This window comes from Cherax quadricarinatus, chromosome 30 (genome assembly GCF_038502225.1).
Source record: "Cherax quadricarinatus isolate ZL_2023a chromosome 30, ASM3850222v1, whole genome shotgun sequence".
NCBI classification, from domain to species: domain Eukaryota; kingdom Metazoa; phylum Arthropoda; class Malacostraca; order Decapoda; family Parastacidae; genus Cherax; species Cherax quadricarinatus.
In genome coordinates, this window is record NC_091321.1 from 6400685 (window position 1) to 6472773 (window position 72089).

Below are 72089 nucleotides of genomic sequence, written 5' to 3' on the forward strand. Positions count from 1 at the left end.
GTAGAAGTTTGTAACATCTGATTGCCAATTTACATGATCAAGAGAAAGAAAGACCAGCAAACTCATCAACAATGCTGAACATTTAATGTACTGTCAGAATGGTAGCACCTACAAGCATGACTGATGCCTACCAGCTTCCTATTTTTAATGTGTGTCATGCTTTTGAAGCTGAACTTGCCCACATGGCTCATTTGGCAATGATCATTTTGCCAAACCAAGTGTGTATTAATTTTTGCTTTAATTATTATTATTATAATAATCAAAAAGAAGCGCTAAGCCACAAGGGCTATACAGCAATTTTTTGCTTTAAATCATTAGTCACGAGTCTGAATAATCACAAAATTAATATTCCATTGAAGTTAAATCAGCCCTATCTCATTGGGAAATGGTAAGCATGTTAGTGTGTGTTAAATCAATTATGCAAATTCTTATGATTAAGCTAGAGGTCCTCTTCATAAGAATATTTTAACCGTAGGAAAACCCTTCTCGTTGGTATTCTGCCTTCTGTCTGCTTTTTCAGCTGCATGGCTTTGCTTTTGATAGGCTTAAATTCCAGAAACCACTTATTCAAAAATTCCTGTTGTTTCCTTGTTTCATATTATCATGATGCTTTTTCTGTCACTGTCCCTCTGATATGGCTGCAAAGTAGCTTTGATCGCATCTTTGCCTTTGTTGCTATGGCAATTTGAAATGGGCTTTCCACTTGCCTCCTCACCCAAGGGTACTTATTTCTAGCTCATTTCTTGGCTTTCCTGTACTCTGACACTGGGTTAATAATTTTTTTTTCAGCACAGTACCTGAATTTTGATTCCTAACAATGATTGAATTACATGCTTATAAAATGCCTCATTCCTAGTCACTTTTCTTGTACACATTATCCCAATCATCAGGTTCCCTCTTTTCTTCAATTTTGCTTCCACCATGATTACATGTATTAGTTTATGATACATTCACATAAATGCTCGAAACCTGTAAGGGTTATGTAGGGCTTCAAGCCTGAGTTGTGCTGACATCAAGGAAAAGAACTGTGAAAAGGGAAGTGCTGAAGAGGATAAAAGCAACAGTCAAAATTCTGACTGTTTACAAATAGCCGTTTTTTTCAAGCTTTTAAGCAGATTCCTCAATGTACGTTATGATCAGGTAAGGATTAGTTAGATTACAGTGTTGTCTAAACAATCAAAATTAACTAATTACAACATACCTACAAAGGCAAAAATGAAATCACAATGCAAGCGAGAGGGATATAAGGAGAGAGGGATATAATTGAAACAGTGAAGAGAAAGGGAAAACAGACCAAGGTATGCAACATCTGAAGGAGTTAATTCAGTAGTTTTGCAGGTAAACTTCCAGGTAAACTCCAGGATCGTGAAGCTCCTCAAGGTGAACAAGGCTCCCCGGCACAAACAATTCCTGAAGATGAATGACAAGTCCAGAAAGAGAAGCTGCTGAAGCTGAATATACTTGATCACCATAACTGCATTTAGATACAACCAAGGCATTTATAATGCTTATCAAGGAATGAAGGATCTATGGTCCATTTGAAGTGATGCCATCATGCTACCCTACCCTTCCTTGGAACAAACCTGATTATTTCCCACACACCACTGTATGACTTCCCTAGAGGTTCAGGACTTTTTTAAGATGATGCTTTAGCAGGGTCTATGGTGGAATGACCCCTGCTATATCCAAACTGGTGGGGACTAAGTGTTTCCAAGTACATAGCTCGGTATCTTCCTTTTAATCATACATTCCAGTAATTTGCAAATGGAACTACATATATGAGAAGGGCCATGTCCCAGTGCACTGTAAAAAACAAAAAGAGATATAGATATATATATATAGAGAGAGAGATATAGAGAATGTAGAATTGCGGACGAGCAAGGAGGCTTCAGAGTGGGTAGGGGATGTGTAGATCAAGTGTTTACATTGAAGCATATATGTGAACAGTATTTAGATAAAGGTAGGGAAGTTTTTATTGCATTTATGGATTTAGAAAAGGCATATGATAGAGTGGATAGAGGAGCAATGTGGCAGATGTTGCAAGTATATGGAATAGGTGGTAAGTTATTAAATGCTGTAAAGAGTTTGTATGAGGATAGTGAGGCTCAGGTTAGGGTGTGTAGAAGAGAGGGAGACTACTTCCCGGTAAAAGTAGGTCTTAGACAGGGATGTGTAATGTCACCATGGTTGTTTAATATATTTATAGATGGGGTTGTAAAGGAAGTAAATGCTAGGGTGTTTTTCTTGTTAAACTGTGCAAACATACTTGCATGAACAAAGTATGTATGTCAGACATTTTATTAATTATGAACGACTTCAGCTTGTAAAATCCAGAACTTATGTTCTGACTATTAAATTGCTTTTAAGAAACTAATTTGAACATAAAAATTTAGTTTAAACCAACCAATAATATGATTAAAATATCTTACATGAATAAACAGAGAAGTCAAAACTTGATCATGCCTGAATCTATATTTATGGTGTTTTAAGTGTGAATTCATGCTTCTTGTCAATCCTATGTAAGCCCTAAGTGATGACCTTTTGATCCAAGGAATTTGCCTACCCCCTCCTTCCTTGGATCAGATATTTCCCCCTCATTCACCCAGGTACTGTATGACCCCCCATGAATTTAGTGCTTCTTCCATGAATGGAATTTTGTTTTATTAACACACTGGCCGTTTTCCACCAAGGTAGGGTGGCCTGAAAAACAAAAACTTTTGCCATCATTCACTCCATCACTGTCTTGCCAGAGGTGCACTTACACTACAATTATAAAACTGCAACATTGACATCCCTCCTTCAGAGTGCAGGCACTGTACTTCCCATCTCCAGGACTCAAGTCCGGCCTGCCGGTTTCCCTGAATCCCTTCATAAATAGTATTACCCTGCTCACACTCAATCAGCATATCAAGCCCTAAAAACCATTTGTCTCCATTCGTTCCTATCTAATACGCACACGCATGCTTACTGGATGTCCAAGCTCCTCGCACACAAAACCTCCCTTAACCCCTCCCTCTAACCTTTCCTAGGCCGACATCTACCCTGCCTTCCCTCCACTACAGATTTATACACTCTTGAAGACATTCTATTTCGTTCCATCCTCTCTACATGTCCAAACTACCTCAACAATCCCTCCTCAGCCCTCTGGATATCATCCTAAATAAAACTCGTGTCAAGAGATCTTAAAAACACAGACATGAAGTTTCTCTAGGTAATTCTTATTAGTTAAAAATTTTGAGTAGAAGCAGGAAAACCAGAGGAAAACATACACTTCCGTATTTCCCTTTTTGGTTAGTAATTACTGGGAATGGAGTAACCATTCCCTTGCTTTTGGCATTTTAGTTGCCTTGTATGGTGTGCATGCATTGGGATAAAATGATTCTAACCTCACTGTGTGCATTCACAAGGTGCTGATGTATTGTAGACATATTTAGAGAATTAAGCACATTTGAAAAATTAAGTGAAAGTAAATATGAACACAGTGGAAATATTGGGTGAAGGAACACAAGAGACAGGTTTCTCAACACACACATTACCAAATTTTAGTACAAACAGGATTTTGCTGTGGGGTACTTTTCTCTAAGATAAGTTGTATAAGAATACAGGATACTACCTAATAATAAGTCAGCTGACCGTAAGATGATATATTTGATATTAGCAGCCATGATGAGAAACACTTCCAAACACAATTACTTTTATTATAAATTAATAAATGTTTTTGATAGCACCCACTTGTAATAATGATCCACATCACCTTACGGTATTACTCTAGATTACACATTAAATACACTTCCTAACACATGCCTTAATTTTAAAAAGCTAATAGCTATATACAGTACATCAAACATCTGAATGGCATCTTCTACACTCGCACCAAATAGAAGATGAAAGCATTAAGAAGTAATCTGATACTGGATAAATATGCATATATGATTCTTAATCTTGTAATTGTTCATGTCGAAGGTTTCAGTGTGACAGAGCTGCACTCATTAACGATGTCGTCTTGGAACACGGGCCCTCGGTCTCCTCGGAGCAACAGAACTTGCAGTGTTGCCTGTAAATAATTTATCAATAAGTATATCACCTAATATAGACAAAAATACTTAAGATGGCCAAGAATATGCCTGCCACAACTTTCAAGCTAAGCTATTGCAAAAAAAAAAAAAAAATTAATATATGTATACTGTGCACAAAGAATGTATAAAAAAAGCATTTGTATGGTTTAACTTAAATGCCATGAATTACAAAAGGGTTATAACCATACAAGTGCAATTTACTCCATACACACCCCTTCCAGGAAGGTTCATTAACAAAGATTAATGGTTCTTGAATTAAGAAATTGCACCTGACCTCCCCTTCCTTAGATTGAGCACTATTGTTTCTCATTCCCCAGGTACTATATGACCCCTACAAGTATAGAACTCCTTCATGAATGAAATAATAATATTCCATGCAAAAATACCTTGAAACAGCATTTCAGAAAAACTAAATAGTCAAGCATTACAGAGAACAAAATACGTACGTAATAAAAGAAGCCAATTTTCTGTAACATAATGTATTTACTTATTTGAATCAGGGGAAAGTGCCAAACCCACAGTGGTCATATATCACCTGGGGAATGGGAGGCATTCAGATTCAATTTAATTAAGGGGAGGATGGGAAGATAAGTCTAATTCCTTGGATCAAGAGCCCCTCCCTTGAGGGGAATACACATGACAATGGTATTAAACATGTCATCCAAAAATGAAAAACTGTAGAAACCAATACAGATTAACAAGTGCTTTTTAACCCGTAAATGGTCCAAACATATACAGTGGACCCCCGGTTAACGATTTTAATCCGTGCAAGAGGGCTCATCGTTATGCGAAATAATCGTTATGCGAATGAATTTTCCCCATAAGAAATAATGGAAATAAAATTAATCCGTGCAAGACGGCCAAAAGTATGAAAAAAAAATTTTTTTACCACATGAAATGTTAATTTTAATACACACAAACTGAAAAAGGCATGCACAATTAAATGACACTTACTTTTATTGAAGATCTGGTGATGATTGATGGGATGGGAGGAGGGGAGAGCATTATCTTCTTACTGTTTAGAAGGGGAATCCCCTTCCATTACGACTTGAGGTAGCAAGTCCTTTTCCGGGGTTACTTCCCTTCTTCTTTTAATGCCACTAGGACCAGCTTGAGAGTCACTGGACCTCTGTCGCACAACAAATCTGTCCATAGAGCTCTGTACCTCCCGTTCCTTTACGATTTGTCTAAAATGGGCCATAACATTGTCATTGAAATAGTCACCAGCACGGCTTGCAACAGCTGTGTCAGGGTGATTTTCATCTATAAAGGTTTGCAGTTCAACCCACTGTGCACACATTTCCTTAATCTCTGAAGTAGGCACAGTGGATTCCACAACTGGCATAGGCTTCTCAGGGTTAGCCCCAAACCCTTCAAAATCTTTCTTAATTTCCATACTAATTCTCACCCTTTTTACCACAGGGTTGGCACTAGAAGCTTTCTTGGGGCCCATGGTCACTTATTTTCCAGAAACAGCACCGAAAATACTGTAATAATACGAAATATTCCGAGTGTATGCTTGGATGTTACCGCGGAGGCTGGCTGGTAAACAATGGGACGGAGCGGCACATGTGAGGCTGGCTGAGGGCACATTGGACGCGTCTCGGACGAAAATCGGTATGCGGGTTTTTAATCGGTATGAGCGGCAAAAATTTTGCGATAAAAGTAATCGTTATGCGGAAAAATCGCTATGCGATGCCATCGTTATGCGGGGGTCCACTGTATATATGTTTTTACCACTAGTGCCCCAAACGTATATATACGTTTTATTTTTCCTGCCTTCAAATTTGGCACGACTGGCTTGAGATGCCTTGTCAGCATAGAATGGGTTCTAACACTCAGTGTGCACAGTATTAAAAAAATCTTAGTACCTTGTGGGAGCACCAGTTCAAATGAGCGCCAGCTAGAGCAAACAGTGTAGCAAACACCTGGGATTCACTGATGTCATGTAGTATTAACACCCCTATTTAACCCTTAAACGGTCCAAACAAATCGACATTCAAATTCAGATGTTGAAAAAACGTATATATACGTTTGGACCATTTAAGGGTTAAAGAGGAAAGTGATTTTGACCCTGAGTTTAGTGGCTCTGAGGTGGATGTGGCCACAAGTGGTCGAAGAAAGATCAAAAAACATTGATAATAACCCATGTGCAATATTTGTGCAACACCCTTTCAGAATGTCTTGTAACCTATGCCCTAAGTAAAGAGAAACAATTCTAGCTGGCTGGCTGGCTGCCTGACTGGGTGATTGGCTGGCTAGCTGGCTGGCCAGCTGCATAGTAGCCAGCTGTGTGGCTGGCCAGCTGCTGGTGGCCTGGCTCTATCTCCATTTGTCTGTCTGTATCTATGTTTATCTCTGTCTGTCTCTCTGTCTCTATCCCTGTCTGTCTCTGTCTTTGTGTCCGTCTGTCTCTATCAAACCATACCCCCGGCCGGGATTGAACCCGCGGTCATAGAGTCTCAAAACTCCAGCCCGTCGCGTTAGCCACTAGACCAGCTAGCCACAATAAGATTCATCCAACTAGGTATATTTCTACACCATAGGAAGGTTAGCACAGGCACCTCTGTGACCACAAATGCAAGTTTTTACAGACGAATCTCCAGCTAGCGTGGCCGTGACGAACTCTAGCTCAAGTCCCTTCACTGCCGTCAACATGACTCAAGAAATCGTAATGACACGATTGCAAACAAACCATACCCCCGGCCGGGATTGAACCCGCGGTCATAGAGTCTCAAAACTCCAGCCCGTCGCGTTAGCCACTAGACCAGCTAGCCACAATAAGATTCATCCAACTAGGTATGGTGTAGAAATATACCTAGTTGGATGAATCTTATTGTGGCTAGCTGGTCTAGTGGCTAATGCGACGGGCTGGAGTTTTGAGACTATGACCGCGGGTTCAATCCCGGCCGGGGGTATGGTTTGTTTGCAATCGTGTCATTACGATTTCTTGAGTCATGTCTGTCTCTATCTCTGTCTCACAGGTACGTATAAATACAAGTATACATAGTGTAAATTACCTAGGATAACCCAAAAAATCCAGACAAAGTGCTATACTCTGCTTGAAGATGTGACTAAATATGATGACGATGCAGTCTTGTGGCTCTCTCTGAGACAGAGAGCTAGATGGATAGACAGACAGACAGGGAGCTTGACAGACAGACATGTTTGTGTACCAGCGAAAACAAAGCAGGCCCTAATCTTCTCTTATCAAGTCTTATCACTGCACCCTTGCAAATGCTCATCAAACCTCATCAAACGTCATCTCTTATCAAATGTTATCTCTTCTTATCACATCACTGTCAGGGGTGGACACTGTTTTTCATGCTTCAAGGGGACTTATTATTTTATTATTACTTATTCTTCTTCTCCTCCTCCTCCTCATTATTATTATATACTTCCACATATCCAAAACATCATTGGGACCTATAAATACTTTGTATATATTCAAAGACAATAGTAAATGATCAAGGCAGGTGTAAATGTCCACCTGTCAATGTGTTTGTGACAATGTGAGTACAATTTCAGTACCTAATACTGTCGCACCCTTCTGGCAAGACAGTGATGGAGTAAATGATGGTGAAAGTTTTTCTTTTTCAGGCCACCCTGCCTTGGTGGGAATAGGCCAGTGTGATAATAGAAAAAAAATACTAGTGTCAGAACAAAGATTAGTTATGAAATGACAAGAACTACTATAAATTGTAATTATCCAGAACATAAAAATTATATAAAATAATATGAAAAATGGAAAAAAAGATATATCGGCAACACTTCTGCAAGCGGCAGCGCTCCACGTTGCCGCCAGGTGATCTCTAAGTGCCAACTTTGCGGCCTCATATCTCGGTAAGTACTGACCCTAAAAAATTTTTTTTTTTATCCTATAACACTTAGAAAAATGTGCTTTTTTAAAAAAAAAAAAACTTATTTTTCAAAATATTCAGGGCACTGGGGTAGTGAACGTATACATACTTTTGGACCGTTTACGGGTTAAACAACAAAAAGTAAAGGAAATACTGGAAGCAGTACAAAATGTGCCCCAACCCATAATAGCACAAGAGATTCAACCCTTCGGGTTTCTTGATGCTGGCGAGCTCAATCTAGAGAACTGAACCAGTGTTCCAATTGGTTGACTCAAGCATGAAGGCTTTCCATTCCCAACAGGTGCTGTAGGAACTCTACAGGTCTAACACTCCCCCATGAATGTAGTAACAGATTCAAACACACTGGAATTAAATATATGTACTGTACACGGTCACCAATTATCAGTACAGCCTCTCCTCACCTAAACGATGGAGTTCAGTTCCTGAGACCACGTCTTTAAATGAATTTGTCGCTAAGTGAGGAGCATACTATAATGATATTAAGTTTGCATCAACCAGCTTTGATATTGTTTCAGTGTCATCTTTGCACCATTTATAACATTTCTGGCATATTTTTTAATGTTTATACAGTAGTGTACTGTATAGTGAAATAAACAGAATAGAGGAAATCAGCTCTAATATACATTATTTAGGTATGAATACTGGTCAGAGAGCCCGTTGTAAGTGAGGTGTCGGTAAACAAGTACGTCGCTAAATGAGGAGAGGCTGTATACAAGAATAGAATAGACAGACTGCAGTATTTCCCTGGATTTTTTAAAAAGCTTTTGAGAATTCCTTTTGAAACATAAATCTAGAAATTACAAAATACTGTCTAGGAGTAAACCAAAAACCATTACAACGCACAAGATTCTGCTTTATATAAAAGTACAAAATAGCAACAACAGAAATCTCACCCCATTATAAATGTCCAATACTAACATTTTTCATTACACTTATTTCCAGACTGCAGTAAAACCTCCCATTAACATATCTTGCCAATTTCAAATAAATGTTGGAAGTATCGGAAGTAAGTAATTCCAGATTTTGTCCATAGCAACACAGTAGTCTGGTTGTCTCCTGAAGTACTGGACCAAATATAATGACTCTGACATCCGTCTGGTATGGGCCACAGTGGCCATGTTCAGGACCTGTCTGTTTTCAATGCCTCCTGACCCATAGGCTGCTCATGCCAGTTTATTGTTTGTGCTCACTCACTCATACACTCGCCATTCAGTCTCCAATTTTTCCTGGATTTAATGTGTTTTCTGCAACTTTATTTACACATTAAGTAAAATGAAATTAACAATGGCTTCTAAAGCAAGTGACAGTGCCAAGAAGAAATGTATAGCTTTCAGTGTTAAGCAAAAACTTATAATAATAATAATAATAATATCTTTATTTACTACAAGTACATGTACAAGGTATACAGTCCTAGCTGACAACAATGACATACTACTATATAGAAACTCCCTTGTTATGCTCTGCATTTCGGGCAAATTAGGTCAGTGTCCCGGGATGCGACCCACACCAGTCGACTAACACCCAGGTACCCATTTTACTGATGGGGAACATAGACAACAGGTGGAAAGAAACACGTCCAATGTTTCTACTCTGGCTGGGAATCGAACCCAGGCCCTCGCCGTGTGAAGCGAGAGCGTTAGCCACCAGAGCCCCAACTTGAACTAATAAAGGTTGAGACTGGAGTTTTAGTGGAACATCTTCTTAATCAACTACATTGTTTTCACCAGCTTTACTGATGACTCAGAATAAAAGTTATCAAGTCACCACTATCATGGCAGTTAACACATTTCTCTACCACAAAAAGCTAAGTAAAATTACTGTAAACTATGTACAGCACTATGAAATTACTATGCAGCAGAGTACCAAACTGCAGTGCTAGGGGTTACAATACCTATATTCTTAGTGCCACGTTGTCTTCTGACGTAACTAGCGGACCAAGTCCGCTAAATTATTTCTACATAAACAGAAGCAGAGAGATTGTAATGGACTGCAAGACAATTAAAGATGAGGCAACATGAACAAAGCACTACACTTTTACCTGCAAGCAAGCAACTATAGAACTGTAGGTGAAGATACAGGCAGCAAATAACACACACACCAGAAGCAGTCACTAACCTGCATTAAATGATGGAGGATTGGAGGAACCAAACTGGAATACAGGCCCTCCAGATGTACCAGTAGCAGAAGGTCCAGCAACAAATGATGTAGGACTGGTAACCCCTGCAAATGTTGGAGGACTGGTAGCTCCTGCAAATGTTGAGGGATTTGCACCTCCTCCAAATGTTGAAGGACTTGCAGGAAATGATGGGGTACCATTAGCCCCTTGACCAAACTGGAATGCTGAGCTTTTATCAGTCACATTTTTATCGCTGTTAAAGGTTGCCCCTCCAAATGTGGAAGCTTGTGGGGTACTAAATCTACCAGCTGCTCCTGCATTGCCAAAGCTTGGAGATGGGGCTGGATTATTAGAGCTTACAAAAGATGGTGATGCTCCCTGCGCTCCAAAAAGATTAGCACCACTACCCGTTTTGTTATTAGGTGTTGGTGCAAAGGTGGGAGGGTTAAAGGATGAGCTTGGGGATGTTGCTGCAAAAGCATTAGTTGATCCAAATGGAGATGTTGGGTTGACTGCTGTAGTTCCAAAACTGGGTGTCGATGTTCCAAAAGTTGGTGCACCTGTTGTTGGAGCACCAAAGTTTTGACTTTGGTTAGTTCCAAATGATGGGGCAGCAGTAGCACTTCCTCCAAAGCTAAAGGGAGATGCTGTACTAGCACCAAAATTCGAAGTCTTTGCGGCACTACTGCCAAAAGTGAATGGTGAACTAGATTTTATATTAGCTGAGGGAGTTACAAGTGATGAACCAAACTGAAATCCAGTAGCTGGAGATGAAGCTGGAGAGACAAATGTGAAACCTGTTGTTGGTGCAGAAGTTGTAGTTGCAGTTGGCACTGAAGAAAAGCTGAATCCAGATGGTGCTGCAGGTTTGGCAGACGTATTTGTAGTGGAACCAAATGCCGGAGCTGTGGTGTTTGTTTTAGGTGGACCAAAAGTATATGGAGATGTAACTGATGGTGCAGCTGTAGTTAAAGTGTTTGTTCCACCTGCATCAAAGGCGAACAAGGAAGAAGTAGCAGTATTGCTCTGAGTGCTTGCTACAGCAGGGGTAAATGATTGAAGTGTAACTGTAGCTGCTGGTGCTGCTGCTTTGCCAAATTGAAAGACACCAGAGGATGATCCTGAGGCTACTTGTGTAGATGTAGAGCCAAATGCAAAGGGCAAGGAAGATGCAGTTGTAGTTGAAGGGGATACCATTGTCTGTCCGAAGGTAAAATGCGAGGCCTGATTTGATGCTGAAGTTGATGGTGTCACTGAGGTTGAACTAAATGTAGGAAGAGCAGTACTAACTGCTGCTGTTGCACAAAAAGGTGGTGGACCTGTAACAGATGCTGTAGATAAACCAAAAGCAGGTGGTACTGTAGTAGGAGCTGTTGACCCTGTCTGACTGCTAAATGTTAAGCCACTTCCAAATCCTGATGATGTTGATGAAGGGGTTGCCTGAGTGGTTCCAGTGGATCCAAATGGCAAAACAGGGGAGGCAGAAGTCTGGGATGTACCAAATGAAAACCCAGTGGTATTAACTGTACTCAAAGTAGTTGAGTCAGTTGAAGATGGCAACTTCTTAGGATCCAAAAATGGAAAAGGAGACTGTTGAGTAGTGGAAGCAATATTCCTACTACCAAAATTGAACAATCCACCTGAAGAATTGGATGAGGATTCAGCTACAGTGGAAGTAATTGCTGAAGCATCAAATCCTACTTGAGTTGTGGTTGGAGTTTCAGTTGTAATGGGGGTGTTGCTAAAGAAGCCACTAGACATTACGCTTCCAGTTGAAGTGATGCTATTGCAACTCGATGTAACTTCAAAACTAGACTGCTGAAAGTCAACAGGCTTGTTTGTATTACCAGATCCAAATGTCAAAGTGACTGACTTTGAAGACGATGGTGCATCTTCAACTGTCCTTGATGGACTGTTAGCAAAATTAGTTGTAGATGGTGCAGTGAAACTAAATGTATTTGCAACAGAACTTACAGCATGAGGAAAATTAAGAGATAACACTGATGGAGTAGAAGTAAGCTTATTCATAGATGGGACAGAAGTTTGGCCAAAAGTAAACACCCCTGTACTTCCTTGGCTAACTGCTGTACTGGAGGGAAGGGTTAATGGTAAAATTACAGATGTCTGGTTTGACTCAGAAACAGATGTTGGTTGTGTAGAAGTTTTGTTTTCTATAGTAGTATTTCCACACAAAGGTAAGGCAGGTGCTGTCCCATTCTTTGCTGATGAGGTGGCTTTTAAGAAGTCTACAAGTGATGGTGATGAAATAGGTGCATCTGGGGATTCAGTTGTGGAGGGAGCCAAGAAATCAGCCTCATTTTCTGCATTATCCTTAGTACTATCACTCTTGGTAGTTGCAGGAAGCTTGAACATAGCAGTAACTGACACATTGTTGCTTCCCTCTCCCTCTTCTGTTGTTAAATCATCTTTGTTACCAGAGTCAATGTCCTTGCTGGTAGCTGCTGAGATACTAGGTGGTTTGAGAGAGAGAGTGAAAGAAGCAGACACTTCACTTTTAGTTCCTTCTGAAGATGTTGTTTGAATAATACTGATACACGATGGAGAAGGATTCTCTTCAGTTGTGTTCTTTGTTAATGAATTAGATGGTGCTTCAAACTCTCCAGTTTCTGTGGTAGGGATGGAAGGAGCTGCAGTTTCTAAGGTTCCAGAGGACGTTGTTGGGTTTGAATTCAATGCAACTGGTGGAGTTGAACTTGAAGCTACTGTAGGTGTGACCTCAATAAGAGAAGAACCTGAGGCAGTTGGCGTTGACTCCCCAGATTTTGACGGCTGAGACTCTTCACCCTCTGTATGTAAAATGAAATATATTAACTGCATGCAACTAGGCCTATTTTACTAAATATAACTAGTGTTTTCTTTTTGGGGATTTTCTTTCTTTTTTGGGTCACCCTGCCTCGGTGGGAGACGGCCGACTTGTTGTAAAAAAAAAAAAAAAAAAAAAAAAAACTAGTGTGGCAAGAGCATACATAATTCCTTTATATAAAGGGAAGGGGGACAAAAGAGATTGTAAAATTATAGGGGACTAAGTTTACTGAGTTAGGTAGTAGGTTGGTAGACAGCAACCGCCCAGGGAGGTACTACCGTCCTGCCAAGTGAGTGTAAAACGGAAACCTGTAATTGTTTTACATGATGGTAGGATTGCTGGTGTCATTTTTCTGTCTCATAAACATGCAAGATTTCAGGTACGTCTTGCTATTTCTACTTGTATTTAGGTCACACTACACATACATGTTTTTTTTTTTTTTCAACAAGTCGGCCGTCTCCCACCGAGGCAGGGTGACCCAAAAAAAAGAAAGAAAATCCCCAAAAAGAAAATACTTTCATCATCATTCAACACTTTCACCACACTCGCACATTATCACTGTTTTTGCAGAGGTGCTCAGAATACAACAGTCTAGAAGCATACACACATAAAGATACACAACATATCCCTCATATCACACATACATGTACAAGCATATATATACACACCCCTTTGGGTTTTCTTCTATTTTCTTTCTAGTTCTTGTTCTTGTTTATTTCCTCTTGTCTCCATAGGGGAAGTGGAACAGAATTCTTCCTCCGTAAGCCATGCGTGTTGTAAGAGGCGACTAAAATGCCGGGAGCAAGGGGCTAGTAACCCCTTCTCCTGTATAAATTACTAAATTTAAAAAGAGAAACTTTCGTTTTTCTTTTTGGGCCACCCTGCCTCGGTGGGATATGGCTGGTTTGTTGAAAAAAAAAAAAAAGTTTACTGAATATACCAGGAAAGGTGTACGGTAGGGTTATTACTGAAAGAATTAGAAGCAAGAGAGTAGGATTGCAGATAAGCAAGGAGGTTTTAGAGTGGGTAGAGGATGTGTAGATCAAGTGTTTACATTGAAGCATATATGTGAACAGTATTTAGATACAGGTAGGGAAGTTTTCATTGCATTTATGGATTTTGAAAAGGGATATGATAGAGTGGATAGGGAAGCAATGTGGCAGATGTTGCAAGTACATGTATATAGAATAGGCAGTAAGTTACTATATGCTGTAAAGTTTTTATGAAGATAGTGAGGCTCAGGTTAAGGTGTGTAGGAGAGAGGGAGATTACTTCCTTGTAAAAGTAGGTCTTAGACAGGGATGTGTAATGTCACCATGGTTGTTTAACCCTTTCAGGGTCCAGAGGCCAAATTTCAAAGTGTGCACAAGGGTCCAAGAATTAAAATTTTTTTTTATTTTTGTTATTTTTTCTTATGAAATGGTAGAGAATCTTTTTCTGAAAGGTAATAAAACAAAAAGTACGAAATCTGATGGGAAACTGACGAAATTATGCTCTTGCAAATTTTGATGTGTCAACAACATTTACGCATCGGCGATTTTGCCGATTTTGACTCCCATTTTAGGCCAATTACATTACTTTAGTTGACCAAATTCTTAGTTATTTCACTAGCATTACTTCTATTCTATCGATTGAGCACACATCGCCACATGAACTGTTTCAACTACAAAATAAAGGGATCGGAAAATGGTAATTTGGCCAATTTAATGCAAAGTTCAAAATATTCCAATTTCAAAATAGGGTCCAGAATAAACAATGCAGGCATTCCTGGCACTAAACTAACATTTCCTCTGTTCATTAGTTATGTTTTGAGGCTTTACAAATGCATTCCATTTTGATTTTTTATTCACATAAGGAATTTTTATTCAAACCAAAAAAAAGATTTACTGTTATGCAATATTGTAATAATTGTATAAATAATATCACCACATTAGTGAACGTATATTAGACCCACCAGCTGGTGTGTATTAGACGTGTGAGGTCATTTGTTTACCCTTGAACATTGGCAAAAATTTAACATTTCCTCTAATTTGAGCTCAGTTTCAAGCCATTTCCAGTACTATAACCAATCAAAATCATCTCTATTTCTGTAGTATATCTTTCATTCTATCAAATGAGACCAAGAAATTGCAAATACAACAATAAAAAACACATGAAAAAACACTGCAAAGTTGCTGTTTTAATGGAAAATTACGGACTCAGTTTTTTTTCTCATTATGCACTGTGTGCTGCAGGATTTGTTATATGTGGTGCACACATACCACATATCTATGTGGTATGTGTGCACCACATATAACAAATTTGGGCCTAGATATATGTGTTCACCACATATAACAAACTTGGGCCTAGATATGAGAGAATGCAGATGCATTCTCTCATATCTAGGCCCAAATTTACCCCTCACAGCTTATCAGAGTGAGCTCAGCTCACTCTGATAAGCTGTGAGGGGTAAATTTGGGCACAAACCCTGAAAGGAATAATATATTTATAGAAAAGGTTGTAAAAGAAGTAAATGCTAGGGTGTTGGGGAGAGGGGTGGGATTAAATTATGGGAAATCAAATACAAAATTGGGAGTTGACACAGCTACTTTTTGCTAATGATATTGTGCTTATGGGAAATTCTAAAGAAAAGTTACAAAGGTTAGTGGATGAATTTGGGAGGGTATGTAAAGGTAGAAAGTTGAGAGTGAACATAGATAAGAGTAAGGTGATGGGGGTATCTAATGATTTAGATAAAGAAGAATTGGATATCACATTGGAGAGAGGGAGTATGGAAGAACTGAACGTTTTCAGATATTTGGGAGTTGACTTGTCAGTGGATGGGTTTATGAAGGATGAGGTTAACCATAGAATTGATGAAGGAAAAAAGGTGAGTGGTGTGTTGAGGTATCTGTGGAGACAAAAAACGTTATCTATGGAGGCAAAGAAGGGAATGTACGAAAGTATAGTGGTGCCGGCATTCTTATATGGGTGTGAAGCTTGGGTTGCAAATGCTTCCGCAAGGAGGTGGCTGGAGGCAGTGGAGATGTCCTGTCTAAGGGCAATGTGTGGTGTAAATATTATGCAGAGAATTTGGAGTGTGGAAATTAGGAGGAGGTGTGGAGTTACTAAAAGTATTAGTCAAAGGGCTGAAGTGGGGTTGTTGAGGTGGTTTGGTCATTTAGAGAGAATGGATCAAAGTAGAATGACTTGGAGAGTGTATAAATCTGTAGAGGAAGGAAGGTGGGGTAGGGGTCATCCTCAAAAAGGTTAGAGGGAGGGGGTAAAGGAGGTTTTGTGGGCGAGGGGCTTTGTCTTCCAGCAAGCATATGTGAGCGTGTTAGATAGGAGTGAATGGAGACGAATGGTTTTTGGGACCTGACAAGCTGTTGGAGTCTGAAGGAATTCAGGGAAACCAGCTATTTTTATATAACCAGACTTGAGTACTGGAAATGGGAAGTACAATGCCTACACTTTAAAGGAGAGGTTTGGGATATTGGCAGTTTGCAGGGGTATATTATATATCTTTATATATGCCTCTAAACTGTTGTATCTGGGCACCTCTGCAAAGACAGTGATTGTGTGTGAGTGACTTGAAAGTGTTGAATGATGAAGAAAGTTTTTTTTTTTTTTGTGTGGGGGGGGGGGGGGATTTTCCTTTCTTTTTGGGTTACCCTGTCTCGGTGGGAGACGGTCGACTTGTTGGAAAGAAAAAAAAACTAGTGTGTTTTAAAAATTTAAGACAATATAATTCAAAACCCACAAGGGGACAGAAATGAAACAGATAAGGAGAGCTGTATATTTTGTCCATTTACTAATGAAGAGACCTCAGAATGGCCAAAACTGTACAGCCCTTGTAACCCATTGTTTCATTTCTGTATGCAACCTGACTTCAGGAATGGTAACTGTGTAATCATCTTCAGGTGAGAGTTTTGGATCCCAATATAACTTTTCTATGGAGGCTAAATATTTTCGATAATTTGTGACCAAATTCAAGGTTCATTTGAACATTATTACATCATGAGACCCATCACATGTGAGTAGCTGGCCAGAGGCCCCTCCCTCAGTTCCACACTAGGCATAGACTCGACGAGGCAGGGCATGGGTTCTCCTCAAGACTCTCTTAATTATATGCTTCCAAGACATCCAACATGTGTATTTCTGTCTACAATATCTCCTGAGGAACCCCCAAGACACTTTCTTGGAAACTTTTGACCCGATTTTAATATTTTTTTTTTGTTCTGTTTTAAAACATGAAAGACCAAGGTCAAATAAAAAAAAAAGGGGTTCTCCAAAAATGTTTTGACACTACAATACAATTTCATTTACCCCCCCCCCCCTGGGCAGTTTAAGAATTAAACTTCAGCACTGGGGAAGGAAACTTCACTAATATAATTATTCAATAATATCTAAGCAATAACAACCATTATACTGGAAGTGAAGAACACCAAAAATATAAACAAAGCCTAAATTTTATTGAAGCTAATTTTCAGATAAATAAACCCACTTTTACTTTTTTTATATAATTTTTTTTAGAGCTTTGAGCCTCGACCAGACACAACACAAAGGAAGTGAACAAGACTTCAAGAAACTGGGAAGTCTAATGGCACTACAAACTCACCTTTAACATGGAAGAGCATCCCCAACATCTTCTTGAGTCTCTGCTGGCTCTTCGCCTTTTCTGCTTTATATGCCTCCAATGATATAACATGCGTGGGCCTGGGTGGGGTCGGGTTCCTTGGTGTTGAGGTGCGAGAGGTGTTGGCAGTGCCTCCATTTCCTACAGCACCACTACTATTAGAGCCCTCCCCACGAGTACTCTGAGGTGTGTGAGACCCTGAACGGTCAGAAGGGTCACGTTCAGAAGGTCCTGGACTGATAATGCATGAATCTCCTCCTGTAGCTTCACTTGTCTGCATAGTAAAAGCAAGAATTAGCTTAAAATCTATTATTTTTTCTATTATAATTTTTTTTTTAACATACTGGCCATCTCCCACCTAGGCAGTGTGACCCAGAAAAGAAGAAACACTTTCACTGCATCATTATCTTGCCAGAGGCACACCAATACTACAGTTCAGATGCCCCTCCAAACTGCCACACCAACAGCATTAAATGAAACTAAACTAGAATTTGTACACTACTCAGCCAATCTTTGATAAGGAGTACTGTTGTCCCGAATCACTAACTGCCTCCTCTTTTAGTTTATAAACCTTCACCTCTCTCTTCCCTGATGCTTCTATTCTCCTTGTATCCCATCTACCTTTTACTCTCAGTGTAGCTACAATTAAAAAGTGATCTGATATATCTGTGGCCCCTCTATAAACATGTACATCCTGAAGTCTACTCAACAGTCTTTTATCTACCAATACATAATCCAACAAACTACTGTCATTTCGCCCTACATCATAGCTTGTATACTTATTTATCCTCTTTTTCTTAAAATATGTATTACCTATAACTAAACCCCTTTCTATACAAAGTTCAATCAAAGGGCTCCCATTATCATTTACACCTGGCACCCCAAACTTACATACCACACCCTCTCTAAAAGTTTCTCCTACTTTAGCATTCAGGTCCCTTACCACAATTACTCACTCACTTGGTTCAAAGGTTCCTATACATTCACTTAACATCTCTCAAAATCTCTCTCTCTCCTCTACATTCCTCTCTTCTCCAGGTGCATATACGCTTATTATGACCCACTTTTCGCATCCAACCTTTACTTTAATCCACATAATCCTTGAATTCACACATTCATATTCTCTTTTCTCCTTCCATAAATGATCCTTCAACATTACTGCTACCCCTTCCTTAGCTCTAACTCTCTCAGATACTCCAGATTTAATCCCATTTATTTCCCCCCACTGAAACTCCCCTACCCCCTTCAGCTTTGTTTCGCTTAGGGCCAGGACATCCAACTTCTTTTCACTCATAACATCAGCAATCATCTATTTCTTGTCATCCGCACTACATCCACGCACATTCAAGCATCCCAGTTTTATGAAGTTTTTCTTCTCTTTTTTAGTAAATGTCTACAGGAGAAGGGGTTACTAGCCCATTGCTCCCGGCATTTTAGTCGCCTCATACGACACGCATGGCTTACGGAGGAAAGATTCTTTTCCACTTCCCCATGGACAATAGAAGAAATAAAGAAGAACAAGAGCTATGTAGAAAAAGGAGAAAAACCTAGATGTATGTATATATATATGCATGTGCATGTCTGTGAAGTGTGACCAAAGTGTAAGTTGGAGTAGCAAGATATCCCTGTTATCTAGCGTGTTTATGAGACAGAAAAAGACACCAGCAATCCTATCATCATGCAAAACAGTTACAGGTTTCTGTTTCACAGTCATCTGGCAGGACGGTAGTACTTCCCTGGGTGGTTGCTGTCTACCAACCTGAAGAAGACATGCACAGTTAGTAGTACTCTACTAACAATTTAATACATGACACTTACCTTTAATGAAGATCTGGTGATGATTAATGGGATGGGAGGAGGGGAGAGTGTTGAAGTTGTTAATGTTTAGAAGGGGAATCCCCTTCCATTAGGACTTGAGGTAGCAAGTCCTTTTCCGGGGTTATTTCCCTTCTTCTTTTAATGCCACTAGGACCAGCTTGAAAGTCACTGGACCTCTGTCGCACAACAAATCTGTCCATAGAGCTCTGTATCTCCCATTCCTTTACGATTTGTCTAAAATGGGCCACAACATTGTCATTGTAATAGTCACCAGCACGGCTTGCAATAGCTGTGTTAGGGTGATTTTCATCCATAAAGGTTTGCAGTTCAACCCACTTTGCACACATTTCCTTAATTTTTGAAGTAGGCACAATGGATTCCACAACTGACAAAGGCTTTTTTGGGTTAGCCCCAAACCCTTCAAAGTCTTTCTTAATTTCTATACTAATTCTCACCCTTTTTACCACAGGGTTGGCACTAGAAGCTTTCTTGGGGCCCCATGGTGACTTACTTTGCAGAAACAAGCACCAAATACACTGTGATAATATGGAATGTACCGAATGTATGCTTAGATGCGAGCACACTGGCTGGCTTGTAAACACTGGCACTCACGTGGACGCGTCCCGGACGAATCGTGTGTGGTGGGTTTTTTAACGAGTGGCGAGGCAAAATTTTTGCGTTAAAATGTATTGAATACCGGATTTAACGTATACCGATGCCATCGAATGCCGGGGGTCCATTGTAATTGTTTTACATGATGGTAGGATTCCTGGTGTCTTTTTTCTGTCTCAAACATGCAAGATTGCGGGTATGTCTTGCTACTTCTACTTACACTTAGGTCACACTACACATACATGTACAAGCATTTATATACACACCCCTCTGGGTTTTCTTCTATTTTCCTTCTAGTTCTTGTTCTTGTTTATTTCCTCTTATCTCCATGGAGAAGTGGAACAGAATTCTTCCTCCGTAAGCCATGCGTGTTGTAAGAGGCAAATAAAATGCCGGGAGCAAGGGGCTAGTAACCCCTTCTCCTGTATACTATATTACTAAATTTAAAAGGCGAAACTTTCGTTTTTCCTTTTGGGCCACCCCACTTCAGTGGAATATGGCTGGTACATTGAAAGAAAGAATGATAATAATAATAACATAACACGTATAATAATAATACATGTACGATGATAATGTACTACATAATAATAATTACAATAATAGACGATTTCAAAAGGCCATCACTAGATGGCAGTGTTTACCACAACAAAGAGGGAGCGGTTGTGGCCGCTTCCACCTGTTACATAATGACATATTTTATGCATTCTGGAGTATTTATCAGGTTTCTATGTTATTTATATTGTTTATTATTTCATATTAGATGAACTGTGATAGATAAATAAGCCGTAGAGTTGATGATAGCGAAATATTCAAGGAGTATTTTGTCCTGTCTCAAGATGAACTCTTGTCGGCTGCCACCGCTGCCACATATATAATGACATTTTATTCATTCTAGAGTATATATCAGGTTTCTATGTTATTTATATTGTTTGTTATGTCATATTAGATGAACTGTGATAGAAAAATAACCCATAGAGTTGATGTTAGCAAAATTATTGAAGTACAGAATTTCACTGGAACGGATTAATTGCATTTCAATTAACCCTTTCAGGGTTTCGGACGTACTAGTATGGTTTACGCACCAGGGTTTTTGACGTAATAGTACACCTAAATTCTAGCGCCCTCAAATCTAGTGAGAGAAAGCTGGTAGGCCTACATATGAAAGAATGGGTCTATGTGGTCAGTGTGCGCAGTATAAAAAAAATCTTGCAGCACACAGTGCGTAATGAGAAAAAAAAAACTGACCATGTTTTTGGATTAAAACAGCGACTTTGCACTGTATTTTCGTATGGTATTTATTGTTGTATTCTAGTTTTCCTGGTCTCATTTTATAGAATGGAAGACATATTACAGAAATTTAGATGATTTTGACTGGTTTTTACAATGAAAAGTACCTTGAAATTGAGCTCAAAGTAGCAGAAATGTTCGATTTTTGCCAAAGTTCAAAAGTAAACAAATCATGCTAAGCATCCAATACACATCAACTAGCGAGTCTAATATTCTTTCACAAGTGCGCCGATATTATTTATACTATTTCTACACCAATGCAGTAGTCTGCATAACAGTAAATCTTCTATTTTTTTGTGAGAATAAAAATTCAAAGTGGAAAGCAAAAGAATGTAAGAGGGGTATGGGGACGTGACTAATGAACAGATGAAATGTTATTTTAGTGCCAGGAATGTCTTTCTTGTTTATTCTGGACCCTATTTGGAAATTGGCATCTTTTGAAATTTGTGTGAAATTTGTAAAATTGCTAAATTCTGACCGCCGTATTGGATAGCTGAAATCGGTAAATGAGTGGTTTCTTGTACTCATTCGATAGAAAAAAATGGAGTTCTAGCGAAACAGTTATGAATTTTGTCGACTAGTACACTGGAATTGGCCGAAAATAGGGCTCAAAGTGGGCAAAATCGCCGATGTGTAAACATCATCGAGACCGCTAACTTCGCGAGAGCATAATTCCGTATGTTTTCCATCAAATTTCATACTTTTGGTGTCATTATGATCGGGAAAAGATTCTCTATCTTTTCATAAGAAAAAATAAAAAATTTTTTTTTTTTTGAAATTTGGGTGACCCTGAGAACAAGTCTGGGACCCTGAAAGAGTTAATTTAAAAGAGGAAAATTGACTCTGCAAGTAAGCAAATCCAGTTGCAAGCAAGGCCATGGAACGGATTAAACTCGCAAGTAGAGGTTCCACTGTACTGTATGGAGAATTCGCAGTGTAGAAATTAGGACGAGGTGTGGAGTTACTGAAAGTATTATTCAGAGGGCTGAAGAGGGGTTGTTGAGGTGGTTTGGTCATTTAGAGAGCATGGAGCATAATAGGATGACTTGGAGGGTGTATATATCTGTATTGGAGGGGAGGAGGGATAGGGGTAGTCCTAGGAAAGGATGGTGGGTAAAAGACCTTCTGTGTGCAAGGGGCCTGGACATACAGCAGGCATGTATGAGTGTTAGAAAGGAGTGAATGGAAATGAATGGTTTTGGGGACCTGACAAGATGTTGGAGTGTGAGCACGGTAATATTTTGTGAAGGGATTCAAGGAAACCAGTTAGCCAGACTCGAGTCCTGGAGGTGGGAATTACAATACCTACACTTTAAAGGAGGAGTTTGGGATATTGCCTGTTTGGAGTGCCATCTAAACTGTTGTATCTGAGTGCTTCTGCAAAGACATTGTGTGTGAATGAGGGTGAAAGTCCTAGGTAGTAGGTTGGTAGACAGCAACCGCCCAGGGAGGTACTGCAGTCCTGCTAAGCGAGTGTAAAATGGAAGCATGTACTTGTTTTACACGATGGTAGGATTGCTGGTGTCTTTTCTCTGTCTCATAAACATGCAAGATTTCAGGTATGTCTTGCTACTTCTACTTACACTTAGGTCACACTACACATATGCTTGTACATGTATGTGTAGTGTACATGTATGTACTAGCTCTTGTTCTTGTTTATTTCCTCTTATCTCCATGGGGAAGTGGAACAGAATTCTTCCTCCGTAAGCAGCAACTACAATGCCAGGAGCAAGGGGCTTGTAACCCTTTCTCCTGTATAAATTACAAAATTTAGAAAGAGAAACTTTCGTTTTTCTTTTTGGGCCAACCTGCCTCTGTGGGATGCGGAAGGTTTGTTGAAAGAAAGAAAAGAGGGTGAAAGTGCTGAATGATGGTGAGTGTTTCTTTTTTTTTTTTGGGGGGGGGTCACCCTGCCTTGGTGAGAGATGGCTGAAGTGTTGAAAAAAAAAAAAAACTTTTTCTTTCACTTACCTGACGGTGTAACGATTGCTCTGAGTTTTTGGAGTGTGCAGACCCAACACTTGGATTGCTGTCAGAATCTGTGTCTCGTCGAGAGTCATACATGGAGAAGGGCGTGTCTCGTCCATTTGCCTGGGAATTAATTTATATAGTTCATCAAAAAATTTAGTAAATATTAAAGACGTACTAGAGAATTTGCCATTGCTGATATAGAGTTAGTATTTCCAGCTCTCCGCTTTCTTTTGTAACCTGCTACCAGACCATTTAGTCATGAACAAAACACAAAAAACAAGTATCTGATTTAGAACGTAATCTCATGCATTACTTTTCAACACTATGATACACAAGGGTTCTTATAAGCTGAATATCAAAGGTTAACCATTTTTGTTTAAGGGAAGATTTTAAAAATAATTAAAAATAAAAGAGAAATAACTGTTCTTGTCCTATCATAAAGGTAATGTTATGAGGATCCTGACAGTCTCTTGTTATTGCATAAATTCCATTACATTTAATATATCATAGTAATTTATGTTTACCACAAGACTAAACAGGATTTAACCACATTAGGGTAATCAAGCGTATTGTTCCTATTCTCCTATCCCTGGTGTGAAGGATGAAGTGTGGCTTAATGGCGAAAGGTCTGCTTATTCCATGTCACTACCAAACATTTGGACCAATTTCAAAATATACAGTTTAAAATATTTTATTTTAAATATAATATTGCACACATTAACAAGACTAACAACATAATTCTGATTAAAAAAAAAAAGTAACAAAATTGCCATTTTTATTACTTGTACTTACTTTTTAGCCTTATTATCTTCAATGCAAAAACCTCTCAAAAAAATTGTGTAAGACGAAGAGGATACCATAAAACAGTGATAGTGCAGAATTTTTTGACTAAAAAAAAAATAAATGCTTACTTGAAGCATTCCAAGTTCCATAATATGTTTAGACGATGAGAACGATGCTGTCATTGGGTCTAGGACACATCGCTTCTTGTTCTCGGGACTCAGTTGCCGAGGGCTTCCCTGAGAAGTAGGACTAAGGTCTAGCGCACGCTTCTCCCCACCCCCACTCGTGGTGCCATTACTACTGCAGTTCTGACCATCTTCCATGTAATCCCTGTAAGAGTTACATCCAATATTAAAAGTAAGCTGGAATACAACTGTGGAGCGGATGATGCATTTGTTCAATATATGTATGCAAAAGGGGGAGGGGGGGGGAAGATACCTAGTTCCATTTTATATGGAAAAAGGGGATAAGAGAGAGTAAGAATTATAGGGAAATAAGCTTTTTGAGTAGACAGCAGCTACAGTTTTGCCAAATGGAAGGATATGTAAAAGAAGGAAATTAAAAGTGAACATAGGAAATGGCAAAGTGATGGGTGTAACAAAAAATTTAGGTAATGAAAGACTGGATATTAGATTGGAGGGAGTATAGAGGAAGTGAATGTGTTCAGATATTTGGGAGTGGACTTGTCAGCAGATGGTTCGATGAAAGACAAGGTGAACTATAGAACTGACAAGGGGAAAAAAGATGAGTGGTGCACTGAGGTGTCTGTGGAGACAAAGAATACACATAGAATGTTATCCATGAAGGCAAAATGGGAAATGTATGAGAATATTGTGGTGCCAATGCTCTTACATAGGTGTGAAGCATGGGCTATGAATGTTCCAGCAAGGAGGCTGGAGACAGTGGCAATGTCATGTCTGAGGGCAATGTGTGGTGTGAATATTATGCAGAGAACACGTAGCTAGGAGATTAAGAGGTGCAGGATTACTAAAAGTATTATCCAGAGGACTGAGGTGGTATGGACATTCAGAGAGGATGGAACAAAATAGGATGACTTGGAGGGCGTATAAAACTGGAGTAGAGGGAAGGTTGGGTTGGGGTCGTCCTAAAAATGGTTGGAGGTAGGGGATAAAAGAGGTTGTGTGCAAGGGGCTTAGACATCCAGCAAGCATGTGCAAGTGTGTTAGTTAGAAGCAAGTGGAGGCAAGTATTTTTTATGATATGACATGCTGTTGGAATGTTAGCATGCAACATTTATGAAGGGATTCATGGAAACTGGTTAGATGGAGATGGGAAGTACAGTGCCTGCACTCTGAAGGAGGGGTGGGGATATCTGCACTTTTGAATTGTAGTATTGGCGCACCTCTGGCAAGACAGTAGAGTGAGTGGGAGTGAAAGTGTTTATTCTTTTTGGGCCACCCTACCTTGGTGGGAAATGGCTGCTATGTTAAAAAAAATATAAAACTGAATAACTTATGATTTTTATCTGGGAAGGGAATGAAAGAAATTTTAGAGGGAGGTTAAGCCCCCATCCTTGACACTACCATTGGAAATGTCAGTAAAAGAATTAAGCTAAACCAGTTAATCATACCAGAGCTCTTTAGGTAGGAAGTACAATGCCCACACTCAAAATGATAAATGGGACTGTTTGGTGGGTCATTTCATTTGTGATGTGCCTCTAGAAAGATTGGGGAATGAGTTAAATATGTTTCCCTCAATAAGTCACCCTAACTTGGAGGAAAATGGTTGAAGTGTTAACCCTTAAACTGTCTAAACATAGATCTACGTTTGCGCACGCGTAGCGCTCTGACCTCGATTTTCTCCATAAGAAACAATGTAAAAAAAAAAAAAGTAGATCTACGTTTAGGGTGCTACGCGAGCAAATGTAGATCTACGTTTGGACAGTTTAAGGGTTAAAAATAACTTACCTAGAATAGTTGATGGGCATGGAAGACGACACAATGGTGCCTGTGGTGGTACACTTTTGTCTCTTGCTCAAGTCTTCTGGTTCCTGCAAATAAAGAATGAAATTTTTTTATAGTTATTATAACTTTTGAACACAATCTTTGAAAACACTAATTCAATATAGCTAAACCTGGCAATTCATACTCAGTTGGCAATATCAGAACTGTATGCATGTTTATATTAGTTTATTTTTTTTTTATTAACACACTGGCCGATTCCCACCAAGGCAGGGTGGCCCGAAAAAGAAAAACTTTCACCATCATTCACTCCATCACTGTCTTGCCAGAAGGGTGCTTTACACTAGTTTTTAAACTGCAGCATTAACATCCCTCCTTTATATTAGTTATTCTGAAAAATTCCTAAGGTCAAATTTCGTATCACAAATTTTATGCTAGTTACTGGAAAAACATGGTTACAATTAAAATACCTAACAAAAATCAACACAAGTAGAGAAGACAACAAACCACTAGTTAACCTTATTTAAAACGAATATCCCCATATGGAGGCAAAGAAGGGAATGTATGAAAGTATAGTGGTACCAACACTCTTATATGGGTGTGAAGCTTGGGTTCTAAATGCTGCAGCGAGGAGGCGGTTGGAGGCAGTGGAGATGTCCTGCCTAAGGGCAATGTGTGGTGTAAATATTATGCAGAAAATTCGGTGTGGAAATTAGGAGGTGTGGAGTTCATAAAAGTATTAGTCAGAGGGCTGAAGAGGGGTTACAGAGGTGGTTTGGTCATTTAGGGAGAATGGATCAAAGTAGAATGACATGGAGAGCGTATAAATCTGTATGGGAAGGAAGGCGGGGTAGGGGTTGTCCTCGAAAGGGTTAGAGGGAGGGGGTAAAGGAGGTTTTGTGGGCGAGGGGCTTGGACTTCCAGCAAGCGTGAGCGTGTTAGGTAGGAGTGAATGGAGACGAATGGTATTTGGGACCTGACGAGCTGTTGGAGTGTGAGCAGGGTAATATTTAGTGAAACCGGTTATTTTATATAGCCGGACTCGAGTCCTGGAAATGGGAAGTACAATGCCTGCACTTTAAAGGAGGGGTTTGGGATATTGGCAGTTTGGAGGGATATGTTGTGTATCTTTATACGTATATACTTCTAAACTGTTGTATTCTGAGCACCTCTGCAAAAACAGTGATTATGTGTGAGTGAGGTGAAAGTGTTGAATGATGATGAAAGTATTTTCTTTTTGGGTCACCCTGCCTCGGTGGGAGATGGCAGACTTGTTAAAAAAAAAAAAAATCATCATCACTACAGAAAAAAATCACGGTTTCAAATGTAATTGTTTATTAAAACAGTATATGTAATATTTATTCTCTTTTTCGGGTCACCCTGCCTCGGTGGGAGACAGCCAGCATAAAAAAATATACAATTATCAGGTTGACTAGGCTCCTAACCTCTAACACTTACGACAATGCTTAGGAAGATTTCCCACAAATGCACTTTATTCTTAACGACAAACTAGGGACACTTCACTAGATTTGGAATTCAGCTTGAAGCATGTTTGTCCCTCAAATGCATTAGGATGAATGCTCATGGAATATACACATATTCATCTCTAAATATACTACTTGAGAGGCTATAAATTGCATGAGTATAAATACTCATGCAATTTCTACTTAATACCAGCTTTCTTTTCCTGATTTTTAACAAGGTAGAGTGTAAAATCCGTATGAGGCCATACAAAAGACAAGATCCATCTTTCTTCTTTCTTTCAACACACCAGCTGTGCCCCACCAAGGTGGGGTGGCCCAAAAGAAAAAAACGAAAGTTTCTCCTTTGAACCCTTTCAGGGTCGCCAGGCCCTAACATAAGAACATAAGAAAGGAGGAACACTGCAGCAGGCCTGTTGGCCCATACTAGGCAGGTCCTTTACAATCCATCCCACTAACAAAACATTTGCCAACCAATTTTCAATGCCACCCAAGAAATAAGCTGTTAACCCTATCCACTCATATACAAATCCCACTCAAATCCAACCCCTCTCACTCATGCATTTATCCAACCTAAATTTGAAACTACCTAAGGTTTTAGCCTCAATAACCCAACTAGGTAGACTGTTCCACTCATCAACTACCCTATTTCCAAACCAATACATACTCTCCTATATCCTTTCTAAATCTAAACTTGTCTAATTTGAATTCATTACTGCGGGTTCTCTCTTGGAGAGATATCCTCAAGACCTTATCTATATCACCTTTATTAATACCCATCTTCCACTTATACACTTCGATCATGTCTCCCCTCATTCTTCGTCTAACAAGTGAATGTAATTTAAGGGTCTTCAATCTTTCTTCATAAGGAAGATTTCTAATGCTATGTATTAATTTAGTCATTCTACGCTGAATGTTTTCTAACGAATTTGTCTATTCTGTAATACGGAGACCAGAACTGGGCTGCATAATCTAGGTGAGGCCTTACTAATGATGTATAAAGCTGTAATATAACCGCTGAACTTCTGTTGCTTACACTTCTTGATATACATAAATCCCAGTAATCTGTTTGCCTTATTACGTACGCTTAGGCATTGCTATCTTGGTTTAAGGTTACTGCTTACCATAACCCCCAAGTCCTTTTCACAATCTGTATGGCTAAGTTCTACATTATTTAACTTATAAGTGCTAGGATTATGGACACTCCCGAGCTTCAGAACCTTGCATTTATCTACACTGAACTGCATCTGCCACTTTGCTGACCAGGTATTGAGTTTGTCTAAATCCTCCTGAAGTTTCCTAATATCTACGTTTGAATCAATCATCCAACATATCTTTGTGTCATCAGCGAATTTACTCATTTCACTAGTAATTCCCTCATCAAGATCATTGATATATATTATAAACAACGGGCCCTAGACTGATCCCTGTGGAACTCCACTTGTTACAGATTCCCACTCGGATTTAACCCCATTTATGGACACACACTGCTTCCTGTCTGTGAGCCATAACTCGATCCATGAGAGCACTTCCGAGACTTGTTCTCAGGGTCACCAAATTAAAAAAAAATTTTTTTTTTTCTTTTGAAAAGATAGAGAATCTTTTCCCAATCATAATGACACCAAAAGTATAAAATTTTATGGAAAACTTATGGAATTATGCTCTCGCGAACTTAGCGGTCTCGACGATGTTTGCGCATTGGCGATTTTGCCCACTTTGAGCCCTATTTTCTGCCAATTCCAGTGTACTAGTCGACAAAAATCAAAACTATTTCGCTAGAACTCCATTTTTTCTATCGAATGAGTACAAGAAACTACCCATTTACCGATTTCAACTATCCAATAAAGTGGTCAGAATTTAGCAATTTTGCAATTTCACACAAATTTCAAAAGATGCCAATTTCCGAATAGGGTCCAGAATAAACAAGAAAGACATTCCTGGCACTAAAGTAAGTTCTCTGTTCGTTAGTCACATCCCCAGGCCCCTCTTATATTTCTTTGGCTTTCCACTTTGAATTTTTATTCTTACAAAAAATAGATTTACTGTTATGTAGACTACTGCATTAGTGTAGAAATGGTATAAATAATATCAGCACACTTGTGAAAGAATATTAGACTCACCAGTTGACATGTATTGGACACTTGGCATGATTTGTTTTCTTTTGAACTTTGGTAAAAACTGAACATTTCTGCTAATTTGAGCTCAATTTCAAGGTACTTTTTGTTGTAAAACCAGTCAAAATCATCTCAATTTCTGTAATGTGTCTTCCATTTTATAAAATGAGACCAGGAAAACTAGAATACAACAATAAATACCATATGAAAATACAGTGCAAATTTGCTATTTTAATCCAAAAACATTGTCAAAGTTTTTTTTTCTCATTACGCACTGTGTGCAGCAGGATTTTTTTTTATACTGCGCACACTGACCACATAGACCCATTCTTTCATATGTAAGCATACCAACTTTCTCTCACTAGACTTGAGGGCGCTAAAATTTAGGCGTACTAGTACGTCAAAAACCTTGGTGCGTAAACCGTACTAGTGCGTCTGAAACCCTGAAAGGGTTAAATTTAGTAATATATACAGGAGAAGGGGTTACTAGCCCCTTGTTCCCAGCACTTTAGTCACCTCTTACGACACACACGGCTTATGGAGGAAGAATTCTGTTTCACTTCCATATGCATATGAAGTATAGTAGACCATTATTTAGAATGCAATTACACTGCACAAGACTGATATAGCATAACTGAGAACCTACTGTAGAAATTATACAGTATGGATAAAAGGAGATAGGTATTGAATGGCCTGTAAAGCAGAAAAAGATCAATATAATGTGCAGTAGTGGAAATGCCCCCACGTGGATTCTCCCCCCTCCCTTCCACAATGGTCCTATGAGTAAACATAGTTATTTTCTTTCGAGAGAAGCCATCCCATCTCCATTTGCACTGCCACTCAAGTCACCAGTTGCTTCTGAAAGTATCCCAAATAGAAGTGACTGTGTTCTTCAATTGATTTTGGAATTTTTTTTTTTTACCGTGCCTTATGTCCAGATATTAACCCGTAAACGGTCCAAACGTATATATACGTTTTTTCAACATTTGAAAGTATGTAAAAAAAGTAGATCTTTTTTGTTTTTTTTACATTTGAAAATGTGTAAAAAAAACGTAGATCTACTTTTGTAGCACTACACATGTGAACGTAGATCTGCTTGGACCGTTTACGGGTTAACTAAGGCACCAAAGAGGAATACTGGGTATGCAGGTGGTGCCAAGAAGTGTGAATATTTGACATAATTGAAGAAAGTGTTAATTCTAGATAAGCGTGGAGGTGGTGCAGTGTGATGTCTCACTCTGTTTATCATGCCATCTCTTCTCTGGATATTAACATGGCACTCAGGAAGATATACTAGTGATGAAGACAGTACCAGGAAGTGCGAACCTAACAATTTAAGGTAAGATATAGCTGTTGTTTTACATTTTAAGCTATATAACTTTACCTCTGATATACAGAACCTCACAAGGGTTTTGACAGTTTTCCTACTTTTGTAGCCCAGCCCAGGGCTAGGTTTGTCTGGTGCTTGCCTGATCAACAAGGCCTGGTCTCAGACAAGGCTGCAGGGGCGTTGACCCCCGAAACCTTCTTCAGGTAACTAAGCTGTTACTGCTGGCCCACATATTTAGCACAGCCTGGTTGACCTGGCTTTTTTGAAGGTCTCAAGAACGTAATTCCATTTTTTCCATATTATCTTTGGATTAATAAGCACTATTTATATTAAACAACCAATTTTCAAGACTAACTCATTCTAATTAATGATGTCTTATATAAAATCAACACTTTAAAAAGCCTGTAATTCACATATGACAAAGTTACTTACTATATAACAAGATCCTCTTTTGATGCCCTTGCCAACCTGAGCTTGCTGTAGAGCTGCAACCACTGCCTGAACACTAGTTGGGTCACGCGCACATTCACTGGATGAGCTGCTTGGCTCTAGTACTGACGCTACTGAACGAATATCTGGCATCCTGTTAGAACAAATGTTAATGGTTCAATCAAATTACTTACTGTACAAGTAACAGCAAAGCTTTATATCAGAGAAATTTATCAAAACATTCTCATTTTTTATTTATCTGTGTTATACCTGTGATGGGTTTCAAGGGCTCTTATACTCCCCAAGCTAAATTTGAATGACCCCCTGGTAGACCAGGATGTCTGTGGGCCAGTAGCATGCTGGCCCACAAAACTTCCACAATCTGGTTGATCCATAGCTTGTAAAAGGTAGCACTCTCGCTTCTTGAAAACCTTCTATCTTTATTTTGGCATTATTTTAAATATACTATATGCTGGTATAGATGAATGACACTGTATAGCTTAAGCTATACAGTGTCATTCATCTATACATTTTTGGTTAGAAGTTACTCACCAATTTTTTGGTGAAAAATGTCTTAGGTGTTATACTAAATTTTCTTCAAAAAATGCAGAATATTGTAGCCAGTTTTCATAACCCATATATATTTCAACACAAAACTAACACACAAACATCATTATATAAGTATGAATGTTTTAGCTCCCTATAATTATAGCATTTATTTTTCACATTTAGTGAAACAGCTTATTTTAATTGCATGCAGAAATAACTGACCTATCAAGTATTCTTCAATAAATGTAAATTATCCCATAAAGTTCGTACCATTATATTTAGTGATCAAAAACCATTATATCTAGGAGACTACATTTTTTTAAAAGATTTATATATGTACAGTCCATCCTTCCCTTGCTTTATGCAAATTCACTATTATGTAACATCCTATATCTATTGGTAAGTCTGTGTAACTGGTGATGTCTGCAGTGTGTTGTGATTTTTTTTACGTGATATTAAAGTGCTGATAGTCCAACTGAACTTAATATAGCTGCCATGAACCTGGAATGTATTTATCACAAAGTATAAAACACCTCGTACTAACAAATCTAAATGTCCCCCAAAGTCTATAGAAAATATGTGCAGAAAAAAATGGAACTCATGTTTGTATCTGAATCAAAATGACAAACAGGCAAATGAGGAAAACCAAGTGTCCCAAAATATAATACTACCAAGACTGGCACAAAAATTTCCAGATACTGCATTAGTTTGTGTGTACACACAGGGTTTACCATGGGTGTGATGTTGATTCAGCTATGTCTGGCTCAGGTATGAGCATTTGCAAATGGTAGATGGCACTATATCTGGTGTGGGGGAAGCTAGTATGTGGCTCTCAGATATACACTGTAAACAGGCTTCACTGATTTCAGGTAATATGAGGTACAATAACATTCAAGTGATAGAATTTGCTGCCATGGAACTTGCTTATGCTAGGGGTGTACAGTACTGTAACTGATTATAAAAATTTGGTCCAATACTAGTAATAAAGATGCTGCTTTATACTTACCTCGGTGTAGTAGAGGTAAGAAAATCTGAAGAAAGAGTTGAAGAGAAAGTTGACGATGATGAACGGCCTAATGGAAGAAGTGGTGTGGTAGGAGTTCTTCGTGGCGTTAAAACTGTTTTTGTTCTGCCACCTAAACAGACATTTGGAAGGACCCCAGCACGGACAAACTTCTCTTGGGCTGTATGGTAAAAATAGTTAATTAAATGCCTTGCCTATATATTAGTATGAACGTTAAAGCTACTAGGGTAAAAACCTCAATAATCCTAGATTCTTAACTCTTAAACTTCAGGTCATGCATTGATAGTTACCCCATGTGGAGAAATTTCAATGAAAAAAATAGTTTGAAAGAGCATATGCATTTTCTTGAGAGAAAAAAAAATTGACTCCAAATCATGATTTTTTTCAATATTTTTGTTTCCAATGTCTAACTTTCTCATGAAATTAGACAAGTTTCAAGGTGTTTTATTATTCAGAACATGTGGCACAAGAACTAGTGCTGCAAAGTAAAGAAATACCCCTGCAACTGCTGTGTATATCCAGTGTCAAAGCTGAGATTTTGCTGAAACAACTGTCTTAGCCAAAGTTTACTGGTAGTAACTATTTGAGCCACAATAATTTTCAAAAGTGCCACATCAAAAATTACTTGGAAATAATGAAATTAATTAGAATCACAAGTTTTAATTTGAGGGTTATGGACATAGAATACAAATACAGTTTTTTTTTTTTTTACAATGATCTTGAGGGCAGATAAGTGTTACGGACACACAAAGCACACACTATGTTTATTTAAGCTAGGATAAGCCAAAAGCAATACGACTTACTGGCCCATCCGTTAGTGAGCAATTTAACTAAATTTCATTGCTAAAATAAACTTTTTTTAAGTACCCTCAACATGGAAAAAAAAGCTGCAGCTCTAAATCGAGGAAAAAAATTATAAATTTATAGTGCTAGAAAGTTTTTCTATAATGAATGGTAAAATAACTGGATACAAGGGAAGGTAGGAAATGCTCTTTATTTTCTAAAATTTATGAATAATTAAATGCTGAAGATGGGACACCAAAAGTGTAGCTCTACCACTTTCGCTACATATAAGGAAGCATAGCTAGATGAATACTCTTACACCAGAGTATAGCCTTGTTCCCTTTTCACTACAAACAAGCACATCACACATATTGGTGTAAAAAAAAAAGGCCTGATCTTCAAATAAAAAATTTTTAATCCTTTAACTTCTGCATTCTACCACCGATGTTCCTAGTTTAGAAACAAAACCCGGTTCTCGTCAAACCTGTTGGATATTGCCTTCGACTTTCCGCAGGGCTCCTGTGGTTCAGAGCTTGAGCTTGAGCCTCCCTCACCACACGGCTGGCAAAGCCTGGGCTCACCACCTCTGCAGCAAAGCTGAAATTAGACAAAAATTTTAAATAGTTAATAATCTGTAAATTTCTATGGATTCCTATTACATCAGAAAGACTGCTTTGTCAATATCATTTTTACAGTACATGATATGTAACACAAGAACAACACATCTAAAATATTTTAATTTTCATTAAGGAATTTTAAGTGTATATGTACACTCTGTATACAAGCAAGGCAAGAAGTGAAAAAATAGGTACCATATACAGTATACCTGGAGAGGGTTTTGGGGGTCAACGCTCCCGTAGCCTAGTCTGTGACCAGGCCTCATGGTGGATCAGGGCTTGATGAACCATTCTGTTACTGTTGGCTGCATGCAACCCAACGTACGAACCACAGCCCGGCTGGTCAGGTACTGACTAGGTGCCTGTCCAATGCCTTCTTGAAGACAGCTAGAGGTCTATTGGTAATCCCCCTTATGTATGCTGGGAGGCAGCTGAACAGTCTTGGGCCCCTGACACTTACTGTGTTGTCTCTTATTGTGCTAGTGACACCCCTGCTTTTCAATGCCAAGTCTTTTGCTTTAATAGGAAGTGATTTTTGTTTGCAAGTTTGGTACTAATCCCTCTAGGATTTTCCAAGTGTACATAATTATGTATCTCTCCCGCCTGTGTTCTAGGGAGTACAGGTTGAGGAACTTCAAGCGTTCCCAGTAATTGAGGTGTTTTATGGCAGTTTTGTGTGCCATGAAGGCTCTCTACACACTTTCTAGGTCAGCAATTTCACCTGCCTTGAAAGGTGCTGTTAGTGTGCAGCAATATTCCAGCCTAGATGGAACAAGTGACCTGAAGAGTGTCATCATGGGCTTTGCATCCCTAGTTTTGAAGGTTCTCATTATCCATCCTGTCATTTTTCTAGCAGATGTGATTGATACAATGTTATGGTTTTTGAAGGTGAGATCCTCTGACATGATCACTCCCAGGTCTTGTACATTATTTGTTTGCTCTATTGTGTGGTTGTTATTTGTTTTATACTCCGATATAGTCTTCATTTCCTCACGTAAGTATAGTTACATTATGGTAGCTACTACAATTCTTTTATAATGGAAGACAATAGCATAGTAACTTAATTTTTGAAGACCTTTTGATTTTTCTTAAGACTCTGAGCTCTGAACATGAAAATTATTGAACACAACAAATGACACATTACTGTCCAGGCAGTAAGATTTTTTGCCTCCAAGTTTCAATGGAATTTAAGATTCATTTGTATAACCTATACCATTATTGCATACTTCACAAATTGTGTTATATTTCCCCCCTCTGGACCAAGAAAAATTATGTGAATGCCAGTGAACTCACTAATATTCCTAAGTTACCACAAGTCTCCAATATTTTCTCACTGGCGAGGAATGCTTCCATACATATATTTAGTAAAATTAATGGCAAGCACTGGCCTACCATAACCTAAAATAAATCTACATTGTATATGCTGTTAGATAACTCTGATATTTTAAGTCACCAAACCCAAAGAAAATAAGTAACTGGATAACCCCCCTTTTGGGGGTTTATCCAAGTAATTTACACATGCATGATAATTGTACTTACATGTATCTGTACCTAAATAAAGTTACTTCCTGACATTGGTAAATTTAAAATGTAGTGATTTCTTTAAATAACAATTATGGTAGACCCTGGCACTATTAAAAGAGCAACCCAAATAATTAATATATAAATATGCACATAAAAAATGTAACAGCTATGGAAAAAAAAAATACCATGTGATCTTACCTTAAGTCATTCCAAGGAACATTCTGCTTGGATGCTGTGGAGGAGAGATTACGGTCGAGCAGCAGTCTCTGCTGCAGTGCCGTGGGGGTATGTGCCGGTGCAGGGGTCCTAGGGGTCAGTGTGTGGCCCCAGGGAGAGCTGACCACTGGGGACACCTTGGGTGAAGCTCCTGCTGGGAACTGACTCTGACCATTGATTAAAGAATTTTCCTTGGAGGAGTCTTCATCACTGGCGGCGTCGCCAGTGATGTCCACACCGGCCTTACTGGCCAGGTAGTCACACGCTGAGCGAAACATGGCGACCCACGAGCCTCCCTGCTGTTAGAGATTTCTCTATATCAACTCATGACAGGAAACGTTTATTTCAACCTAGAGATGACAGACTTTACCTGTCACCTTCACTTGTCTCCCACAGTGTCACTCCCCCGCGCTATCTCCTGGCTGCCTCGCTCACAACGTTCTCAGGGTCTTCCACAAGGATATCAGACCGCCTTGATAAGCCCATGTCACGTAACTACAACTCAGGGAGTAAAATTATCACAGGCATGTTCAAAATTGTTTACCTCTCTGGGGTACTTGCGGGTGCGGCCACCAGACGGCGGCGGCGGCGCTCACACATGAACATCACCTTGCGAAAGCTTCTCGAAGGTATTTCCTGCCATTAATAATGTATTTTAAACCTAATACTCTTATAATGATGTATAAAATAAGTATTTTTCAACGTATAACATTTTTATATCAATAGAAGTAATGTATAAATACTGCAACACGTGTACAGATATTGCTAATTGTACATAAAATTGCTTAAAAAGGAGATATATAATATATTAAATATACATAAATATTATAAACTATTTATTATATTACACTTATTCTCTAAAAACAATCTCATAAGTAATCAGGTATCTCTTATTTAGTCTATACCAAATGCTACACGCGCTTATCGTCTGCTGTTTTCAACCAACATCATCAGAAATTAAGCGTTTTTATTTTTTCAAATATACATTTTCTAGAAGGTATATTTCGAGTCGTCATACGCAGCTGTACGTCCACGTAATGTGTTTCCGGTGGAGTGACATTAGTTAGTTTTCTCGGCTTATTACTGAGGCTACACAACCCGCCGGAAACGTTTGTACCGGCGGAGACTATCGTTATTCTTCCGCTCTTATTTCAACGGAAACATATATATTTAACATGAGAAATGTCGTATTTTTGTGATTTTTATGTAGGTATGGTTGCGGTTTTTATTATTATTAGATACAAGGCAGTGGGGGGGGCACCTCCGGGCAGATCCGGGATGGTAATATAGATCCTGAACTGAGAGAGAGAGAGAGAGAGAGAGAGAGAGAGAGAGAGAGAGAGAGAGAGAGAGAGAGAGAGAGAGAGAGAGAGAGAGAGAGAGAGAGAGAGAGAGAGAGAGAGAGATAGAGAGAGAGAGAGAGAGAGAGAGAGAGAGAGAGAGAGAGAGAGAGAGAGAGAGAGAGAGAGAGAGAGAGAGAGAGAGAGAGAGAGAGAGAGAGAGAGAAGGGGAGACACCCTCTCAAACCTTTATAATAACCAGTTTACAGCAAACCCAGACTGTAAATATTGCACAACTAACCAGACAATATTCAGTAGCAACAATAACATCTCAATATTCAACTACAATACCAGATCCCTTAGTAATTTAAATTATGATGACATCACAGCACTCCTTGACTCACTAAATGCTAATCCTGGAGTTTACGTGGAGTTTACCTGGAGAGAGTTCCGGGGGTCAACGCCCCCGCGGCCCGGTCTGTGACCAGGCCTCATGGTGGAACAAGGCCTGATCAACCAGGCTGTTACTGCTGGCTGCACGCAATCCAACGTACGAGCCACAGCCCGGCTGGTCAGGTACCGACTTTAGGTGCTTGTCCAGTGCCTGCTTGAAGATAGCCAGGGGTCTATTGGGAGACAGTTGAGCAGTCTCGGGCCCCTGACACTTATTGTGTTGTCTCTTAGCGTGCTAGTGACACCCCTGCTTTTCACTGGGGGGATGTTGCATCGTCTGCCGAGTCTTTTGCTTTCGGAGTGAGTGATTTTCGTGTGCAAGTTTGGTACTAGTCCCTCTAGGATTTTCCAGGTGTATATAATCATGTATCTCTCCCGCCTGCGTTCCAGGGAATACAGGTTCAGGAACCTCAAGCGCTCCCGGTAATTGAGGTGTTTTATCTCCGTTATGCGCGCCGTGAAGGTTCTCTGTACATTTTCTAGGTCAGCAATTTCACCTGCCTTGAAAGGTGCTGTTAGTGTGCAGCAATATTCCAGCCTAGATAGAACAAGCAACCTGAAGAGTGTCATCATGGGCTTGGCATCACTAGTTTTGAAGGTTCTCATTATCCATCCTGTCATTTTTCTAGCAGATGCGATTGATACAATGTTATGGTCCTTGAAGGTGAGATCCTCCGACATGATCACTCCCAGGTCTTTGACGTTAGTTTTTCGCTCTATTGTGTGGCTGGAATTTGTTTTATACTCTGATGAAGTTTTAATTTCCTCATGTTTACCATATCGGAATAATTGAAATTTCTGATCGTTGAACTTCATATTGTTTTCTGCATCCCATTGAAAGATTTGGAAATATATAACTTTTTTATTTTTTTTTGGCGGGGGGGGGGGTTATCCTAGGTAATTTATACTATGTATGATAATAGTACTTATGTGTACCTGTGCCTAAATAGGCCTACTTACTCGTAGCTCGATTGCTAGCGCACTCAGCCCACACACTGAGGTCTGGGGATCGATCCCAGGTACGGCTGAAAAAACATTAGGACGTGTTTCCATAAGATACCTGCTCTGCATAACAAGGGGCTTTCTATATAGCAGTATGTCACTGATGTCAGCAAGGACTGTACACCTTGTACTTGTAGAAATAAAGATATTATTCCATCAGAAACCTGGCTGAAATATGACTTAATAGACATCTCTAGCTTACCTGGATACACAGCCATTCATAATGGGAAACTTAATCAAAATGGAAGTGGCACTGCAATAAACTATACCAGTGAGATATATATATATATATATATATATATATATATATATATATATATATATATATATATATATATATATATATATATATATATATTCTTCATGTACCAGAGGTTAACATGGACGCACGTGGCTTGGTTGATAGCGTCCCAGCTCACACACCAAGGGCTAGGGATTGATCCCACGAAGGTGACAAGTTGGGGCATGTTTCCTTACACATATTGCCCCTGTTCACCAAGCAGTAAGTATGTGTATCTGGGTGTTAGCTGACAGTCGTGGGTCGCATCATCCTATGCAATAATATTAAAATGCTTTGCATGACCAGCTAGGTCTGTAATAGCTATATAATGTACATGTAGAAATAAAGATTATTATTAGCAAAGAAAAGCACAATACCGTGACTGGAACGAGACACAAATAACCCGCACATAGAAAAGAGAAGCTTATGACCATTTACAAAGTAACACTGACGAAAGATAGGTTAGGTCGGTAAGGTTTGTCAGGAAACAAGACAAGTGTTTCCTGACGCAAGTTTTAGTCATATGATGACCCGCCATTGGAGTTTTTGGTCTTCTGACAGAGGCCTTTCGCTGGCTTACCGGTCCACCCTTTTAAAAATTATGGTCATAATTATAACCACTGTTGTTATCTAACGAAAGACAGAGGGAGCCAGTATATATGGGCGAGCAGACAGGGACAGGACCAAGAGAGGTAGTAGTGGTAGAGATAAGCTGGAAATGAAGGTAGTAAAGTTGGAAAAGTGGGAAAAGGAGAATACCTGAAGGGACACAGGTGGACTGCTGGACACATGGATCTGAGGGAAGCCTCAAGATGGTAAGAGAGAGGAGGGGGTGTGGACCTTAAAGACGAACAACTGGCCTAGACCAATCTCGAACTTTGAAAAAAGTAATATATAAACAAATAAATGCATTTATTACTAAAAATGATATTCTTGACCCTTGACAGTTTGGATTCAGGCCAGGAAAAAATAATATTGATCATTGATGTCATCATTAATCTGATAGACTGCCTGTTTAACTCTAAAAAATAATGATTACCCAATGAGCCTCTTTACTGATCTACGAGAAGCATTTGACAGTGTAAGCCATAACATCTTGGTACTGAAACTAGAGTATCTTGTCTTTCCTTACGGAGGATATGACGCCTAGCATGTCCGGAGTTTTCATATACAGGATATGACGTCCAGCATGACGAGTTTTCTTAAACATTTCTATAGGAATTGTTTTTTGGGTGATATCCACAACAGTCAGCTAGCACAAAGGTACCTAAGTTTTTTTTTATGCTAGATGTGTAGAGGCAACAAAGGGGAAAAAATTAACAAGACACGTGTACAATACCTGTGTGTTGCACTCCGATGTTGAGCAAATGTCTTAGTGTAAAGTAAAAGGACACAAGTGCAACTAATGTGACATTTATTGTGGCAACGTTTCGCTCTCCAGGAGCTTTATCAAGCCATTACAAACAATACATGGACACAGAGGGTATATAAAGGCTCAGAGTGAGGTGAATACTAGTGAGGTACCATTTCGATGTTCACTAGTGGTAGTAGTAGTAGTAGTAGTGGTAGTGACAAAAGTAATACAATATGGTAGAGCAATTAATTCGTACATGAGTAAAAGGATATAAAAGCTATTACTTGGGTAACATAAAAATAGGTTGGACAAATATAAACTGGAATGAGGCAGCTTGTTTCAGTGTTCACTCTCTGTGCTTTGTGTAGTATAACAGGAGAGACTATGTGATGGCAGGGTTTACTGTTTTCAGGAGGATTCTTGCTAAGACTTCGGAGATGGTGAAGCTGCCGTTGTTTTGTTTAATTGTATTCGAAACAGCGATCAGTGCTGATTCAAGGCACTTGCGTGTGCGGAAATTATTTTCTTTTATCACTAATTGGGCGTCTCTGAATTTCATAAGATGATTGGTGGAATTTCGGTGTTGTACACAGGCGTTGTTTAAGTTGTCGTTCCTACATGCGTAAATGTGTTCATTGAGGCGGGTGTCGAGGTTTCTTGCTGTTTCACCTACGTAGATCTTGTCACAGCCTCCACAGGGTATAGTGTAAACTCCTGCATTGACTGGTTCGTGGTGCTTGGGTTTTGTCCTGGTTAGATCCTTTATTGAAGTGGTAGAAGCGATGGCGACTCTGGTGTTAGCTTGTGAAAGTACTTTTGAGACGTTTAGTGCAACCTGGCTGTTGGGAAGAATTATAACTTTGTTGGGAGCGGTGTTGATGCGTGGAGAATTGATGATCTGAAGAGCTCTTTTCTTGCAGTCTTTGATGAAAAAAGAAGGAAATTGTAACTCAGTGAATGTTTGGTGAATGTAAGTACATTCCTCGTCAAGAAACTCAGGACTACAAATTCGGTATGCTCTTAGGAAAAACCCGATGATGATGCCTCTTTTGGTCTTGGTATCTTGACTGGAATAGAAGTGTGTGAGATCATTTTTATTGGTGGGTTTCCGATAAACTTGAAATCTTAGGTTGTTGTCTACTTTGTGAATGAGGACGTCGAGGAAAGGTAGCTTGTCATTGGACTCTTCTTCTAGTGTAAACTGGATCGCTGGTTCAACTGCGTTGAGCCTTGCCTGAAGATCCCGTACATCAAAACGTTTTGGAGTTATTACGAGGACATCGTCCACGTAACGTAACCAAGTGACGCTTGAAGGGATGATGTTGGCGAAGTGTTCGGACTCTAGGTGTTCCATGTATAAGTTGGCTAGGACGGCACTTATTGGGGACCCCATTCCCATGCCGTAGGTTTGTTTGTAGAGCTTGTTATTGAAGGAAAAACAGTTGAAGTTAACACAGAGTTCAATCAAGTCAACAAAATCTCCGGGAGGTAAAGGAAGATTAAGGTCCTGGTTGACTTTACGTCGTAGAACCTCGATGGCTTTTTTGGTAGGTACTTTTGTGAAGAGGGAAGTCACATCCAAACTGCTTAGTTTCTTGTTACGGATGGAGAGGTTACGGATGCGGTTGAGAAGGTCGCCTGAGTGTTTAAGATGAGCGGGGCTGATGGTCCCCAGAAGGCAGGAAAGATGTTTGGCAAGAACTCCGGCTAGTTTGTGTGGAGCACTGCCTATTCCTGACGTGATTGGTCTGAGAGGAATATTGTGTTTATGGGTCTTGGGTAAACCATACATGTGTGCTGGTTTAGGGTTGCTTGGTAACAAGTACAGAAGTTTCTTCCCTTCTCTAGTGCGTTTGAGTATTTGTCTGGTTTTGTATAGAAAGTCTTTGGTGAGCGTCTCCCACTGTTGAGTGCTAATGGGTTCGTATGTAGATTGATCATTCAAAAGGTCCATCATTTTAGTGTTGTAGTCACTGGTGTTGAGTATGACGACTCCACCTCCTTTGTCGGCGGTGGTGACAGATCATCAATTCTCCACGCATCAACACCGCTCCCAACAAAGTTATAATTCTTCCCAACAGCCAGGTTGCACTAAACGTCTCAAAAGTACTTTCACAAGCTAACACCAGAGTCGCCATCGCTTCTACCACTTCAATAAAGGATCTAACCAGGACAAAACCCAAGCACCACGAACCAGTCAATGCAGGAGTTTACACTATACCCTGTGGAGGCTGTGACAAGATCTACGTAGGTGAAACAGCAAGAAACCTCGACACCCGCCTCAATGAACACATATACGCATGTAGGAACGACAGCTTAAACAACGCCTGTGTACAACACCGAAATTCCACCAATCATCTTATGAAATTCAGAGACGCCCAATTAGTGATAAAAGAAAATAATTTCCGCACACGCAAGTGCCTTGAATCAGCACTGATCGCTGTTTCGAATACAATTAAACAAAACAACGGCAGCTTCACCATCTCCGAAGTCTTAGCAAGAATCCTCCTGAAAACAGTAAACCCTGCCATCACATAGTCTCTCCTGTTATACTACACAAAGCACAGAGAGTGAACACTGAAACAAGCTGCCTCATTCCAGTTTATATTTGTCCAACCTATTTTTATGTTACCCAAGTAATAGCTTTTATATCCTTTTACTCATGTACGAATTAATTGCTCTACCATATTGTATTACTTTTGTCACTACCACTACTACTACTACTACTACCACTAGTGAACATCGAAATGGTACCTCACTAGTATTCACCTCACTCTGAGCCTTTATATACCCTCTGTGTCCATGTATTGTTTGTAATGGCTTGATAAAGCTCCTGGAGAGCGAAACGTTGCCACAATAAATGTCACATTAGTTGCACTTGTGTCCTTTTACTTTACATATTGTCGGTAATTCTACCAACTTTATTACAAATGTCTTAGTCATCAACTTGTCGGTTTTGCATACGGTGGCTAATGCTTTCGCTTCACACGGCAAGTGTCCGGGTTCGATTCCCTGCGAGGGTAGAAACATTGGGCGTGTTTCCTTACACAGGTCGTCTATGTTCACCCACCAGTAAAATGGGAACCTGGGTGTTAGTAGACTGGTGTGGGTCGCATACTGGGATGAAAAAAAAACTGACCTAAGTTGCCCGAAATGCTCTGCGTAACAAGCGGCTTTATATATACATATAGTGTGTCATTGATCTAATCTAGGCCTGTATATCTTGCACATGTACCTGTAGAAATAAAGATATATTGGTATAATTTTGCTAAGTATTATGGTTATTTGGCTCTCCAGGAGCTTTATCAAGCCAATAGGTAACTAAGCAAGTAGGTTTATTCAGGCACAGGTACACATAAGTACAATTATCATGGTTTAGAAAGACACGTAAGCAAACACTATAACATATTTATTAGAAAACGTTTCGGTCCTGGGACCTTGATCACTTCTAACATACAGAGGTAGAAAGACATTATATATATAGGCGGAGAGTGAGATGTGACGCACGTGACCTGAGGAATGTCATAAGAACATAAGAATGGAGGAACACTGTAGAAGGCCTACTGGCCCATGCGAGGCAGGTCCTTATCAAAACAACCTCTGCCTATGATGAGGACGGGTAGACGATGAAATCATGTGACTCCTGTGTTGTTGGGTTGGTGCTGCTTAAGTATCATGTATGCCAATGTTTTTGAAATTTTGTAGTTTCCAGTGTTGCGTTCTATAGTGTCGGTGACGGTGATTAGTGAGGCTTCTAGGCACCGTCGGCGTCTGAGGTCTGGTTCGGTGAGAACGAGTTGTGCCTCGTTCCAGTTCATCAAATGCCCCGTGGAGTCTCTGTGGAGGACACAGGCGTACCTTACATCGTCTCTGTTAGAGGCATTTCGATGCTCATTCAGGCGGACTGCAAGATCTCTGCCTGTCTCGCCTACATATTTCTTGGGACAGAACCCACAGGGGATAGTGTAGACGCCTGCTGTAGAAGTTAGAGGTGTGGGGCTGCGTTTAGTAGTGAGGTCTTTGATAGAGGATGTGTTTATGGTGGAAACGTTGATGTTACTCATAGCAAGTGCCCGGCGAGTATTCGTGGCAACATCGCCACATGGGAGTACTATGAACTGTTTAGGGGGCTGTTCCATGGGCGGTTTGTTGAGGATAGCTTGTGCCTTGAGTCTGCAATCTCGGATGAAGAAAGATGGGAACTGAAGACGTGTAAAGGCTTGTGTTATGTAAGTGCATTCTTCTTCTAGAAAACAAGGGCTGGAGATGCGAAGAGCTCTCAAGAAGAAGCCAATGAGGACTCCTCTCTTAGTGCGGGTATCTTGGTGTGAATAAAAGTGTATAAGATCGTCCTTGTTGGTAGGTTTTCTATACACTTTGAAGAGAAGTTTGTCACTGTCGGGAGATCTGCACAGTAGAACGTCGAGGAAAGGAAGTTTGCCATCATTTTCGAGTTCAAGTGTAAACTTTATTGATGGTTCAACTGCATTGATCTTGTTGAGAAGGGCCTGGATATTGAGACGTCTCGGATAGAAAACCAATATATCATCAACGTATCTTAGCCAGGTAACGGTGTTGGGAATGAGGGTGCTGAATTTCTCTGTCTCCAAGTTTTCCATGAAGAGGTTGGCAAGCACAGCACTGAGCGGGCTGCCCATTGCCATCCCAAAGCATTGTTTGTAACAGTTGTCCTGATACTTGAAGAAGTTGAAATTAACACACAGTTCCACTAGATTGATGAAATCTAGAAGAGGTAAAGGGAGGTCGTGGTTTTCAGTGAGCCTCTGTCTCAGAATGTTGATTGCAGCGTCAGTAGGAACGTTGGTAAAGAGGGCTGTGACATCGAAGGAAGCCATGCTTTTGTTTTTGACATTCAGGTTGGAAATTCGGGAGAGAAGGCTCTCGTACCTTCCAACCCCAGGTAGATCCGTGTGTGACTTGAAAAAGCCCACTGTGTGGGTGAAACGTTGTCAATAAAGGATCACATTATACTGCATTTGTGTTTATATTTCCATTATACTGCATTTGTGTTTATATTTCCAGGTCAGGTCACATTGACTTAAGGGAGGAACACGGCAACCGACCTGGTAGCACAAGCTATCAGTACACAAATAACCCGCACATAAAAGACAGAAGCTTACGACGACGTTTCGGTCCGACTTGGACCATTGACAAAGTATCGTTCCAGTCACGGTATTGTGCCTTTTTGTTATTTACAAGCTATCAGGTCCAACTCACACCCACCCACATCCACTCATGTATTTATCCAACCTATTTTTAAAGCTACACAACGTTCTGGCCTCTATAACTGTACTCGGGAGTTCCACTCATCCACAACTCTATTACCAAACCAGTACTTTCCAATATCCTTCCTGAATCTGGATTTTTCCAACTTAAAACCACTGCTGCGAGTCCTGTCTAGGCTAGATATTTTCAGCACACTATTTACATCCCCTTTATTTATGTGTACCTGTAGCGATCCTGTACTTTGGCGAGAAGCCACTACAGGTTTGAAGTGATATTTTGCTAATATCACCCCATTTTAGAAAATTGATGATTCTAGCTTTTCAATATTAAGTAGAAAATTTGTTTAAGAGGCATAAAAAACAGGAATTGTTTTGCAGATACTTGACAGGAGAGACTGTCCAGAAAGACTGATTAATTTTAAGAGATAAGATAAGATTTTGTTCGGATTTTTAACCCCGGAGGGTTAGCCACCCAGGATAACCCAAGAAAGTCAGTGCGTCATCGAGGACTGTCTAACTTATTTCCATTGGGGTCCTTAATCTTGTCCCTCAGGATGCGACCCACACCAGTCGACTAACACCCAGGTACCTATTTGCTGCTAGGTGAACAGGACAACGGATGCAAGGAAACGTGTCGAAATGTTTCCACCCGCCGGGAATCGAACCCGCTTCATACACGGAGGTGTATGAAGCGGGAGCTTTTAGCCACCAGGCCACCTTACCTTCAACTGTTCCAGTAATTTTCAAATTGTTTTTGAATGCCAACACCAGAATTATTGTACAGGAAGAGTCAAAGAGTCTCATCAAAGTACTCTTCATAATGTTGCAGCGCCAAAAAATTAACAGAATTTATACAGATTTGCAAAGGACGAAAGAAAGAACTAGCAGTTTAATTTACACAGTTTGCCCCAACATAAACGTTTTCTGTTTTACTTGCAACAGAGAAAATTTATACGTACCTCTGGGACACAAAATCAAATGGTGCTAATTGGTCAGTCGGTTGGTCGGTCAGTCGGTTGGTCGGTCAGTCGGTTGGTCGGTCAGTCGGTCGATCTCTTGAATGGCTAAGGGAATTTGCATAAAAACTGATGCCTTGTAAGTTTATGATTTTTTAGTTAAAGTCTAATTACGTTATTAAGTTTGAAACATACAGTTTGTGAGGTAAGACACATATGCAACAGTTAGGTATCTTTATTTCGAAACGTTTCGAAATAAAGATACCTAACTGTTGCATATGTGTCTTACCTAACAATCTGTCGGTATTTTATACCATTTTAATGTTCATACAGTTTGTCCTAAAACGTACGTTTTTTGTTCATTTGTAACAGAGAAAACTTATACTCATGGTTGGGGAACAAAAACAAAAGGTGCTAAATGGTCATGGGTCGGTCGGGCGGTCGTTCTCTTTAACGGCTAAAAGAAACTGCATAACAACTGACGTAGTATATAGGTTTATAATATTTTTAATGACGGTTGGTTGAGCAGTAGGTCAATTGGTTGGTCAGCTAATCGGTTGGCGAATTTATTGACCTAACTAGGTAACAAATTATTATTATTATTATAAAGGGGAAGCACTAAACCCGTAGGACCACTAGGTAACAAAAAAAGGCACAATACCGTGACTGGAACGATATACATATAACCCGCACGTAGTAGAGAGGAGCTTACGACGACGTTTCGGTCCGACTTGGACCAATTTATAGTCACACTAACGAAAAGGAGAGCAGGAAGGGTATGTATAGGCAGGAGGTGGTCCAAGTCGGACCGAAACGTCGTCGTAAGCTCCTCTCTTCTATGTGCGGGTTATTTGTGTATCTGACTAGGTAATTTGCACATATGTTACCATGTATGGTAATTCGTGTAACTATATTTATGTGTACCTATACCTATGACTAACAGTATAATACACGAGTATTACATAAGTGTCTTTTTCCACATCTTGTCGGTATCACCATACCATTTCCTCATAACAAAGAAGGAACACTGCAGCATGCCTACTGGCCCATGCGAGGCAGGTCCAAGTCTCCTACCGGCCCATGCCCCAACCTAGTCAGATCAGGTCGCATTCACTTAAGGAAGGAACACGGCAACTGACCTAGTAGCACAAGCTAATCAGGTCCAACTCACACCCACCCACACCCACTCATGTGTTTAACCTATTTTTAAAACTGAGCAACGTTTTAGCCCTATAACTGTACTTGGGAGTTTGTTCCATTCATCCACAACTCTATTACCAAACCAGTGCTTTCCTATATCTTTTCTGAATTTGAATTTTTCCAACTTAAAACCATTGCCACGAATCCTGTCTTGGCTAGATATTTTCAGCACGTTATTAATATCCCCTTTATTTATTCCTGTCTTCCATTTATACACAATCATATCCCCCCCCTAATTCTACGCCTTTCTAGAGAGTGCAGATTCAGGGCTCTCAGTCTGTCCTCATAGGGAAGATTTCTGATACATGGGATCAGCTTTGTCATCCTCCTTTGTACGTTTTCCAGAGCATTTATATCCATTCTGTAATACGGTGATCAAAACTGCTTATGTGTTTATATTTCCATTGTGCCGGTGTTTTATACCACTTATTTCCAACCAATTCCATGTAGAGGCGGCCTCAGACCCGAGAAATCTGTATGCGGTTACAAATTTAAGCTGAGAAGCATCGTGTAATTGGATCTTGAGGATGCGGGTGGGTGTGAGTTCAAATTCAAATTCAAATTCAAAGTTTATTCTCTATAAGGATTACAATGTTGAATTTACAGAATTTGGTTATTGTGTGGTTTACATGTAGTTAAATAATGATTACAGAGTGTACCACTAGAACGCCTAGCATGGCTAGGCATTTCGGGCAGACTTAGTTTAATTCTTTATTTTAAAATATTACAAATTATGAGGTAAGTTGGTATTATGGCTAGGTGACTAAATACTAGTTTGTGAGTTTAGCAATGTGAATGCTTTTGTTTTGGCACAGTACATAGTTTCAGTATTGGAGTATCACAGGATTCATTATTTTAAGATTGAGATTAATATTTCTGTTTATGGTCAAATGGGTGAGTGAGTGTAAGTGTGAACCACCAGGTGGTATCGTGTAGTTAGTTGACGGGGTGTATCAGGGAGATAAGATGTTTTCTAATGGTAGTTTTGAAGGTGATGAATGTGTCTGCAGTTCTAGAGTTCTCAGGTAGGGTGTTCCAGATTTTAGGGCCTTTGACATACATTGAGTTTTTGTAAAGGTTTAGTCGGACACAGGAAATGTCGTAGAGATGTTTGTGTCTGGTGTTATGCCTGTGGGTTCTGTCACAACTATCAAGAAAGCGTTTTAGGTCAAGGTTGATATTAGAGTTTAAGGTCCTGTAGATGTAGATTGCACAGTAGTAAGTGTGGATGTGAGAGTAAGACACATGTGCAACATCTGGGTATCTTTATTGTAGACGTTTCGCCATCCAGTGGCTTTATCAATACAAATTCTAGGACATAACTTGAAGACAGTAGAACTATGTACAGAAGATGAGGTAATCAGTCCCTCAACCTAGGAGTAGGTGCGAACAGCACCATAGTCACGACTATGGTGCTGTTCGCACCTACTCCTAGGTTGAGGGACTGATTACCTCATCTTCTGTACATAGTTCTACTGTCTTCAAGTTATGTCCTAGAATTTGTATTGATAAAGCCACTGGATGGCGAAACGTCTACAATAAAGATACCCAAATGTTGCACATGTGTCTTACTCTCATCTTGTCGGTATTATATACCATTTCGTACACAAGTGTGGATGTACTGAACAGGGAGTAAGTTTAGATCTATGAAGAGTGGGGGGTGTGTTGCCAGGGATGGGATTTAGTGATTATTCTTACTGCAGCTTTTTGTTGGGTTATTATTGGCTTTAGGTGTGTTGCTGCAGTTGATCCCCAAGCACAAATAGCATAGGTGAGGTATGGATAAATAAGTGAGTGGTATTACCTGGAGTTTACCTGGAGAGAGTTCCGGGGGTCAACGCCCCCGCGGCCCGGTCTGAGACCAGGCCTCCTGGTGGATCAGAGCCTGATCAACCAGGCTGTTGCTGCTGGCTGCACGCAAACCAACATACGAGCCACAGCCCGGCTGATCCGGAACTGACTTTAGGTGCTTGTCCAGTGCCAGCTTGAAGACTGCCAGGGGTCTGTTGGTAATCCCCCTTATGTGTGCTGGGAGGCAGTTGAACAGTCTCGGGCCCCTGACACTTATTGTATGGTCTCTTAACGTGCTAGTGACACCCCTGCTTTTCATTGGGGGGATGGTGCATCGTCTGCCAAGTCTTTTGCTTTCGTAATGAGTGATTTTCGTGTGCAAGTTCTGTACTAGTCCCTCTAGGATTTTCCAGGTGTATATAATCATGTATCTCTCCCTCCTGCGTTCCAGGGAATACAGGTTTAGGAACCTCAAGCGCTCCCAATAATTGAGGTGTTTTATCTCCGTTATGCGCGCCGTGAAAGTTCTCTGTAGATTTTCTAGGTCGGCAATTTCACCTGCCTTGAAAGGTGCTGTTAGTGTGCAGCAATATTCCAGCCTAGATAGAACAAGTGACCTGAAGAGTGTCATCATGGGCTTGGCCTCCCTAGTATAGTGTGAGAAGGGCATTTTGAGGCACGTAGTATCGTATCTTGGAGAGGATCCCAACCGAGTGGGTGTGAACTGGACCTGGCTAACTTGTGCTACTAGATCAGATGTCGTGCTCTTCCCTAACTAGGTTAGGGCATTGGCTTAAGCCGGTAGGAGACTTGGACCTGCCTCGCATGGACCAGTAGGCCTGCTGCAGTGTTCCTTCTGTCTTATGTTCTTATGTCCGTGGCAAGCAACCAATCCCTGTCCCTGGACTAGGCAAATTAAAGAACAAAATGGCACAATACCGTTATTTGTGTAGGCATATTAGTCTCCTCCTCCCCCCCTCTAATGAAAATAAAATAAGTATATTACATTTATAACGTGTAGATTGATGGTAGATTATCAGACACCGACAATATCCTTACATTTTTTTATTAAAATAAAAATAAAGTGCAACAATTGTAATTTGTATTGTTGATCAAAATATTTAACTAATAAAAATTTATGTGTTTAGTGAACCACTAATCGGTCTGAGGATCGACGACCCAAATGATTTCTTCATGAATGAGCCTCAAAACTCCATAAATGTATGCCAGATTTCCGACATTACCCTAACTCCGATAGATTTCGAAAAAGGCATTGACAACATGCCTATGCACTCAGCCCCGGGCCCAGACTCGTGGAACTCTGTTTTCATTAAGAACTGCAAGAAACCCCTCTCGCGTGCCCTAAGTACACTATGGAGGAGGAGCTTGGACATGGGTGAAATTCCACAGTCACTTAAAACAACGGATATAGCCCCACTCCATAAAGGTGGCAGCAAAGCATTAGCTAAGAACTATAGACCAATAGCTCTGACGTCCCACATCATAAAAATCTTTGAAAGAGTGCTAAGAAGCAGGATTGCAAATCACCTGGATTCCCAAAATCTGCACAATCCAGGGCAACATGGGTTCAGGGCAGGTCGCTCCTGCCTCTCACAACTACTGGATCACTATGACATGGCCTTGGATGCACTGGAAGACAATCAGAATGCAGATGTAATATACACAGACTTTGCAAAAGCATTTGACAAATGCGATCATGGAGTAATAGCCCATAAAATACGTGCTAAAGGAATAACTGGGAAGGTGGGGAGATGGATCTTCAACTTCCTAACAAATCGAACACAAAGAGTAGTGGTCAACAGAGTTAAATCGGAGGCTGCCATAGTGAAGAGCTCTGTTCCACAAGGCACAGTACTCGCCCCCATCTTATTCCTTATCCTCATATCAGACATAGACAGAGATATACACAACTCTCTCCAGGTAAACTCCAGGTAAACAACACCGTATCATCCTTTGCGGATGATACTAGGATCTGCATGAGGCTGTCATCTGCTGAGGACGCGGTTAACCTCCAAGAAGATATAAACAAAGTTTTCCAGTGGGCAACGGTAAACAATTTGATGTTCAATGAGGACAAATTCCAACTACTCCGTTATGGAAAACTGGAGGAGATAATAACTAGAACAGAGTATACTACTGACTCCGGCCATACAATAGAGCGGAAAAATAATGTAAGGGACCTGGGAGTAGTAATGTCTGAGGATCTCACTTTCAAGGATCACAACAGTGCCACGATCGCACGTGCAAAGAAAATGATAGGATGGATAATGAGAACTTTCAAAATGAGAGATGCCAAGCCCATGATGATCCTTTTCAAATCACTTGTTCTCTCTAGGCTGGAATACTGCTGTACATTAACATCTCTATTCAAAGCAGGTGAAATCGCAGATCTAGAGAGTGTACAGAGATCCTTTACTGCACGTATAAGTTCTGTCAAGCACCTTAACTACTGGGAACGCTTGGAAGCACTTGACTTGTACTCGTTGGAACGCAGGAGGAGGAGATATATCATAATCTACACTTGGAAAATCTTGGAAGGAATGGTCCCAAATCTGCACACAGAAATCACTCCCTACGAAAGTAAAAGACTGGGCAGGCGATGCAAAATGTCCCCAATAAAAAGTAGGGGCGCCATTGGCACACTAAGGGAAAACACCATAAGTGTCCGGGGCCCAAAACTGTTCAACAGCCTCCCATCAAGCATTAGGGGAATTGCCAATAAGTCTCTGGCTGCCTTCAAGAGAGAGCTGGACAGATACCTAAAGTCAGTGCCGGATCAGCCGGGCTGTGGCTCGTACGTTGGACTGCGTGCGGCCAGCAGTAACAGCCTAGTTGATCAGGCCCTGATCCATCGGTAGGCCTGGTCATGGACCGGGCCGCGGGGGCGTTGATCCCCGGAATAACCTCCAGGTAACCTCCAGGTAACCTCCAGGTAACCTCCAGGTATGTGTGTCTTAGACCGGGCCGCGGGGGCGTTGACCCCCGAAACCCTCTCCAGGTAAACCTGTAGCGATCCTGTACTTTGGCCAGAAGCCACTACAGTTTCGATATGTTATTTTACTAACACACAAATAACCCACACATAGAGGAGAGGAGCTGACGACGACGTTTCTGTCCGACTTGGACCATTTACAGTCACACAGTGTGACTTTGTAAATGATCCAAGTCGGACTGAAACGTCGTCGTCAGCTCCTCTCCTCTATGTGTGGGTTATTTGTGTATTGTTCCAGTCACGGTACTGTGCCTTTTTTTTGTTATTTATTTTGCTAATATTACCCCATTTTAGAAAATTGATGATTCCAACTTTTCAATATTAGGTAGAAAATTTGGTTGAGGCATAAAAATCAAGAATTGTTTTGCAGATACTTGACAAATGGAGAGGCTGTCCAGAAAGACTGATTGATTTGCTTACCTTCAACTGTTTCAATATTTTTCAGACTAGCTTTGATTATTGGAAGAATGCCAACACCAGGATTATTGCACAGGAAGAGTCAAAGATTAACATGTATATCAAATAATCCCTCACAGCGCACATAGTTGTGACACGGACAAAAAAAAAAAATGGACGCAGCAGAGGACTAGAAATTCGAAACATGTAAAAAATCACAAAGTAACATGGCAACAGCAGACTAATAAACTTTTGTACAAATAGAATCTGAATTTCGTTACTATTTAAAGGCCTTCGTCGGTTTTTACGGCCAAGAAACAAGTAGAAAATTGGTTTTAAAATTTTCTTGCTAATCGATCTTCTAATGTCAAAAGCCCTAAACTGTTGATCTCAGCACATTATTTACTCTACCCACAGTACAGAAAAAATGTACTGCTGTACAACCAAAACTTGAAGATGCAAAATACTCTCAATGCAATAAGTATATTTGGAAGCAAAGCGTTAAGAGTTAAATGATATAAACATTTAAGTAATTGACACATTATTGTCTTTTTTTCCAGATTTACTGAATGAATTCTCTTTAGATGATGTAATTTCCCTACAAGATGTATGTGTTATAGAAGTGATCGTTTTATTTTAGGATGCCCACACTCTGCACATCATTAAGTCCATTTAAATTATTATATTCAAGGGGATGCGCTGAATCCTTAGAGATCATACAGCGCCTGTGGAACGAGACTTAATGATATGTGATCTCAAGTAGCATATATACATACTAGGGGCCCCGTGGCCTGGGTGGCGAAGATCACGCTGAGCGTCCGAATTCGATTCCCGAAGGAGTTTACCTGGAGAGAGTTCCGGGGGTCAACGCCCCCGCGGGCCGGTCTGTGACCAGGCCTCCTGGTGGATCAGAGCCTGATCAACCAGGCTGTTACTGCTGGCTGCACGCAAACCAACGTACGAGCCACACCCCGGCTGGTCAGGAACCGACTTTAGGTGCTTGTCCAGTGCCAGCTTGAAGACTGCCAGGGGTCTGTTGGTAATCCCCCTTATGTACGCTGGGAGGCAGTTGAACAGTCTCGGGCCCCTGACACTTATTGTATGGTCTCTTAACGTGCTAGTGACACCCCTGCTTTTCATTGGGGGAATGTTGCATCGTCTGCCAAGTCTTTTGCTTTCGTAGTGAGTGATTTTCGTGTGCAAGTTCGGTACTAGTCCCTCTAGGATTTTCCAGGTGTATATAATCATGTATCTCTCCCGCCTGCGTTCCAGGGAACACAGGTTCAGGAACCTCAAGCGCTCCCAGTAATTGAGGTGTTTTATCTCCGTTATGCACACCGTGAAGGTTCTCTGTACATTTTCTAGGTCAGCAATTTCACCTGCCTTGAAAGGTGCTGTTAGTGTGCAGCAATATTCCAGCCTAGATAAAACAAGTGACCTGAAGAGTGTCATTATGGACTTGGCATCCCTAGTTTTGAAGGTTCTCATTATCCATCCTGTCATTTTTCTAGCAGATGCGATTGATACAATGTTATGGTCCTTGAAGGTGAGATCCTCCGACATGATCACTCCCAGGTCTTTGACGTTGGTGTTTCGCTCTATTTTGTGGCCAGAATTTGTTTTGTACTCTGATGAAGATTTAATTTCCACGTGTTTACCATATCTGAGTAATTGAAATTTCTCATCGTTAAACTTCATATTGTTTTCTGCAGCCCACTGAAAGATTTGGTTGATGTCCGCCTGGAGCCTTGCCATGTCTGCAATGGAAGACACTGTCATGCAGATTCGGGTGTCATCTGCAAAGGAAGACACGGTGCTGTGGCTGACATCCTTGTCTATGTCAGATATGAGGATGAGGAACAAGATGGGAGCGAGTACTGTGCCTTGTGGAACAGAGCTTTTCACCGTAGCTGCCTCGGACTTTACTCTGTTGACGACTACTCTCTGTGTTCTGTTAGTGAGGAAATTATAGATCCATCGACCGACTTTTCCTGTTATTCCTTTAGCACGCATTTTGTGCGCTATTACGCCATGGTCACACTTGTCGAAGGCTTTTGCAAAGTCTATATATTACATCTGCATTCTTTTTATCTTCTAGTGCATCTAGAACCTTGTCGTAGTGATCCAATAGTTGAGACAGACAGGAGCGACCTGTTCTAAACCCATGTTGCCCTGGGTTGTGTAACTGATGGGTTTCTAGATGGGTGGTGATCTTGCTTCTTAGGACCCTTTCAAAGAATTTTATGATATGGGATGTTAGTGCTATCGGTCTGTAGTTCTTTGCTGTTGCTTTACTGCCCCCTTTGTGGAGTGGGGGGGTCTGTTGTTTTTAGTAACTGTGGGACGACCCCCGTGTCCATGCTCCCTCTCCATAGGATGGTAAAGGCTCGTGATAGGGGCTTCTTGCAGTTCTTGATGAACACGGAGTTCCATGAATCTGGCCCTGGGGCAGAGTGCATGGGCATGTCATTTATCGCCTGTGGCTCTCTCATAAAAAATTCATTTTGATCTTCGACTCTCAGTCCGGTTAGCGGCTTGCTAAAAACTGAGTCATATTGGGACTTGAGTAGCTCACTCATTTCCTTGCTGTCATCTGTGTAGGACCCATCTTGTTTAAGTAGGGGCCCAATACTGGACGTTGTTCTCGACTTTGATTTGGCATAGGAGAAGAAATACTTTGGGTTTCTTTCGATTTCATTAATGACTTTTAGTTCTCCCCGCGATTCCCGACTCCTATAAGATTCCTTTAGCTTAAGTTCGATGTTTGCTATTTCTCTAACCAGTGTCTCCCTACGCATTTCAGATATATTGACCTCTTTTAGCCGCTGTGTTATTCTTTTCCGTCGCCTGTAAAGGGAGCGCCTGTCTCTTTCTATTTTACATCTACTCCTCCTTTTTCTTAGAGGAATAAGCCTTGTGCATACATCGAGTGCCACCAAGTTAATCTGTTCTAGGCATAAGTTGGGGTCTGTGTTGCTTAGTATATCTTCCCAGCTTATATCGGTTAGGACTTGGTTTACTTGGTCCCACTTTATGTTTTTGTTATTGAAGTTGAATTTGGTGAATGCCCCCTCGTGACTAATCTCATTATGTCGGTCTGGGGCTCCGTGCATACATGTCTGAACCTCAATTATGTTGTGATCTGAGTATATTGTTTTTGATATGGTGACATTTCTTATCAGATCATCATTGTTAGTGAAGATGAGGTCTAGTGTATTCTCCAGTCTAATAGGCTCTATTATTTGCTGGTTTAAATTGAATTTTGTGCAGATTTAAAAGCTCGTGTGAGTGTGAGTTTTCATCAGAGCTGCCTCCTGGTGTTATTACTGCAACAATATTATTTGCTATATTCCTCCATTTTAGGTGCCTTAGGTTGAAATCCCCCAGGAGCAAGATGTTGGGTGCAGGAGCTGGAAGATTTTCCAGACAGTGGTCAATTTTTAACAGCTGTTCCTGGAAATGCTGGGATGTTGCATCCGGAGGCTTGTAGACTACCACAATGACTAGGTTTTGGTTCTCGATCTTTACTGCTAAAACTTCCACTACATCATTTGAGACATTAAGCAGTTCTGTGCAAACAAGTGACTCTGCAATGTACAGGCCAACCCCCCCCTTTTGCCTGTTCACTCTGTCACATCTGTATAGGTTGTAACCTGGGATCCAAATTTCGTTGTCCAAGTGATCCTTTATGTGGGTCTCAGTGAAAGCCGCGAATATTGCCTTTGCCTCTGCAAGCAGTCCACGGATGAAAGGTATTTTGTTGTTTGTTGCTGGCTTTAGACCCTGTATATATGCAAAGAAGAATGTCATCGGACTGGTGGTATTGTTGGTACTGGGGGGGGGATTTTTTTTCCGGCATTAGTATCTGTATCTGTTGGTTTGGAGTGGAGGCCATCGACTGTGGTTCCACTCCAGGAATGACTGGATTTGGTGTACGATTTCTGCCATTTCCTGCCAGTTTTTTTTCCTTCCTGGCACTAAAAAACCTCTCCCTCTTGAGTGGCTGTGGCTACCCAGGTTTTCCCATGGCCTGGATGTTTTGTATCTTTTTGTCCCCTTTAGATGGTGTGCCTGGCAATTTAAGTTATAGCACAGTCTTTCCTGTACTGAAGAGGTACACATTTCAGGGTGAAAAAGCTTACAGGAAGGGAGTTTGCATTTTCCTGTTGTCATATGGGCACGGCATTTTCTAGGGTGGTCATAGTTGCACGTCCCATCTGTTTTTCCAGATTTCCCATGTCTGCAGATACCAAGTGCATAGTATGTGCACAGGCTTGGTTTCCGTTTGCCTTGGGTTTCTGTGACTGTATTCCCTGTTGGTGCATGTTTACCTGTCTTATTCCTATCCTCCCTAGCGCCAACAATGGAGCTCCCACCAGTTGTTTTTGGTAATATATCCTCACTATTGCTAGTGGAGTCCTCTTGTTTGCTATTTCCCGTGGTATTTCTAGTTTGCAATATTGGTTTTATCTTATTTTTGACTACACTTGTTTCCCCACTACGGCTCCTGTCCCCTACGAGGTCATTTATATGCATTCCTTCCTGCGTATAATTCCCGACTACCTGGACAAAATCTCCAGCTTCACCATTACTGTACTGTCTCCCAGGACAGCACCTCCAGCTTCACAATTACTGTCTCCCAGGACAGCACCTCCAGCTTCACCATTACTGTCTCCCAAGACAGCACTATCAGCCCCACATTTACTGACTACCAGGACATCACCTCCAGCCTTACAGTTTCTGACTACATGGCCAGTATCAAGGGCAGTACCATTCAGCCGAGACTTTTTATGTTCCCATCTGTTGTAGAAAACTTCCAGGTTGTCTATGAAAGCAGTTTTGATGTTATCCTCTTTTAATACCCTTGTGATTTTAGTCCACAGATTTATCTCATTTGGGCATACCCAAAAACACTTCCCTGTTTTAATACTGCTTGTAGCTAGTTCTTGGATATCTGCACAAGGGGCGTGACACCAATTTCCACAAAAATGACAATTTATCCATGTGGAAGCCCGTTTGTTTGATTGATTGCAGACTACACAGAGCTTCATAATGATTTGAATGGTTGATTTACTGTAATTCTACTAGCAACCTCTTGAATACTCTATTAAGTGAGAACATTCGACGCTTTTCTTTACACCTGTTGTCCTGTTCACCTAGCAAGTAGGTACTTGGGTGCTAGTCGACTGGTGTGGGTCGCATCCTGGGGGACAAGGTTGAGGACCTCAATGGAAATAAGACAGACAGTCTCCTCGATGACGCACTGAGTTTCTTGGGTGGCTAGTAAGTAAGTAAGTAAGTAAGTAAATTTATTCAGGTATACACAATACAGTTACATAGAATTATCATACATAGCAGCATATGTGTAGAGAACCTAGGATAACCCAAAAAAGTCAGACAGAGTGACTTATTTCCATTGGGGTCCTTTTACCTTATTATTATAATATAAAGGTTATAATATTTTCTTATTATTCTATAATGAAGATAACATCTTATTATCATACTAAAAAGACTATCTACTACACGAGGGTCATTAAGACTATCTACAATACGAGGGTCATTAAGACTATCTACTACCCGAGGGTCATTACGACTATCTACAATACGAGGGTCATTACTAGGGATAAGGTAAAATTTACACGTATTTTAGCTAAAAAATAGAAAATCATTCCCCTCCCTTTCTGTTGCTTCATTCATCAGACACTTTTTGGCAGTCTTCTTGAACTGGTTCAAGCTATGACTGGCCTTGACATTTGTGTGTAGTCTGTTCCATTCCTTTATTGCTGTACAATAAAAGGTGTTTGAAGCCTGGCCACTGACTGTGGGTACTACAAAGTTGTGCTCTCTCCCCCTAGTACTATGATTGCTTTGGTTCCCAACCTTGACAAAATTGACAGCAAGATATTCTGGACACTGTTCGTGAGCAATTTTATAAACATGATTTAGCTTCAGTTGTTTTACTCTGTCTTCAACATTCAGCATATCCAACTGCTGTAATTCATCCTGGCCTACATGTTCTCTTGGTCCCAGCCCCAGGATGAATCTTACGATTTTGTTCTGGGTGATTTGCAGTCTATCTTTCAGTTTTTTTTGTCAAGGCAGAGTACCAAGAAGAGCAAGCGTAATCCATATGGCATTGTATAAGGGCTAGACATAGGGTCCTGCGAGCCTCAGTAGGTAGACACTGTGCTTGTCTATACAGGAACTTCAGCCTGGCATTCGCTTTCTTTACTACACTGTTCCCTATCAATTCTCCTGACATGCATGGGTCAAAGGGGATTCCCAGATATTTAACTGATGAAACCAAAGTGATGGACTCCCCATTACACTGAACATTAAAATTATTTACCCTTCTCAGTTTATGTTTCGTTCCAAAGAGAATGGCTTCAGTTTTCCCTAGGTGTAATGATAGTTTGTTGTCTACTAACCATTTGCTGCAGGACTCCAGTTCCAGTGTTAAAACATTAGCAATATCTTGTGGGTCTTTACCTGTCACTAACAGAGCACTGTCATCTGCATACAGTAGGAGTTTGCACTTGACACTGATAGGCATATCATTGACATAACATAAGAATAGTAAGGGACCCAGAATACTACCTTGGGGAACTCCACATGTTATCGGCAGGGGTTCTGATTCCGTTTTGTTGATTTTGACTATTTGTCTCCTGTTGCTAAGGTAGGACTTAAACCAGTCTACAGAACCTATACCTATAGCTTGAAGTTTCTTACATAATATATTGTGGTTGACAGTATCGAAGGCCTTTTGCAGGTCTAAGGTTACCATACCTACGAGGTTCCCTTTTGACATTTCAGTTCTCAGGTAATCCATCAGATTAATAAGGGAGGTATCGGTTGAACAGGATCTTCTAAAGCCCGATTGATAGCTATGGAGAATGCTGTTGTCATTAAGGTACTTAACTACTTGAGAATACACCGCCCTCTCCAGAATTTTAGATATTATACTGAGTATACTAACAGGTCTATAGTTGCTTACATCAGACCTATTATTTTTCTTGAAGATAGGAGTAACTCTGGCCTCCTTGAACCCCTCCGGTACGGTATTAGTGGTGACTGATAGATTTATTATGTGAGCAATAGGGATTGACAGTTCAAAAGCACCATCTTTTAGGAACTTAGACGGGATGTTATCAGGGCCTGTGCTCTTAGTTGGGTTTAACCTGCTTAGTTCTTTTTGAATGAAGTCATGAGATACACTTACTAGTTGACAACTGTTTGGGGTTACCCCTTTATTGGTATAGTATGTTTGAAACTTATCAGAGTCTGTGTTAAAGGTATTTGATGCAGCTGGTAGTTTACTTACTAGTGTTGATGCAACAGATGTGTAGTAGGAATTAAAGCAATTTGCCACCTTAGATGTTTCGTGGCATACCTCATTATCGATAGTGAGTACTATGTTAGACCTATCTACTGGCTTATGGCTATACCCCAAATGTTTTAGTTGTTGCCAGAGCTTTCTGGGGTTATGCTTATATTCTTCAATTTTTGAGCAATAGTGCTTTGCCTTTGCTCCTTTTATAAGCCTCTGTACTCTGTTCCTCACCCTTTGGAATTCATTTAGTGCTGCAATATCCTGTCTGTTTGCTTTAAATCTTTTTAGCAGCTGGTCTCTGAATTTCATATTATCTAATATCTCAGTAGTCATCCAGGGTTCAGTTCTTCGTTTAATCCTAACCTCTTTAACTGGTGCAATATTATCAAGGATGGTAGTGAACATTGTTTTGAATTTTTCCCAGGCATCGTTTACGTCCGTGCAACTTGTTATCTCTGTCCAGTCACAATTGTGTAGCCTATTTACCAGTGTTTCTTTACTGTAGTTTCTAGTTGACCTCATTTTTATTGTCCTGTGTAGGCCTATCCTATCCCTAGTGATTTTCCTGGTGCAGTAAATGATGAAATGATCACTAAGACCTGTGGTAATGACACTAACCCTCCGGGGTTAAAAATCTGAACAAAATCTTATTTTATCTTACAGACGTAAACGATATATCACCGTACTAAACGCTCATCCATTTTGCATGCGTGGTATCTGTGTATAGTAAGTTTATTCAGGTACAGGTGCACATAAATACAGTTACACAAATTATCATACATTGCAACATACGTGTAAATTACCTAGGATAACCCCCCAAAATCAAAGTGACATATTTCCATTGGGGGTTCTTGTGACATCATGTTATTTAAACACTGAAAGTTAAAACAGCTAAGTAATTCAACTATGGAAATATGTCACTGTCTGACTTTTTTGGGTTATCCTTGTTTCTCTACAGATATGCTGCTATGTATGATAATCTATGTAACTATACTTGTATATACCTGAATAAACTTAAATAATTCACCACGTGGAGGTGGCTTTGTTGCCATTACATTTCAGTGCCATCTATATTGTGGAAGTTTTGCCAGAGTATGGTTGCCAGGTACACAATACTAGAAGAGTTGAAAGTGTCTCCCACGAGTCAGCTTCTGACTGACGTAAACAAGAGGCTTCACACAAGACGATTCGAAGCCGGAGTGTGCCAGGAGGAGAGCCTCAACTTGCTTATATATCGCACGTTGTAGCTACGTTGGAGTCAAGATGGGCTGGTTTTTTGGAGATAGTCCCTCTGAGTCAGGTGGTGCTGAGTCCTCCGCCAGCGCCTCCTACGATACCAGCTTCGCTGACCCCCCGGGGTTCTCTTCCAACTTCGACTCTGGCTCCTCCAGTTTCAGCGACTCCTTCAGCTCGCCAGGAGCTGGTATGATAGACTTTGACTTTGTGCGCTGTATGACCCTAGTAGGTTTAGCGCTTCCTTTTGAATATAATAATTTGTCATTGTACATTAAGCCTTACATTAGTGCTATGTCTCACATAATTGAGTTACTTAGCTGTTTTAACTTTTAAGGTTTAAATAAGATATTAAGAGGACCCCAATGGAAATAAATCAGACATTTTGGGGTATCCTAGGTAGTCTACACTATGTATAATTTATATGATTATTTATTTGTACCTATACTTGAATAAAACAGTTGCTCACTCCGAGGGGTGCTTATCTGTGTATATATGCTGAAAGTTGACTTTAATCCATATTTACATATACCCTGATATAAGTAAGGACCCCAGTGGAAATAAGTCACTTTGAGTGTTTTGGGTTATCCTAGTTAATTTAATTTTACTTATGTATACCTGTACCTAAATAAACCTAATATTTATCTGTGTATACATGATGAGACCATTTTAATCATATTTTAGAGCATTGTCAAGTCGTGATTGATAAATCTCTACACAGACCAAAACGTTCCAATAAAAGCATGTACAGGCAGGCCTGCTTATACAGCAGGTTAAGTTCTGGGTTACTGCTGTAAAGTGAAACATACATAGCATTTTTTTTACTTTCAAATGCTTATAAAAGACTGATAGCATGTTTACATTATCACATATAGGTAAGCAATAGAGCTAGGCCTAAAAAATGTATATACAGTACACTTATTACTTTAAATATTTTCATCCTTAGCTTATAGTGAGTAGTGAATATATTTAGTGTAGAAAATTTGAACAAATGAAGAATAAGTATAATTGAAAGCTGCTGCTTCATAGAAACTCTGTAAAGCTGGGTCTGCCTGTACTACAGTGTGTTTGCCTCACTATTGTTGCCAATATGACATTTAGTTCCTTGTACTGTTTTGTGCCTGGAGATTCTTTGCAACATACTAGGGGAAACAGATGTTATGGTAGCTGGTACAGTGGTCTCTCGTTTATCGTATTTAATCCATTCCTGGAGGAGCTACTATTATCGAAATCTACGATTTTCGAATGAATTTTCCCCCATAAGAAATAATGTAAATACAATTAATCTGTTCCTGACACCCAGAAGTATTAAAACAAAAAAATTTTTTACATGAAATATAGATGTAGTACATAAACAATACATTGGGAAATGATGAATGAACCATTAAGAGCATAATACTTACCTTTATTGGAGATTCTTCTTAGTGTATGGGAGACTGGAGGAGGAGAGAGATTGGATTATTTACAGTTTGGAAGGGGAATACCCTTCCAGCAACACCTCAGGTACCAATTACTTTTCTGGAGTTGCTTCTCTTCTCTGTTTCTTAATGCCACTAGGACCAGCTTCCAAAAGAGGCCTGTTTCGTCACAATTGAACACTTGTTCAGGTTTCAGTCCTTCAGCCTCTATGTACTCCTTGAATTCATGCACATATTTTTCAGCCGCTTTGTGGTCCGAACTGGCAGCCTCACCATGCCTTACCACACTGTGTATGCCAGTACGGTTCTTAAATCTCTCAAACCAACCTTTGCTGGCCTTAAATTCACTCACATCACCACTATTTGCAGGCAATTTCTTTACCAGATCATCGTGCAACTGCCTAGCCTTTTCACAAATAATCGACGTCATAACACTATCTCCTGCTAATTGTTTCTCGTTTATCCACACCAATAATAACTTCTCAACCTGTTCGAGTACTGGTGATCTCATTTTTGTCAGCATATTTACCCCCTTTGCAACAACAGCGTCCTTGATTTCCTTTTTCTTGGCCACGATGGAACATATGGCTGTGTAGGGTTTGTTATACTACATCCTGGCCAGTTCGGCCGCACTTAAGCCACTTTCATATTGTTCAATGATTTTTTCTTACATTGCCGTATTTCTCACCTTCTTTACCAAAGGCTTGGCACTAGGAGCTTTCTTTGGAGTCATGGTAGCTTATTTAGTACTTGCAAGCACTGAAATGAGTGGAATAGTATTATGAAATATTTCATAGGAGCACGTGAAGGGACCTTCGCTCACTGGTAAACAACGCCAGACTGGCTGGGTAGGGAGGCCGCCCTGGCTCACACTGTGTGTACGCGTCCCGGACGACCTACTATTCGCGAGTCAATCTATGATTAGCGAGCCCATGTTTATACGAAAATATCGCTATGATTTCCGAAATCTACGACTCTCGAGAACTACGATTATCAAGGGACCACTGTACATATAATCTGGGAAGTTTTTGAAGTTGACTTGTAGGGCCCAGCAGCCTTTTTTATTGGTTGTGGCTAGTGAGATACTTGAGACACCTGCATTATGCATACACAAGTGCAATGGTGTTTAAACTTTTTTGAAAGTTGTGGAATCTTTATATTATTTGTTACCACACTGGCAGTCTCGCATCATGGTGGGGTAATCCATAAAATTAAGCATTCATAATCATTTATTCAGTAGCCATCTCACCAAAAGTGCACATTTGTGGAAGTTGTTTTTAAAATCCCCAGAACTTTGACCGAAAGGTAACGGTAAAAGGCAGCTGATTATACTGCACAATCTGATACTCTTTTGTAAAATGTACTTATACAGTTGCATGATTTTTATAAAAGTAATACTGTGCATATTGTATAAAAGCTTAGAAATTTCAAAGGTAAAAGAAAACTACTTTTAATTAATGACTCAAGTATAAAAATATCATGCTTATTGTAGAGGATTTTTCAGTGCAAAATAATTAAAACTTTACCATAGTATTTTTAGTGATTAATTGGATACTTTTATTAATCTAATAAATATTCACTGACTCGGATATTATTGCTGTTTCCCTGGATAAGTTTAATATTTAATGCAGTTGATCCTACTTGCAAGCAGAAATCTTATTTTTTATGTAGTAGGGATGGGATGATAAAATTTGTCAGTACCTATACTTTAGCACATCCTAAGTATTTAGCCTACTGTACTTTATATATACACACCAGAAAAAGAAATATATGAGGGGAGGGGGGTTGCTAAATGATTAACAAGGCTTGTGTGGCACCTTCTTTTATCTTTTTAATATCTAAATCCAGAAGCTAAGTTTGACATGATGGAATTGTTTTTAAACTGACATCAGTGGAATTATCTTTATTGTTCCTTCTTTTAATGGTAATTCAGACAGTTACAACTACAAGGGAAGTATTTTGAGCCCAATCTAATATTTCTGTTGGAGAAGGAAAGCGATTACTTAATTGGTGTTATGCAAACCAGATGTTTTCAACAAGGAAAACTTCATTCATTGGTTAAAAAACCCACTAAGATTGGAAAACACTCAAGATTTTCAACAGAAATACACTCCCCAAAATGTGAGTTTCACATGAATTACTTCGGTTTTGCTGTAACTTTAAAACTAGTAGTAAATTTATACCTTTCATTGAAACCTTAAGTTCATTTAGATGAGTAAGTAATATATCAGCAAACTATTCTGCCTTTTTTATAACCAACATTTGGTACTAATTTGTGTGCTAGTTCAAAAGGATGCTCTAATTAAGCCTCTTGCATCTGTTAAATCTGAGTAAACACTTTTTAGAAAAAAGCCATCATCAGTCTTTGATATGAAGGAGTAGTGTTTTATGTCATCCTCAGTTCTAGATATGAAATTGGTATTGTTTTGATGGGCAGTTTCAACTACGTCACAGAGTACATCTTTTACTTCTTGTGGAATTTTAGTTACACGTGAATGACCACGAAGACAACAGTGGTTGTGTTCAGTATGTGTAACTACCTGGAAATTTTCCTACCATAACTGCAGACCCATCAGTGCATATATTAGAACATAAATACAGTGGAACCTCGGTTTCCGTCATTAATTCGTTCCAGAAAGTCTGACGAAAACCAAATTCGATGAAAACTGAAGCAATATTTCCCATAAGAAATAATGTAAATCCAATTAATCCGTTCCAGACACCCAAAATATTAACAAAAAATACATTTTATAGAGAATAACTATAGTTTTACATACAGAAAACAATTGAGAAATAAATATAAAGGACTAATGAAATGGATAAATGAACATTTAATATCACTTTTACCTTTATTGAAGACTCTTGTTGGCATATGGAAGATGCAAGGAGGGGAGAGGGAGGAGGAGAGGTTATTGGTTTGGAAGGGGAATCACCTTCCATAAGGACTTCAGATATCAAGTACCTATCCAGGGTTACTTCCCTTCTTTGTCTTTTACTGGCACTGGAGCCCTGTCGCACAAAAAAAATCTGTCCAGAGAGGTCTGTTTCTGGCATCTCTTTAAGATTTGCCTAAAATGGGACAAGGCATTGTCATTGAACATGTTGTAGACAGCTTGCAACAGTTTTGTTAGGGTGATATTTCTCCACAAACCTTTGCAACTCTCTCCACTTTGCACAAATGTTCTTAATCACTGAAGAAGGCACTCCCCTCTCTCTTCCTCTTCCTCTGAAGCAATTTCCTCAGCTGTGATCTGTTGCTGTTTCAGTTGAAGGTGTTGCAGCTCTTCAGTGGTTAGCTCTTCCCTGTGGTTGTCCACCAACTCTTCTACATCCTGACCATCACATCCAACCCTGTACTTTGCTATGAGTTGTTTCTTGAATTCTATCATGTTTCTCGCCTTCTTTATCAAAGGGCTGGCACTCGGAACTTTCTTTAGCCCCATGGTGGCTTATTTAGCAGTTGCACTCAATAAACAAGCATAAAAATAATGGATTATTACGAAATGTTTTGGATGAACACCCAGGGTAGTGCTCACTCGATGAGAAACAAAGCCAGACTGACTCAGAACGCGTGGGATGCTTTGTGTGGGCGCAGGCAGGCGGCCATGTATGGTATGGCGGTCCGATGAAAGCTGAGGTGGTGAACAAAAACTGGGACAAAATTTTGATGAAAAAAAGTCGTCAAAAACTGAATTCGATGAAAACCAGGGTAAACAAAAAGAGGTTCCACTGTACCAGGATATTTCATGTTTCTTCAGGAATGAATTTATCTTCCTGTAGATTGTGGGAAGAGGTGTCCAAATAAGCATATTGTCAGTAGAATTGCTTTATAACCCTAATGATTTTAGCACTAATTTGATGATAATTCCATGTAAAGTTAATGTTGCTGAGCCTGTAGCATTGGTATTTTCATTTATTTGCATTGAGTAACTTACTGGACTTAAGCTCGACTTGTTGGCTCTGCCTCGCAAAAACTCTGACATATCCTTGCTGCATCTAGATGCTGTATTATTGTCATGCTCGGTATATTTTTCATACATTATACCTAAACTTTTGCACATGGTTTTATTGCACTTCTTGTGATAGCAAAAGCAGTTGAAGCTTGTACAACGTGATAACTTAGTAAAAAGCATGAACATTTTTTATATACAAAATATTCTTTCTTTTGGAGTTTGGCAGATTTTCTTTTCAAATACTCATCAATTCTACCTTTTGATGTTTGGATATTTAGCTTAGATGTATTTGTACTTTTGCAGGATTCTGATAACAGTCCATTAAATGTCTTGCCAGTCTGTGTAAAACCAAAGCTGGTGACAGTCATTGTACTTCTATGTCTTACTTGTGTTTAAGTTTAAATTATTAGAATGTGTCATTGGCATCAGTTAGTTATGATGGAGTCTTTCACATGAATTAGCAAATAGAATAGCAGCAATACTAGAATTTATTTTGCTTTTGTTATTTTCACCTTTTTCAGCACTGTATCTTTACTGGCTTAGTAAAAACCTTGTATATAATACCAACAAGTTGTGGCTAGTCCTAGGACTTTGATTATACAACATGTTTGGAATGAACTAGGCCCAGGATTGAAATATTCAAATAAAATGTTCTGAGTGTTTCCTCGCGTCTTCACCATTTGTAGCCAGTGATCAGTATTAAGGGCATGGCAAGTTTCTTGTGTAATTTGTTCACTAGGAGCACAAGACTCAGACAGTAATAATTAATTATTATTTTTATTAACACGGCTGTTTCTCACCAAGGCAGGGTGGCCTGAAAAAGAAAAACTCTCCTCATTCACTCCATCACTGTCTTGCCAGAGACATGCTTACACTAGAGTTATAAAACTGCAATATTAACACTCCTCCTTCAGAGTGCCGACACTGTACTTCCCATCTCCAGGACTCGAGTAAAAACTTCTCATATGCTAACTTTTTCTCTTACTACTCTCTCTGTCATCATTCCACCAATCGCTCTCCTTTCCTCCCACACCCACTTTTCTGTAACCACAAACCTCTGCTGAAAACACTAACACTATATTCTTAAATTTACCCCATACATCTTCTACCCCATTACCTATACTCACACTAGCCCATCTGTCCTCCAACAGTTGCTTATATCTTACCGTAACTGCCTCCTTTAGTTTATAAACCTTCTCCTCTCTTACTTGATGCTTCCATTTTCCTTGTATCCCTTTTACTCTCTGTAGCTACAACTAAGAAGTGATCCGATGTATATGTGGCCTCTTTATAAACATGTACATCCTGAAGTCTACTCAAGTCTTTAATCTACCAACACGTAGTCCAACAAACTACTGCCATTACCCCTTATAATCATATCTTATATACTTATTTATCCCCCTTTTCTTAAAATATGTGTTACCTAAAACCAAACCTCCTTTCTATACAAAGTTCAGTCAAATGGTCCCCATTATGATTTACACCTGGCACCCCAAACTTGCCTACCACACCCTCTAAACACTTCTCCTACTTTAACATTTAGGTCCCCTACCACAGTTACTCTCACTTGGCTCAAAAGTTGCTACACACTCGCTTAACATCTCCCAAAATCTCTCTCCTCTACACTCCTCTCTTCTCCAGGTGCATACACACTTATTATGAACCACTTTTCACATCCGACCCTTATTTTAATCCACATAATCCTTGAATTTATACATTTATATTCCCTCTTCTCTCTCCATAACTGATCCTTCAACATTATTCCTATCCCTCCCTTAGCTCTAACTCTCTGATACTCCTGACTTAATACCATTTATTTCTTCCCACTGAAACTCCCCTACCCCTTTCAGCTTTGTTTTGCTTAGGTCTAGGACATCCAACCTCTTTTCATTCATAACATTAGCACATTCACAACAACTGTGCACATTCAAACAATAATGATACTTAACCTCTTCAGGGTCGAGAGGCCCTCTCCTAAACTTGTTCTCAGGGTCAGAAAATTTTCGAAAAAAAAATGATTTTTACTTGTGAAATGGCAGAGAATCTTTTCCCAATCATAATGACACCAAAAGTATGAGATTTGATGGAAAGCTTATGGCATTATGCTCTCGTGAAGTTAGTCTCGATAATTTTCACGCATCAGCGATTTCACCCACTTTGAGCCCTATTTTTGGCCAATTCCGGTGTACTAGTCGACAAAAATCATAACTATTTTGCTAGAACTCCATTTTTTTCTATTGAATGAGTGCAAGAAACCACCCATTTACCGATTTCAACTATCCAATAAAGTGGTCAGAAATTAGCAATTTTGTCAATTTCACACAAATTTCAAAAGATGCCAATTTCCAAATACAGTCCAGAATAAACAAGACAGACATTCCTGGCACAAAAATAACGTTTTCTCTGTTTATTAGTCAGATCCCCAGGCCCCTCTTACGTCTCTCTTGCTTTCCACTTTGAATTTTTATTCTCGCAAAAAACAGAAGATTTACTGTTATGCAGACTACTGCATTAGTGTAGAAATGGTGTAAATAATATCAGCGCAATTGTGAAAGAATATTAGACTCGCCAGTTGATGTGTATTGGACGCATGTCATGATTTGTTTATTTTTGAACTTTGCCAAAAATCGAACATTTCTGCTACTTTGAGCTCAATTTCAAGGTACTTTTCATTATGAAACCAATCAAAATCATCTCAATTTCTGTAATGTCTTCCATTCTATAAAATGAGACAAGGAAAACTAGAATACAACCATAAATACCATACAAAAATACAGTGCAAAGTAGCTGTTTTAAGCCAAAAACATGGTCAGTTTTTTTTTTTCTCATTATGCACTGTGTGCTGCAGGATTTTTTTATACTGTGCACACTGACTACATAGACCCATTCTTTCATATGTAAGCCTACCTGCTTTCTCCTGCTAGATTTGAAGGCGCTAGAATTTAGGCGTACTAGTACGTCAATAACCTTGGTGCGTAAGCCATACTAGTACATCAGAAACCCTAAAAGGGTTAAGTAAATGTGGTAAATCTAACCAAGCTAAACCTAAAAGCAGGGAAAAACTCTACAGCAATTGGACCAGTGCTTGTTCACAGTGTATGTGCTGCTAGTTGATATTACTTTATTTAATCATACTGTACTAGTCTGTTTCACAAGCTATGGTACCCCCCCCCCACACACACAGAGTCTGTCTCCATCAGATTCACACACATTCCTAAGTTATACAGTTTGAAGCTGTCCTAGTAGATGCAAGCAGAGCTCTTAAATTCTGCTGTTAAATTTTGTATTTGTTCTTTTTAATTAGTATTATATATAAATTTGTATACAGTACAAGAAGAAAGAATTGTGCAGTTGAGTAATCCTCATTGTGAAATGGTGAAAAGAATGAGAAATAGGTCAATACAGCTAAATAAAACAGTTTACTAAATGCGTGGGTTGAAAAATAAGGGTTCCATTTTATGGCCTTAAAGTGGAAACTGATTATACTATAAAACTGTGTGAGGACAGCTTGAAAATAAGTACACATTTAATTCTGGATGGTATAGCCAGTTTAGAATGCGCAGTTGGCTGCTTAACATAAAGTTCATTGGGGAGGGTGCCTCTGCTGACCATTATGCTGCAGGAAATTCTTGGCCGAGCTAGCCAACATTATCTCTGAGGGTGGCTACAATCCTGAGCTGGTAGTTAATGCTGCTGAGACAGGTTTGCTCTGAAAGAAGATGCCATCTAGAACATCCATCAGCTCCTGGATTCAAGGTCATAAAAGACTTCCAGCTTGCTTGTTTGTGGTAATACATCAGGTAACTTCCAGTGCAAGCCCATGCTTGTTCATCACTCCAAGAATCCTGGTGCTTTATGAGGTAAAGATAAAAACACGTTGCCTAGAAAACTTAACCTCAAACAACCGACCGACACACCGTACCGTACTTATTTATTGAAAAGAACCAATGTATCTAAATGGGTCATGGCACTTGAGCTTTACTGTCTGCTGTACAAAGAAATATAGGGTAAAACAAACCAGTGGTATATGACAAAATACCTGAGTACTCCACTGCAACTGATGAAGCTGTATCAATACCATAAGATCCCCAACTTTTAACATCACATCACCAACTCCCAAACATCAATCTTGGCCACAGCAATCCCCTCCACTTTTTTAGGGATGTTATGCATTACCTACTTGACTTGAAGGTAACAAATACTGCACAGTATTAAATAGCCAAAATATTGGTCCTAAGATAAATAAAAATAAAACCTTATGTGATAGACTGAACTAGCTCAGATTTGTGATTAGTGCATTAAAGTTAAAACAAAATTAACCCTTGTTGGCTAGCATTATTATTACCATGTTGTAAAATTGTCATAAATTTCAGGGTTTGACAGTGGCAGTAGTGGAAGCATCAGTGGAGAGAAAGATTCTGAGCTGCAGTCCTTTCTTATGGTTGAGCAACAAAAGGCACAAATGCAGTCTATGGTGAGTGACTTGTTAGTTATATGTTAGTTAACCCCTCACTTTTGTTTGTGCAGTCTAACATTGATGCCCTGAAATAATTGTTAATTTTTTCATTTTTTTTTTTTTGTTTTGCAACCCCACTTAAGAATGTAGATTGATGGTATAGAAAACAGTACAGTGGAACCCCTGTATCCACTGATTCAGTATCCACAGTTTGTTATCCATGGTTTACTGTGGCCCAAGCTGGCAGTTCTTCAAAGCCTAAGAGAAGCCATAAAGTGCTCCCCATCAGTGAAAGTGATAATTCTCCACACATTTTGCATAATTTATCAATTAAATTTTATAATAGGTATGTATAGGACTTGTATATATAGGGTTTGCTGCTATCCAGTTTTGGTATTTGTCAGGTCCTTGGCAGATACGGGGTTCTTACTGTATTTCAGAATCATGATGCTTGGCTTGAAGATACGGGGAGGTACATGGAAGAGTAGCTAGCAAGTTGTATGTTCCCATTAGCCACCCTTTGCATTTCTCACCTCTCGCATGGCACAGTTCCTGTCTCCTTGTGTACCTACCCAGGTGTGTTTGTTTATTTGTGCCTGGAAGCCTGCAAATTCTTTCTTTTAGTGCCCTTTTATTATAGTAAGTTATCTCAGGGTCATAAAACTATGAAATGATCCCAGATATTATTGAGGAAGACATTATGAACTAGCAAAACTGTGATTTAATATTCCTGTTCATAAAACATTGATACAG

General features: G+C 39.8%; 2 protein-coding genes across 2 annotated transcripts in view; one reads left to right on the forward strand and one right to left on the reverse strand.

Annotated features, from left to right (window-relative positions):
- Positions 1–3854: 3854 nt before the first annotated feature.
- Positions 3855–36398, reverse strand: LOC128692608 (uncharacterized). Its single transcript, XM_053781805.2, has 10 exons — positions 35958–36398; positions 34103–34215; positions 32818–32995; positions 31266–31416; positions 25915–25997; positions 24115–24316; positions 23204–23323; positions 17498–17789; positions 10073–12880; positions 3855–4054 (listed from the first exon to the last, which is right to left on the reverse strand). The coding sequence occupies exons 1-10, from the start codon at positions 36251–36253 to the stop codon at positions 3990–3992; spliced, it is 4308 nt and encodes a 1435-aa protein (XP_053637780.1). The 5' UTR covers positions 36254–36398; the 3' UTR covers positions 3855–3989.
- Positions 36399–61416: 25018 nt separating this feature from the next.
- Tim8 (translocase of inner membrane 8) overlaps positions 61417–72089 on the forward strand; it is a 13765-nt gene continuing 3092 nt past the window's right edge. The window contains exons 1-2 of the mRNA XM_070089866.1: positions 61417–61699; positions 71254–71354. Coding sequence (XP_069945967.1) covers positions 61540–61699; positions 71254–71354 — 261 coding nt within the window. The 5' untranslated portion in view covers positions 61417–61539. The remainder of the gene's footprint in view (positions 61700–71253; positions 71355–72089) is intronic.

Excerpts from the sequence above, each read along its gene's own strand:
- LOC128692608 (XM_053781805.2), bottom strand. The coding sequence starts at position 36,253 with ATGTTTCGCTCAGCGTGTGACTACCTGGCCAGTAAGGCCGGTGTGGAC. Across the intron at positions 34,216-35,957 it reads GTTCCTTGGAATGACTTAAG|CTTTGCTGCAGAGGTGGTGA; the intron begins GTAAGATCACAT and ends GTCTAATTTCAG. Across the intron at positions 31,417-32,817 it reads CTTACCTCTACTACACCGAG|GATGCCAGATATTCGTTCAG; the intron begins GTAAGTATAAAG and ends TTGTTCTAACAG.